Here is a 72,089-nt window from a genome sequence, read left to right on the forward strand (position 1 = left end):
AATTACTTCAATTTGGTATCGTTGTCCTATACACGAAATGAATGGACATGTTGAGTATATGGCATGTCCAATTACTATGAAGAAGATGTTTGGTGCATGTTTAATACATTTGCAAACATGCCAATGATAATATGTATGGAACTTGGAGTTGAAGTTCATACTTCACCATTGTTGTCTCATGCTAATGACCTAATTTGGACGGAGATGGAGCTGAAGTTGAATAGTTCCATGAAATAAGAATAAATTATTTAACATATGTTGATGTATTGCTTTTAATTACTTGTTAGTTTTTATTATGTATTTGGAGTTTTTTTTTTATGTGTTTGTATGATGTTGTTCAGTTGTCATTTTCATTTGTCATGATGGTACTCAAATAAATTGTAAAATTAAAGGAGCATGAAGATAATGTAAGTTGAAAAGTTCAACATAAGTTAATTGGAGAATGATATTTTCATCATACAAAAAATTTGACTACTTAATCCCCATAATGGTGTCCTGTTCCACATGGATGACGTCTCCTATTACGTCCTAGATTTCGACATGGGCGTTGATATGTGTTGGTTGGTCGTCGGCAAGTGTACCGAATCACACAAGTAATATAAAACGGCAAGACTGAGTATCGTATCCTCGGGGAATTTGTTTCACTTAGACACGGTACATCCAGTATGCAAACATTTGTATGGATTAAAAGCAAGTAAATCTTAAGTTGAATCCTATACTAAAGTCTATTTCAATATAAACTAAATATCTAGAATTTTGGAAGTGAAAATAGTCAAGTAAAAAACGTTGGGTCGTTCTACTGAATTTCTCTTGATGTTAAAATGTATTTTTCTCTATCTAATGTTATTCTAGTGTTCTTATGCTGAGAAATTACTAAAACCAAGATTGTTCTAGTGAATGAGCCTAACCCTCTTTAAACTTTGTCCTTGATCTCTCAACAAACTTAGTCTAAAAGAGTTGCATTAAGCATACAACATAATATGAACTAGATCATTACACTCCATTCCTAGATGTACAAATTTCTAGCTTGCTCTACCAAGTTCTAAGGCTTTAAAGAATTTCCCAATGTTAAAAATCCTAACTATACATACAAATGGGTGATCAAGCCACAAGCATGTAAAATAAGCATAGATAGAAGCAATGAACACATAAAAACAACATTAAATATATAGTGAAAGAATGTTACATCAAGGTTTCAGCAGAACTCCCTAACAAAGAGGCTTAGCCTTCCATTACAAGAAATATGCTCTCAATACAAGAAAGGATGAGTTTTGAGTGAAAGAAAATGGCAAAGGCTGGTTGAGGATGTCTCCTACAACCTCTAACCCCTAAACTTCACTCCTCTAACCTAAGCTCTCTTTGCTGCTCTCTTTCTGTCGCTTCAGCTTCCCCTTGGGCTCTGTTTTTTACTCTCTATCTGACTTTGCCAACTTCAGTGTTTTAAAGGCTCTTGGACCTTTCAACTTCCGAAGGCTCGCTTAGCGAACTTGCTAAGCGAGAGTAAGTGAATTTTGGCTTAGCGTGATTGGGCGTGCTAAGTGCGAGAAGAGACAACGACCTCGTTGGGCGGGCTGGCTGTGCGCTGGGCAAGCACATCACTGACTGATCATCTTCTAGGGTTTCCCAACCCGCTAAGCGAGCTATATGCCTCGTTTAGCAGATGCCACTCGCTGAGCGGATCAGCCTCGCTGAGCGAGTCATCAGCTACTTGAACCTTCTCTTCTTTTGGCCTGAAACTGAAGTGGTTTCAACATTAATTCACAAAATGGGAGTATCTACTCTAAAATCTCACTAAACATAAAAATATGTACAATTCCTACAAAAGAACCATAAATTTGAGGTAAGGTGTTATTTCCTTGCAAATATTCAACATAAAACTAACTCATGAATAACGATTAACAAACTCTCCCAAATTTACAGTTTTGCTTGTCCTCAAGCAAAGAAATAACAGTTTACTTGTCCTCAAGTGACATAATTCAGAGTGGTTAACCAAAAATGTGTTTGTTCCAAAATATTCAATTGCATGAACATAGGTGATTAACAATACTTCAACCAACAACCCTTCATAAAGATATGCAGTATTTCAAAGATATGAACATGTTCATTAAGCAGCACAAATGAAATAAGCTAGCAAGCAAGACAAGTATCAAGGAAGGTTCATCCAGCTTAATCCTCATGACCACTGTTTCTCTCATAAGCATAAGTGTTTAAGGTAATTCTTCAAATCAACAACCAACACAAGTCTTAACTTTTGCATTTCATCTCATGTCATACAATCACAAACACTCAAATTGAATATGAAGGACTTTCTTGGCTTGTAATGAGGCTGGGCTACAAACAATTAATGATTTTTATTGGATGCAAAACTTAGGTTCTAGGAGAGCATTCATCCTTAGATCACCTTTTCCCTTTAATTCTCAGCTTCTATTGATATGCCACAAGTATAAAAGACACTTAGCTCAAGCAACAGTACACACAAAGCTTCACTTATTGCTTCTTTAAACAATTTCCTGTCGCTATTGCTTTTCTTACCACAATCAAAATCACCCAATACATTCCCCCAAATTTGGGACAAATTTGCCTTGAACCACAATGCTCTCCTACAACCTAAAGAAAGGTAGATGGAGATTATAATTTCAATCAGGCTTAGGGTTCAGCTCATTCTATCAAATTTAAGCTTAAAATGGGTGCAAAGGTTTCATCATTCATGAACAGGGTAAGGCTATTTGGCTAAGTGGCTAAATCAATCAATCAATGCCTTCATCATTTCCAAATCATGCATTCATTCAGCATTTAGATATTCATGCAAAAATCAGTATTTGATGCTAGTTGTTCTCTCACAATTTAAGTTAACACAACTCACCGGGTTATAGCCAATGATTACCTTCACTATTTACCTGTCAAACAAACTAACATTTTCACTCACACCCCTAATTCATGTTCTTTCTTTTCTAACTACCACATACTTATTCAAGGCATGTGATCTAACATTGCAATTCACTCAATTCACACAATCAATCAAATTCAAACCAATTCAATCAAACACCAAATTTTTAAACCAAAACATGTTTTAAAAACCAAACCACTATGCATAGAGTTTAAGAAATGTAAATTGTTCAAAAAGTTGTAAAATGTGCTAAATAAGTAAATAAATTAAAACTAAAACTGAAATTTAAAAACTATATCTAAATAGAAGAAAAATAAATGAGTTATGTCTTCAGTTCTCCTGTGCCGGTGTTGGATCATCCCAAGTACCCTGCGTTGCTGCCATATCTGTGGCATAATCTGTATCTGCAGCACCATCTCTCTCCTTAGTAGCCTCCAAAGGTGTGGCAGTAGGGGTGACCTCTGGAGTCTCCTCTGGTGTGTCCTCAGGTGTCGGCTCCGGCTCTGGCTGTGGCTCCTGGGCTGTAGGAGCCTCACCTCCCCCCACAGGAGAAGGCTGGACTCTTGGCCAGTCCACTTGGGCCATAAAGTCCTTCATCCTGAGAATAAGCCAATGCTGAGCCAAATCGTGGATACTCTGCATCACCAGGCATAAGCAGTGGTGGAGGCACTGCAGCATCGGCACTATGACATTTGTGCTCTGAGCGGAGGTGCCAGAGGGTGTTGGAGGAGGAACTGTGGTGTCTCTAAATAATGACTGGTTTAATAGTAATAAATTAAATAGTAGAAACCATGAGAATTTTTTTTTCTTTTCTCTCTCTTTTTTTCCGCACTGTTATTCATTTCACGGTAATTAAATTCAGAAGGAAAATTATCACTATAGAGTCCTGAATGGCCAGTTCACAACTCTATTCGGATTCATTTTTTTCTGATCACTCGTAACCTCCAAACTATTTTTCTCTTTCAAAAAAAAAATATATATATACCATCCATCATTTTAGGTCGTCACGTGAGAAATAATAAGGTGCGGTCGATAAACTCTTTTCAAATAAAGTTCTTTAACATTTCTTTTTCAAATAACAAGATAAAACATAATTGTTTTCATCATCAAAAACTGTCCAAAATATGGGAGTTTGCAAAATAGCACAGTGACATCCAGAGCAAATGTAACAACTGTGGTGGCTTTAGCCTCAATATATACAATCATCAAAATTTCTATACAAGAGGTCTACCCACCCAAAAATCAAAAGAGTAAACCTAGCAGTCGGAACCAGATACACCCACCCACAAAAAGTATGTACGCCTAATCTAGGGAGTCGTCTGCTACGATGAAGAGTCGTCACTAATCGCTGTCCCTCCAGGGCCACTCTCCTCTGTAGAGTCTGCCTCAGATGCTGACATAATATCCTCTGGAGAATCAACATCAGGGAGTGGGTCCTCATCATCCTCTGGTAAGTCAGGGGCGTCCATAGCAGGTTCAGGAGGTAACTCCTCTGGGTCCTCTTCAAGATCCTCTATAGAGGATGACACCTCTATCACTTGAATCGACTCCACTAGTTGATATGGAGTAGGTGTAGGTAGTATCCACTACACAAGCTGCTGAAGTGTGCGCGCGGGTTGCTCTGGATGTACTAGCGAAGTAGCAGTGAGTCGAATTGTGCCACAGAATCGGCACCTCTCATTGCCTTCGAGGGTCTCCCAAACACCCTCTAGGCACTACATCATGACATGATCATGGATCAATTGCGCTGCCATCGCGATATACAAGAGATAAAAGAAAAGGGTAGACTCTTTCACAAGAAATCTGACTACACAGGTAACAATACAATGCGTCCCATAACGGCTACGCACAGTCAAAATGTCATTTTTCAAGAGATTTCCTCTCTATTAATCGATTACCAAAGTATGTAATCGATTACCAGTACCCAAAAACGAATTACACAGCCTTTGCACATTGGAACCTGAAAGTTACACTGTGTAATCGATTACACACAATTGGTAATCGATTACCAGAAGCTACTAAACGTCCTGTTTCAATTTTTAACCCCTGCAATCGATTACATACGAATGGTAATCGATTACCAGAGGGAATTTTTCAGATATAACACAAAATAGATAGTTGGCCACACAAGCCTCCATGCTTCGTGGACTTTTGTTCCTTTATTGGTTGACTTCCAGGAGCTCGCCTGCTTAGGTACGTCATAGGTTCTCAGTGACTGACTATGTCTGGGTTGGGTCGGGATTGGCCAAGCTTGGTTTTGGGCAATAGCACCCCACCTGGCGTCCTCCTAACCCCCGCGACATATCCCCAGGTACCACTCTGTAGTCAACTAATAAAAGTTGGAAGACTGACTCTTCCACTCTTTCTCACACCGAGCTTATTGGGTTATGGGGCACCCGTCATATGTGGTACTAGGTGGCGATTGGGCGATTGCGCAAAACAAATATCCCATTTCCACAAGTCCAGGCATAAGCACACCATCCCAAGTTGCCCACCTTTAAATTGAGCTCACGCACACATACGTAGCCCTTCTCCTTGTTCCTCTCATCACTGGGTCCCCATCAACCTCTCTAAGCTTTCACAATATCCAAACAATTCAATTCCATTTGTCATGAAACTACCTTAAAAACAGAGTGGAGGCAGAAATCTTTACACAAGATTCATTCAAATTCCACAGAGTTTTTCCTACCCTCATACCTCCGTAAAATCCTCTTCATTCTGATTCGTTAACCATTGGATCGCCATGAAATTTTAACTGAGGGTTCATAATACAGAAATCTAAGTTTTAGCCGTTGAGATCTGCTAAAGAATGTCTAGAAAGCGAGATATAGTACCTTTCCCGTGACAGCAGAAACCAACACTGCACAACCATTTTTTTTCCTGCATAATTGGCAGATTTGCTGCTCAATTTGACAGCTTTTCTGCATAATTTTGCAGATTTTCGAAATCAAGCTTACATGCATCCAATTTCACTCAAATTGGATCCTACACGTCCTAAATCATGTATAATTCATGTTCAAGCCAAAAACAAACTTCAAACCAAAGTAAAGCAAAACATAGGTATCCAAAACCCATCAAATTTAGTGAATTTTCAAGGTTTGAAAAGTGAAAATGAGAATTGGGTAATTTTGGGGTAAACTCTCATCTTCATCAAGTCTATATCATTTAATTAGACTTGCTCAAACTGATTTTAAGGTAAAATCTTCACCTATTCAAAATTTGACCTCTCAACACTCAATTTACACTATAAATGACTCTTTTCTTTCACATTTGTCACTCATTTTCCTCATTTGCTCTGACCAAACTTTCCTACAAGTCCTAATTGACATTCTAAAGTAGAATCAACTCACTTTAGACTCCAATTTCCACTAACCCCAAATTTGGCTTTCTAACCCTCAAAATCTCACACTTTTCCACCAACAACACTACCATTCTCACATTTAACTCTAAGTTAACTCTCCCCATCCTCTCTACCAGCTTTCTATCTACCTTTTAAGCATACATATATCTCAAAGCATCATTATTAAACCCTAAATCAACATGGGTAGTTTTGCTTACATAAAACATGTCAAGTTTACCATAATTACAACAATTTCCTTCACAAACAACTACCCTAAAGCAATAACCTAGTAGAACTACCATTATAGCTCCCAAAAACCCAACACCCACAGATTTCAAGTGAGAAGAAGTCCACCCTTACCTGAAATTGAAGGTCCCACGAGGTAGAGGTAGGCTCCTAGACTCCGAAAATAGCTTTTCCTTGCAATTTGGTGTGAAAATGAAGAGGAATTTGGAGCTTCAAGAGAGACAACAATGGTGGAGAAGAAAAGAAAGAAAAAGCAACGTGGAAGAAGAAAAGGGAGCTGCTGGAATTTTCTGGAGAAAGAGAGAGAAGGTTTGGCTTTTTATAAAAAATGATTTTTCTTTTCTTTTTCATTTTCTTTTCAAAAAGCAAATTCCACATGTCCTCTTTTAATTGGAGCAAAAGGGCCCACCTTTACCTTTGATTTGACCTCATACTCAGCCATAAAAGAAAAAAAAAACTGGACCTTTTTGGATGCTAAAATCCAGCCTCGGTTTGCTTGCCGCCTCTCCGGTTCCAGTTCTTCGCGTTTCTCTGCACCCGTCGGGGTCCATTTTCAAAAGTAGGCAATATATATATCAAAACTCTCAGAATGAGACCCTGAGTGTGGTTCAGAGGTTGATTTTGTTTAATTATAAGTTGCACGCAAAACGGTAATTTTTAGACTAATTAATTGAGAATTAATCTATAACTGTCCAATTATGGGTTACTCTTCGTTAATTAGTCTAACCCGCATATTTCTCCCCCAATGTACATACTTCTACCAAGAATATATATATATATATATATATACACTGAATAATATATATTTATATAATTATTTAAATGTAATACTTACAAAATTTCGGGTAGAAATTCCAGGATGTCATAGGAACTGGTGCTGATGTTGGAGCTGGAGTGGTAGCAAGGGCAGAGGTAGAGTTTGGAGTAGAGGTAGAAGCATTAGAGGGTCCCTGAGCCCTAGTCTTGTGAGTCCCCAAAAAGGTTATCATGGGATCATCTGGGTTCTAGCAGTTCTTCTTGATGTATGCCAAATTAATGGCAGGTATCAAGGACTCAAAGGTCAGAGAATTTGGAACAACTCCTCGGGCGATGCATAAGGCAGTGATAAGTGCCGAAAATCCGAGCTTGGAGGAGTTGGATTGGGCCATGTGCGAGATCTATCCATAAATAAATGAGCCCACATCCATATCCATCTTCGCCACCAACCCATACACTAACCTCGCCCTGTTCATATTAAGATCGGACGTGTGAGAAGTAGGGGTAAGGTTGGAATAGGAGAGGACACTCCATGTCTGTGCAAGTGTGGTGAGGTCCTTCCTGAGCAGCTTCCGGGGTGTTCCCTCAGCATTAAGTACGAAACCTCGCCCTGGGATACAGAGCTTGGTTGCAAGCTCCTGAGGGTCTGGATGCATGTGATAGAATCTGGAATAAGCTAAGTATCGCTCCCCTGGCTCCAGAACCACCAGGGTCTCCAAGAAGGTGTTGAGCGTCTCCCCATCAAACTTTATCAGCTTCCCTCTCACTCTGACCTGTCTTGGTGATTTATCTTCTGGGTCATACAAATTTGCATAAAATTCCTTGACTAGGGCCACATCTATGCAACCATCAGGCTTCCTAGTCAAGGCTTTATACCACTACCTCCTCTCGAGCTCCTTACGGAACTTGTCATACTGTGTCACGTACAAATCCATATTCCTCTCGGGGAGGATATTCTTGGAATGTAGGTTCTGCTTGTACCTCTCCCATGTGACCTCGGAAATGAATCTCGTGGTATCATAGGGCTCTTGAGGTCGAGAGGTGGAAGATTTCCTCTTTCTGGAGGCCATCTGCATCAAAAGAATCACAGGAAAGAAAATTAGACAGGTTTTATTCAAGAATGAAAGAAGAAAAATAAAACAGGAAAAAAGACTGGGCGCTTAGCGAGATAGACTCGCTTAGCGTGCCTTCAGAAATTAACATGATACGCTTAGCGCACAGGGCGTGTTTAGCGCGAAGGGCGCGTTTAGCGCGACTACTAAAAAATAAAGACTCTAGCTAAGTGAGACAGACTCACTTAGCTGAAACAACACAATGGCTAAGCGAGCATGGCTCACTAAGCCTTATTCTACAACAAAGGGCTAATTGCGCTTAGTGAACATGACTCGGTTAGTGCAACACACTATACAGGCTTAGCGCTAGGGGGCGCTTAGCCTGACTTGACCACTAGAACATAAATGGCTTAGCGAGTAGGCTCGCTAAGCCATATTCAGAAATAGAAAAGAAATTGCACTTAGCGAGCATGACTCTCTTAGCGCATGAACAAAATTCAGCAAAACTAATTTGCCTTGTGCTTAGAGAGATAAACTCGCTTAGCCCAGGCTTATTCAGACTCTTTAAACTTCGTCCTTGATCCCTCAACAAACTTTGTCTAAAAGAGTTACATTAAGCCTACAACATAATATGAACTATATCACTGCACTCCATTCCTAGACATACAAATTTCTAGCTTGCTCTACCAAGTTCTAAGACTTTAAAGCATTTCCCAATGCTAAAAATCCTAACTATACATATAAATGGGTGATCAAGCCACAAGCATGTAAAATAAGCATAGATAGAAGCAATGAAAACATAAAAACAACATTAAATAGATAATGAAAGAATGTTACATCAAGGTTTCAGCAGAACTCCACAACAAAGAGGCTTAGCCTTCCATTACAAGAAATATGCTCTCAATACAAGAAAGGATGAGTTTTGAATGAAAGAAAATGGAAAAGGCTGGTTGAGGATGTCTCCTACAACCTCTAATCCCTAAACTTCACTCCTCTAACCTAAGCTCTCTTTGCTGCTCTCTTTCTGTCGCTTCAGCTTCTCCTTGTGCTCTATTTTTTACTCTCTATCTGACTCCGCCAACTTCAGTGTTTTAAAGGCTCTTGAACCTTTCAGCTTCCGAAGGCTCGCTAAGCGAGAGTAAGTGAATTTTGGCTTAGCGAGACTGGGCGCGCTAAGCGCGAGAAGAGACAACGACCTCGCTGGGCGGGCTGGCTACGCGCTGGGTGAGCACATCTTCGACTGGTCCTCTTCTAGGGTTTCCTAACCCGCTAAGTGAGCTATATGCCTCGCTTAGCGGATGCCACTCGCTGAGCGGATTTGCCTCACTGAGCGAGTCATCAGCTACTTGAACCTTCTCTTCTTTTGGCCTGAAACTGAAGTGATTTCGACATTAATTCACAAAATGGGAGTAACTACTCTATAAAATCACACTAAACATAAAAATATGTACAATTCCTACAAAAAGAACCATAAATTGAAGATAAGGCACTATTTCCTTGCAAATATTCAACATAAAACTAACTCATGAATAACGACTAACAATATGGTATATCATGCAATGATGAATTACTCTCTTAAACATTTTGGTTAAACATCATATTGAAACTTGGTTCCACTCTTTTCTGTAGGCTATGCATGTATTCACGAGCTAATGCTAAAGTGCCATAATCAGTTTCAAAACATTGCTCAGGAAATCATCTGGTTGGAAAATTGGTGGTGGAGTGTAGTCCATGTTTGAAGGACTAGGAAAAACATAATCTGTCATTGAGGGTGGGGGAATTGGTGTGTATGCAGGATTACATTCTGGTTGCATGATGTTTGTTGCCCTTGACGATTGACCAGTTTCGAAATTCATTGACGATCCACTTGGCGGTTGCATATTTAAAAAAATAATAGTATTACTTTGATACCACACCATGTATTCTTGAGAATGCTTTGCATGCCCTATAATAAGTTGTCTCTGTAAAACCATTGATTGACATTGTTGCCAATATCTTATCCACTTTGCATGCTTTTCAGTCCAATTTGTGTTAGTTCGACCTCACATGTCGATTTTGTGAAGTTTGTCCATGTTTCTTGGGGGATTTGGTATGTCTTGTCAGACGCGGAATTCAAGTTTAACTCTATCCGCTTGGTACCATTCTACTATCGAAAAAAATTAGAGGGATGTAGGTTGTCCATATGGAGGAGTCTACAAAAGTTGTCGACTTCAAAGCATCCAAAAAGTGAAGATATGGATTTCAAAGGAATTGAAATAATACAAAAGAAATAATTAATTAATTATTAAAAACACAAGAATCAACATTATTTTTATGTAACCCATAGTTTATTTATTACTTGTTCAATTGTCACGTGGTCTAACCTCATTCTATAATCGATGACATCTCCATGTGGTGTACCAGTAAAGCCTAATCCACTACCACTCCATCTAATAAATGAAAAATTATTAATTTAATACATACTATGCTAATTGTATAACAATGAATTTGAGATTCATATTACCTCGTAACCAACGAAAATGATGGTATTTGATTAACTCTTGCTGCAATGAAGGGCATTCCATGCACAAGATTGCAACAATGACGCATAGTCGCCCATGGTTTTGGCATCAGGGTCAGTGGTCCTACACACTTCCCTGTACATCATTGCTAGACAAGCAGAACCCCGACTATACCGCTTGACTCATTCGAGATCAGCCAACACAGTGAAGTACATCAAATGAACCCGATTTCCTATCTTGTCTGGCATTAAAACCTCATCAATTAGCCGCAAAATGTAACCTCTACAATGTGCTTCTAACTGCTGTTGTTTTGGTTCCACGGGAAGCGACGACATATTATCTTGCAACCACCTAAGCTTAATTGAAAAGCCTACTATTGCTTCTCCCTTTGACAAAACAACACCCAAATATTGTTCACACATTTCCTCCCAATCATAGTAGGTTGCACCAGTGATTGGCCTACCGTCCACCTTTATGCCAAGCTGTAGTGCTACATCTTCCAGAGTAATTGTACATTCTCAACAGGAAGATGAAAAATGTGTGTCTTTGGTCTCCATCGCTAAAAAAATGCAATCACTAGATGATGATCAATTTTGAAGAAGCATAATTTTGCCACATTAGCAAACCCAGTATGAGCAAGTAACGACTCAATTAAAGGATGAGCAACAGACATCAAAGGACAATAAGAAATGATTATTGGTGGTTGTCCCTATAAAACAAAAGTTACATTTTTATAATTGTCATGACAATAAAAGGTTATAATATCATTTAATTGGTACTTACCATGTTTTATATCTTTGAAGCTCGGTGAAAATCTTGTTTCCATAACAATGTTGTTGCCTCCATTCTTCCTTTACACAATCAAACGACTGAAAATTTAGTTGTTGTTATTCAAAAATAACATGTGAGTGTAATAAGCTATATGGAATAAGCCGTTTGAGATGGTTTTTATAGGTGGGGAAAATTTTGCATGTGCCACTACGCACTGTTCAATTTACTATTCATGTTGGGAATCTTACAGTGTCACCGTGCGCGTTAGAATATTGTTCATGTCACTGTAAGCGTCAGGAATCTGGCAGCCACACTGTTCATGTCACCGTTGCGTCAAAATACTATTCAATTACTATTCACGTTAATGTAGACCAATTTTTTACCGCAAAAATTGTTGGTGCACTGTTCACGGCATTGATCATGCAATTTTGATCGCTACAGTTGGCGGTGCACTGTTCATGACACCTTGGAGGCAATCTTGACTGTTAAAATTGTCGGTGCGATGACAACCGTTGGATCTATTCGTAGCCACGACATTATAAATTAGTCTCCAAACGTATCTTTTACACACAGAAAACACTTCACAACAAAAGTTTCAAATCACTCTTAGTTTCCAAACCAAATCACTCTCAGTCACCATGGCAAGCAGAAACGAAAACGTCCATGTCGTAGTCTACTACGACGCCTATGTAGCTGACTGTGACAATGTCGCAGAGTTTATGGGTGGAAACAATATACTTGTTTCAATGAGGAGAGGCATGACCTTCAATGCCTTGAAAACAAAAATCCAACGTAAATGGGCCTAAATCGAGGTCAAACCATAACCACAGTCATTTATCGATACCTCATTTCTGTTGGGTTTGACATATTCAATTACCAGGTTGTTACCATCAATGACGATGGGGATATTGATGGCATGTTTGATGTCTATAACTGACATCAATGCTTAAGTGGCTTTCAGTTGCTCATACAATACGAACAACAACCTTTTTCTACCACCAATATTGAAACAACCGTTCAATTACCACAAATTCATGAAACACCATACACTGACTACCATACTCAAACCTACCATGAAGACCCATCTTCTGACACACCAATCCCATACATACCCACAAATGATTATTACCTCCCTCATTTTGAACCCACCAAATTTGATACCCACATTAGCTCATACACACAGCTACTTGGTGGATAGTCAAACTACTGTGAGACGACTCCCTAACTAAATGAGCCTTCCCACCTAAATGTCGACCCAACTATTGATATCCATGTTGCTCAGTCTGAAAGCAATGAAATGTCACATGACTATCATGCTCCAAATGGGTTACTGGATGAAGTAGTTGGTGACTTTAGCAGCGACGAAGATGAAATTTTGGCGGACAATAATAACATCAATGACAATGACGATAATGACATACAGTTTCTTTTCCAACCAAAATCAACTGAAAATATCTATCTTCCATATCCAAATAGCGCTGATGTTGGTGACAACCAAGTGGCTGACAACCCCGAATATAGGCATTATTTGGACCAGCAACAACAATCTGACTCGCACGATGTCGAGTTGTATGTTGGTCAGTGATTCCGTCAATTGGAGGACCTAAAACACGCGGTAAAAATATGGCACATTAAGAACCATGTAACTTTCAAAGCCAAGAGGTGTGCGAAGGATACATAAGTCTTATGTTGTCCAGCTGAAGGGTGCCAATGGAAACTTAGAGCGTCTGAAAGAAAAAATCTAAAAGTTTGGGAAATTAGAATGATAGAAGGGCCTCACACATGCGTCATGCCAACCATTTCACAATATCATAATAAGATGGATTCGAAACATGTAGGCAAAAATATCCTTGCAATGGTTGAAGAAAACGAGCAACTAATCATTCCTACATTCATCACATTCGTAAGACAAGAGTTCGGATACACCATCACATATCGTAAAGCATGGCTAGCAAAACAATGGGCCCTCGAGCATGCATATGGTAATTGGGAAGAGTCATACAACATACTTCACAAATACCTACAAACTATTCCTGCACTGGACGAGTCCAACCAACCAATCCCAAACAAGGTTATATTCTATTGACTTTTTTTATCATTTAAGGCATGCATTGATACATTTGCATTTTGTAAACACATTTTGCAAATCGATGGAACATGGCTATATGGAAGATACAAAAGGACACTATTAATTATAGTTGCACAAGATGACGCTAACAATATATTTCCTTTGGCACTTGCCATTGTCGAGGGTGAGACACCAAATGGTTGACACTTTTTTTGCAAAAATTGAGAACACATGTGACACCACAACATGATATATGCTTAATCTTTGACAGACACGAGTCAATCAAAAGTGCATACAGACGACCTGACAGTGGGTGGGCAACAGACAACTCGTCACATGTGTTTTGTATTCAGTACATTGGCCAAAATTACAAAAAACAATTCAAAAATGAGGACGAAAGAAAAAACGTCTTGAGTATGGATAAGATATTTTGTTTATATTCTAATGCACAATATTTAATTATTTAACATTAAATTAACATTCAGATTTACATTTTTTTTTTCAAACTATAGGGTATGCCATGACTTAACTAGAGTTCTTTTGCCACTACTGAGAGTTACAAGAAGACAACCCACACGGTACTGCATGGTTGGATCAAATACCAAGGGAGCAATGGACCTTGGCAATGGATGAGAGAAAACGATGGGGACACAACCACTAATTTGGCAGAGTCACTAAACTCGGTGCTAAAAAAAATCAAAATTTTCCAATCATAGCCTTGGTTAGAGCCACCTATGAGAAGTTAAACAAATATTTTGTTGACCGTGGGACTTAGACTGATGCAATGATCGCCTCTGAACAAGTTTACACACTTATTGCAGCCAAGTTCATCACCAAAGAAGAAACTAAGTCCAACACTGACTACGTTCAACAGTTTGGCCGACAAAGATTTCAATTTCAAGTTGAGGAAATAGTGAATATGAGAGAGAGAGGTGTCAAATGGGGAAATTCACTGTCAGACTGGATCAAAGAACATGTGATTGTGGGAAACCTTAAAGGATACACATGCCATGTGCACATGTCATTGCTGCATGTAAGCACATCAATATAGATTACTTGCAATATGTTAGTCCATTGTACACATTGCATTACGTGTCAAGTGTCTATAAAGTCCTGTTAGCAAACATGCGTCATCATGATTACTACTCACCATATGAAAGACCACAATTATGTGTCAATCCGACCATGAGGAAAAACAAAAAAAGTCGACCAAAATCTACAAGAATACAAACAAATATGGATGAGAGAGAAAGAGGTCAACCTAAACGGTCAATTTGTAGGCTAGTTGGTCATTCAAAAAATAGGTGTCCCCACTGTCCCAAAAGTTTAAGTCAAACAAATTAATTTTTTTTACCATCAATGTATTTCATTTCACATCATTCATAAATTAATAAAATATTATTCAACTGTACAACTTTTAACTAGTGTAGATCTTTAAAACTAATTTACACTCTAATATTTTTAACTAATTTTGTTTAAATTCATAATTTTCTATAATTTTATTAATTTCCTTTATTTATATATATTTCTAAAAAAATATTTTAAAAAATTATTTAAAAACAAAAAACACGTTGAGAATTCAGATTGAGGGACCTAAATTGTCAACATAAAAAAAACAAAATTTTTCAAAATCTTAGTGTAAATTCGAGTCTCCCAAACTCATTTATAGTGTGAACAATAATCATGTATATTGGTGTAAATAATGAGGGGAGTATAATTTGGTAATTTTTTTTTGTATATGTGGGAAAAAAAATCAGACTGCAAGTGGGTGAGACAGGTTTGGATTCTCCTGGGTGGCTATAATCCCACGAGATTTTTTAAGTTGGAAACGGAGAGCTGGTTAAGGGAGAATTTATCCAGCAATCTTGTGGTTGATAACTCTCATTGGAGTACGATTTTCGGAGTTACTTTGGAATGCATTTGGCGGTGACGTAACGGCTTTATTTTTAACCAAAAATGGTTCTCAGTGGATGGAGTTGTGGCGAGTGTCAAAGCCATGATTATAGATATTCAGATAAGCTCTAACAATATCCTAGCTTTGCACCCTGGAGAGCATCTTGGCCTTACCAATGAAGATAGCTTAGATATTTGTAATGCTAATGATGCCTTTTCTCTCTACTGTGATGGTGCTATTTTTAAAAGTGTCAGTGCTGCTGCTTACCAACGAGGCTATGGTGGTTTGATTGAAGGATTCTCTCGAAGAATCCGTTTCTGTTCTATTCTGGAGGCGGAGTTGTGGGCTCTGTACCACGGTCTTGGAATGGCAGTGAAGCATGGGATCCAAAATCTGGTGGTGAAATCGGATTGTCTGTAAGCTGTAATCCTTATTAACAATGGTTGGAATTTGGATGACTCTTTTTATCACCTTTTGGAAGAAATTGAAAGACTTCAGAATTATCTCCGTCAGTGTTCTGTTGTTCATATTCGTAGGGAATGTAATACCTTGGCTGACTTTTTTGCCAAGCATGCTTTTTCTTTAAGTAGTGATAGTTGAGCGGTTTGTGTAAAACATTTTTCTTGTTTTTTTTTTTTTTTTTTTGCATATTCTAGCTTTTGTTGAACCTTCTTTGAAGGAGGATTCTGATGTAATTGGTTCTCAGTTGGCTTTAATTAATATAATTGTGGCTCGGGGGCTTTTTGCCCAGACCCGTCAGCAAAAAAAGATTATATTGGTACATATAAGTTTACTTTAAATTAGACTAAATTAGATCAATTTTCAATATTCTTACATTCAAGTTTCAATTTTGTTGATTTTTTTTTTTCAATTCTTGGCATTTTGTACTTTACATTGAAATCGATCAGTTGATGATTTTTTTTTGGTACTGCACAAAAACTTTAATGCACATTTAAAATTTTGATTAAATGTTATTTTTTTATCATTTATGTTTTATATATGTTAACAGAAAAGTTGACTTATCTCTTAATTCTGATTGATGATAATATGATATGTTAATTGAAATAAAATAACGTTGTGTTAAATAATTTTATTTTGATTATTCATATAAAATATGGTTTCATTTTTAAATGGTTTCATTATACTTTTCAATTTTATAAAATGGTACATTTTGATCCTATTAGTCTTATATGATGTCATAGTCTAATGAAGGTAATTTAAGACATTCTACTAAATTTGTTTTCAATAACTAATGTGCAATTGCTCATGTGAAAATCATTTTAAAGTTAGAGAAAGTCATGCTAAAAAAATTAAAACAGAATATATTATAACATCCAAAACAGAAAGAAACCAAGTAAATCAATGTTGTGTTGAAGCAAATCCATTTCTAATTTCTTCTTTATAATAGATAACACTACCTTTTGTGACTTTGGCACCCAGGCATACAGCTGGATTGATCCTAGTGGGTCCAGTTTCGTGACACACATAATAATAATAATAATTTATTAAAATGCCATAGATATATATTGATCATCAATTTATAATAAAAATTGATATTTAGTTAATTTTAAATTTTAAAGAAAATGGCCTATCAATTATATTCTTAAAATCTATCAAATTAGAATGCACTAAAATCAAATTTTGGTTGATCTACCGTGCAACTTGATATTCGTTTGCTTCTCCCAAGATTTAAGTATGGATGTGTTTGAATTCATGCACTCGAACTCGAAAGCACGCTAAAATATCACAACCAATGTCCCAAAAATAAAGACGAGAAGAAAAACACAAAAAAATAATAATATACGAACAAGTAATATGAGAGAGAGAATACTTGCTAGTGTGTCTCAAACATGAAACTGTCAATCCATTATACAATGTTAATTTGTAATTGTGCTTACAACATTGACAGAAGTTAATAAATAGTCTTTAATTCACAAATTATTTATAATAAAATAATATAACATAAAAAGAAAACGAAATTCTTGCAGATGTGATCATTTATAACCTTTAAAATAATAGATAATAGAAGAAAAATACTATTAAAAATTATATTTAAATATTTTATAAAAAAGATATATAATTATTTCTATAAAATTATAAAAGAAAATAGAATATTTATCTAAAACGGTGAAAGGATGACATTATCTTTACAATAATAACTTTAAAAGAAGAATAAAATTTTTGATAAAAAAATAAATGACATTTATATTTTTTATTTTTTAAAATACAAATAATATTTTAATACTAATATATTATATATTATTATATACATTAAAATTTTAAAAATTGTTAGGCCCAAACCCTTGAACCTAAATCCGTAGCTGTTGGCAGCCCTCCACACTATTTGATTAGGGAAATGCTTTCTGTAGTTATTGGACAAATGTCTAAGACAAAATCTCTATTACAGTTTTGGTAGAATGTTCTCCGTTACATTAAATTAAATGAAACTTAAAAAAAAATTAAAGTATCAAAATGGAAAAAATTAAAAACATTAATAATCAAAATGAAAACATTTAAAATAATATTAGTTCAGGCATCATTTTCCTAACCAGCGTTAAACAATATGTCACATTTGTCTCATAACACATTTAACCTTTCAACAAAAAGGATCAAATAAGACTTTTAAAATTTCATGTAACAAAATTTAAAAAATATTAAAATATAAAAGATCAAAAGTAACATTTAGACAAAAAAAGAAGATTAAAATGAAATCATTTAAAAACATAAATAATCAAAATAACATTTAATCTAAAATTTTGAAAGACTAAAAATTAAAAAAAATAAGAGTAATTTTAAACATAATATGAACCCAAATTTATGAAAATGATATTGAACACACTTGCAAGTAATTTACAATTTTCTTTTCTTACAAGCAACTTACAAATTTAATAAAATACATTGAATATTTTTAATTATAATTTTAAAACAATCGTTATCAGGATGATGTGTATATATATTTTTATATTATTTCTTTTGCAAGTTCAAAACAGGAACTCTGGACAATTGACACGCACACAGATACATAGAACATATAACTCATAATAATTGCATAAATAGACGAAAACCCTCAACTTGAATTCAAACTAACTTTATACCAAGGGCAAGGAAGTACCCTCGAAGGGTCATTTCGTGAAGTAATGGGCTAATGGCCCCCCACAAACAACAAGTCAAGTTGACATTAACAAAATCCTAAACGACAAAAAATAAAGACGTGACATTTCTTCTCACACCAATTATTGATAGTAACAAAGGGATGCTTCCTCTTACCATCTTGGATCCCCTATAGAAACCCACCTCTTTTAATTTTCTTAACTTTCTTTAATTCTTTGATACATATATCTTCATATTTATATGCACCTCACTCCCCATTTTCCACTCAACCAATTCCAAATTCTCAACTTTCCTAACTTTAGCAACCATCCAAGAAGTTGATCAGTTCCTTGTCTCTCCTTGAATTATAAAACCATTCACAGTCTTGAACCCAATTTCACTCTTTGCACCTCAAACACCTTATAAGCCTCAATTTCACAACCAAAAATGCAAAGTTCAATCTCACAATCTGAGATTTGCATCACTGATTACCTTCTACCCCAAGAAGTTCCATCTCAATTTCAATTTCCAGATATGAGCAACAATAACATACCAATGAACCATACCAACCTTCAAATGCCTCAAATCACATCTTTCTCCAAGCCTCCAAGGTCCTCATCAAATCTAAGCAACCGCAAACCGTCCTTGAGAAACATCACAATCCCTTCCATAACCTCAGGTCTTACAACAACTATGTCACAAACAACAACAACAACAACAATAGCTACAACCATGTATAACAACAATCAAGTTACTTCTTCTTCAGATGAAACCAACAACATCAAAGAGAACAAGCACTATAGAGGGGTTAGAAGAAGGCCATGGGGCAAGTATGCTGCAGAAATCCGTGACCCTAATAGAAAAGGCTCAAGGGTGTGGCTTGGAACCTTTGACACAGCCATAGAAGCTGCCAAGGCTTATGACAAAGCTGCTTTCAAGATGAGAGGGAGCAAAGCCATATTGAATTTCCCTTTGGAGATTGGAGAGTCAGAGGAATCAGTCTCAAGCTGCATCAAGGTTGGTGTGAAGAGGGAAAGAGAGGAAGAGAGTAAAAGCAACAACTATGAGAAAAGTGAGTTTAACAACAATAATAATAGTAATAAGCATGTGAAGAAAGAAGAGTGTTCTCCCAAAGCTGTTTGCCCTTTGACTCCATCATGTTGGAAAGGCTTTTGGGACACTGATGTTATGGGAACTATCTTTAGTGTGCCTCCTTTGTCACCACTATCTCCACTAATGGTTGTTTGAGATTGTGGACTTTCGCTATTTCAATGATGGTTTGAGGTAACCAAATTAAGGAGAGATGATGCTGGGGATTGTCCTCTCTGATTTAGGTTGGTAATTTGCGTAAATCAAAATGGTAGTACTAATTAATCTACTAATAGATTAATTTGCAAGTGAAGATATATGGGTTTGTATAATGTAAATATAGGATAGTATGAAGCAAGATTTTTTTGTTTGTTAAAAAAAAAAAAGCTCTCATGCTTATCTTCTTCCCTTAGTTATGTTTCATTTGGTCAAGAAATGTACTGTACTTGAAGCAACATTGAAATTTGTTTATTCGTTTATTGGAGAAAATATGTCGTCCATTGGAATTGCCGTCATTGAAAGTTGAAAATAGCTGGTGACATTATTTATTGGATTTAATCTTCGCTATTCCTTTCACCAATATAACGAATTTCCCCAAAATAAAATAAATTTTAAAAAAGAGATAAACCCTTAGATTTATTTCAGTAGTAACTGGATCCTTATCAAATCTAATTGTAATCTATAATAGTCTGGTATGATCATTTTTTGGTTAAAAAAATGAGTCCAGAAATATGTCAAAATATAAGCAAAATAATTCTGGTGAGATTCAATCCTGTGGGCAAGTTTACTCTACGGAGTTAAAATTTTTGGGCGGTCAAATAATTGAATTTACATCAATAATATTATTATATTACCCGTTTATTATATTGTTGCAAGGTATCTGGCAGAGTTGATAGAAGAAAGATGACCACAATAGGTACTTGTTTATCCTTTTTTATGTCTCTATATATTTCTGTTCGATGTAATTGCGTTACTTTAATAAGAAGAGTTATTATAAATTTTTTGTTATTGTAATCAATTCTCATGAATAAAAAAAAAATTCCTTGTGTCCTACAGATTAGGTAGTTCAGATCATACCATGAAAAGGAAAAAAAATGGATTCCAAGTCAGGCTACAGAGATATGCTAATACTAGTATACAACAAACAATCAGAGTCTGATATCTGCTATCAAGTCTCCACATCCCAGTTCAATTCTATGTTAATGCTGATTGTTATTATAGGTTGCAGTTAATTATCCAAGAAGGAATTATACACTTCAAAGTAATGCCAAATGATATCAACGTTCAGGTCCTTTATAATAATTTTTTTTCACAAACTGTTGTTCTACATATAAAGATTAAAGATGAATGGGCTAGATTGACTAGAGAAAGTAAATCAGAAAATTAAGAGAGAAGGGGAAAATCCCCATCTAACTAAAAAAAACTTTTCCAACGTATATAGTGTAATATGGTTGATGGATAGCCATACTCTTTAAGCATGTGGTGTTGCTAAGTTTGTTAAAAGAGGTCAATCTCAATATGAAAAATTATCCTCCAATTCTCAGCACAGAATACCTTACGTGTAACAAATAAAAAACTGTCATTTTTGGGATAAAATTATTTAGCTTGTGCTTAACATCGTACTTATCCATGTGCCTCAAGTCACACCGACTCTTATTAGTTATTAGAGTCGTACCCAAGTTGTTGAACTACTTTTTGTGAGAGAAAAATTTGTTAAGTAGCTAACTAGGCTTATCTAATGTATACTTATACTCGATAAGTATTTGGCACGGGTATGACTCAGAACAGAAGAACCCATATGTTTCAGAGTTGCAAAGCATGCCAGATACCTTTACAATAAGATAGTAATTTACTTGTTTGCAAAATTAACATTGCAAGATGTTATGAAGTCATGAAGCTAAACATAAAATGCAAGGAAATTTAACCCCCAGCATCACATGAAAAATGTTCACAAAAATTTAGGCTAACATCTTAGATTAAAGGATTTTGGAAAAATAGAAATTTCAAAGTCAGTCATCATGCTAGGCTCCAAGCATCTTCTACTCAGAAGGGACAAAATGAACTTGACTTGAACTATAGGAACACAATCCCTAAAAGCTTATAACACACGGATGAAGGCCAAATGCATGAGGCCAGAGGAAAGGTAAGTAAGAAGCAAGACTTAGAGAAATGGACAAAATAAAACAAAAGGCTAAATCATTTTACTTTTCTTTGACTTTGCAGTTCTGGAACCATCTTTAGTAACTACACTAAATACTATTAAATATAAACAATCTGAGAACAAGAATACAGTGCAGAACACACAAATTGAGTATAATCACATATTGTCTCTTTTGAGCATTTTTAATTGAGATAAATCATCATCTGCCATCTTGGTCCAACCAGCAACCACACTGGTATCTTTCTTTGTCCACATAAACAAATAGGCTGCTGAGTTCCAACACTAATTATTCAAGTACAAGCAACAAGAGAAAGTTATATATGTTTGTTAATCATTTTAATTCTACATGTAAGACTTCAGAATATGAAGTGCTACATATTATTGGTAAAAGGGACGATTTAATTAACATGTTAAACTTTAAATTCCATTCTGTAGAAGCAGCCCTGTACCTATCCATAATTTTGCAGCAAATTTTAGAAGATAGCCATCTAGTATATGTAAACGAAGAGAAATGTTAGCAAAAGACTCTTATTTATTATTTTTATGAGCCTCATTTTCAAATTAGTGAGACCCACATGAATTTAATAAGAAAGAGTATACTCCTTGTTGCTTTGTTTGTTGGACCATGTAACGTGATTCATTTTGCGCATGGCAATTGCTTTCTGTGTCTTCTTTTAAAATTTACAACGTACAAAAAGATAATGATGAATTATAAAGAATAAAATAAACAATATCCTTAGTGTCCTAAGAGTATTAGTTAAAAAATTGAAATATAAAATATTTAATGTGAAAATAATAAAAAAAAACTTTAAAAAATTGTGAATAAGATAATTTTGTGCATCCCAATATTTTTTTTCTTTAAGTTCCCTTGACCACTGCCCTAAAGATACTAGTTAATATTTGTCTAAAATAAATAGAAGCTTCAACCCAAGGCTTAAGTATGTATTTGACCTGTTCTTCCATTTGCATGTGCTTGACTTCTTTTCGTCGCAACTCATCCATGTTAGAAGTGAGCTTCTTGCATAAGTTGTTCATAAAGGGTTCCAGCCTAAGTATCGTTGTCAAGTGTTGCATGGTGCCTGCTAGGTCTAGGTTTCAAATATTCAAAGATTTATTTTTGAAATGTTCCATGAAAGTCCGAATCGACTCTTTCTTTTTTTGGTCATATGTTGATCGAGGCCATCGACATTAGGTGATGAGGTTGGCTAGTTGGGAACTGCATTCTGAACTAAGTTGCCAGTGTATCAAAAGAGTCTATGGTGTTAGGGGATAATCAGGTGAACTAGTGAAGGGCTTGACCCTACAAGGATGTGGGGAACAGCAAACATAAAACAACATCATCACAAGTGTAAGGCTGTCTTGAGTGATGTAAAGATCAAGGTGCTCATTCGAGTTGCCAGTACCATCATACTTTTTGATAATCAAGTTCTTCTAGTTGGAAGGAAGGATAGCTCCATGATGTCGGGGACTAAAGGATTCTTGAGCAGTTGTAACTATTTCCCCAACGTGTTTACTAACTGGGTGTGTGTGTCCAGCCAAACACTAACATTGGTGGCCTTTGGCATCTCAAAGGTTGTTGACTTCGCCTCCGCTCTAACGAGTGTTTCATTTTCAAATTGCTAAGATCGGTTACCCTCTCATAGTTGTGCATTCTTCTACCAAAGGGACATGATTTCTTCGGCGTGGTGTTGATGCACATCCAACACTTGTGCTTGCAACCTCCTCATCATTGAGAATAAATTGGTTTGGTTCTCAACGAGTGCTTATTCACGCTATCGATTCTCAGGTTGTTCTGTTGCTACTGTATTTGTTCAAGTCCATATAATTGTCATAATTCTTGGGGCCGGGGGCTATATTACACGGTCCCACGATGGACGCCAAAATATTCTTGTCACAATATAACTGAATATTGTTCCTTGTCCTGAGGGGTCCTTGCTATTCTTTTTCCTTCTTCACTTTGTTCGAGTGGTGTGATTCAAAAGGGGGTTACCTACAAAAGACACTTCAATGTTCAAGTAAGGGTTCAGCTTGGAGTAGTAAATGCAGATAATAAATGTGCATTCAATGAACAATGATTTTTACTTAAGAGTCCTACCCTTTTATACCAATTTTATTGGGCCTTAGACTTTGGGTTTGTGTGTACTAATTACCATTTAGATAATTCATCCTCTAGGTAGAATTAGGTGGTGTAATCTCGTGATTACTAGTAAATCCGATCATTGCCTAGTGTGCGTCCAAATAAATACTCAACTATCTTGACCTAATACCTATTTCATATATTGCTTTGGTCTCTTGTGGGGTCGAATGTGTATTGGATGACCTACCCAACATAATAAACATTAATACTAAAAAGAGTGGAGCCAACTCAACCCTAATTTTATTTACTAATTTATATAAAACAATTGATTGAAGTCAACTGTAAAATGTTTATTCTTCTTATTCTCATTTATATATTTTTCATTTTTTATTAAAATGTATTTTAAATGAAATTAATTGTGATATTAGTTAAGTTTTAAAAAGATGATATTGATTGACTAATTTTTAGGGAAGAGAGAGATTTTAAATTATTTTATTTTGATTAGTTAAAATTTGTTAATAATTAGTAATAACAAAAATTAAAAGACCTAAAAAAATTTTTTTTTGGGGCCTAAGACAAATGCCTCAATGATCTAATTGATTCCACGACCCTGTTTATCATTATAAAATTATATATATTTATTTTGATTTACTTCTTTTATTTATATTTTTTATTTTCTCTTTACTTCCAAATAAATCATTGTTGTTGTGAAGAACCAAATTTGATAAAGAGGAGATTCAAAAACGTAAGTGAACAATTGTACTTAGATGTTACTTAAACATGAGAGACAAAAATAAATATGTTGTAATGTCAAATTAATTTTTATAAAAATATATTTATTGATTATTATTCTTTTTATTTTTAATGCACAGACAAATTTTGTGTGGGATAATATTTTTTATTATTTTAACAAATTAAACCCCCACACAAAATTTGTCAGTGCATCACATGAGATACATATATTAATTATTAATTATTTTTTAAAAAAATAAATGGTCTCCCGAGTTATGATCCTAAATTCGCCAGTCCTACATATTTTAAAGACAAATGAATAAAAAAAAAAACCTAAATCAGACATTATTTCCATTCTTCCTTATCACAACAATTCACGGCTTACAATTGCCATTATATATTGCAATTAACCTCCAATGACATTAGCTATCGCAGCCACTTGTGTCGTTTTGCAGCAATGACTGCTTTGGAATTTAAAACGTGACAGCAACTCCATCTACACCTGCATGTCAAAATTCTTATTGCCTTCTAAATAATGCATCTAGACCTTTTTAGAACACGTAGAATGAAAGACATACATAATATGCCTCAGATGATAAATACAGATTTCTAAAACGCCAATAACAAATAATGACGTGTTTATCAAAGGGATCGAGCACGGTTAATTAAGTAAGGTGTGAAAATAATTATAAATTGTTTGATATATATATCTTTAATTTCTAAAAGTGTGTTTCCAAATAACATTTTGATTTTATGAATATTATGAATCAACAACTTCAAGAATAGGTAAGAAAATCAAACAACGTGTAGAGGCGTGAAAATAGAAATAGACTAAATCAACATTTAAGTTTGATTTGATTTGCTCTTTTTGTAAACTTATATGAAACAAAGTCAAACTAAAAAAAATACCTATAACAAACTAATACTCCTGGTTTAGACGATAGCAAACATTACATCCAGTATAAAATCTTGTATTTGTATGTGCCTAACTCTTACCAACTGATCTATCAACAAGAAGCAAAATTCTTCTTTTTAACTCGAAATTTAGTGCCCTTTTTAAACTCCTAAAATATCACCAAACACTACCTAATTAAATAATCAATCCCTGGAAGTACAAGCATTAAATAGTTTCACAGTTAAAACAACCACCAGTTTCTACCATTTTGCTCTAAGGATAATATAACGTAGCGTAAAATACAATAAATTAGGTTATTCTTTCACTTGAATCAATGATACATTTGTCTCAATCTAGAATTGATGTTTTGAAGTTGCGTCATCGTTATTTATTTGAATCCATCCATTGAAAATTACTAACATGAGAGTATCCATATTAAATTCATCTTATCTATCATAAGTTTCAAACATTAATTTATAGCAATATTTTTTTATAAAAGAATTTTAATGACTAAACTCTCATCCAATAAATGTCACCAGAGATAATCCAAACTCGTTACATGAATTTGATTCTTAAGGGTGGGTTTCATTGATTGAAAGAGAGTGAAAATGAAAGAAATAAAGAATAAATATCGAAATTAAAGTAGAAAGAAAGAGGTTTGGGATCAACATACACCAAATAGTAGAATTTTTTCTTCAATTCATCTCCTCTGCATAGCAATCGAACCACCCCTTAATTTATTGAGGTGCCTTCTGATCCGATTCCTATTTACTTCATGCGTATAACCTTTGCCAAATCACGAAAACGAGTTGAATGAACTGAAGACCAAGACGCAAATCAAATCAACGAGCGATTAGGGGACCAACAAATTTATGTCCCATTAGCTATTTCATTTTGGGTCTTGTCAGTCGGTTTCTCTAGACATTGCTTAAAATATTGAAAGAAAAAAATATTTAATATAAAAATCATAAAAAAATCTAAAAAAAATTATAAATAACATAATTTTATGCTTTCAATAATTTTTTTTTCTTTTAATTAGTTTCTTAATGAGAATATTAATTAATATTTGTCTTTCATTTTTCTATCACCTTAACGTCTGGGTCATTGTCTGAAAACAACCAGGCACAATGAATCGATTGATTTTTCCAATACATGCAGAGGACATCATGGAAACCCACTTGCATGTCCATCATGCTTTGGCCCTTCTTTGATGTTTCCCAGTATTTCCCTATATTAATCACCATGACCTCAAGTCAAGGTTGTCACATTTGCTACATTTTATTAATATTAATTGCGAAAACTATACAATTGTCTCCTAGTTCTGCAGTTTCTCCTTGTCGCAGTTGTAATTCAACATTAATTATGATTATGTAAAATGTATTTTCATTTGTTTTTATGTAAAATCATTTATAATAGACTAGACTTTTAAACTGGATAAATCATGTCTTAAAAATTATCCTATAACAAGAAACAAATCAAGTTGAACTTTTGTACGTAATTTTGAATCCAAACATACTTAAGCCTAGCTAGTCTGTTTCTACCGCTAAATACTTATTTTATATTAAATTTTTTAGATAGTTCTATCATGGATTTATTTTATATTAATATTTTATTTACATTTTTTATTTTATAACATGACACTATGAATTACTTCCTCTGTTCACTTTTATAAGCACAATAAAATAATTTCACATTTATTTAAAAAATTATCAACTTTATTATATTATGTCATTTCTAATTAAAAATAAATAATTTTTAAAATTATCCTTCATTAAAAGTTGATATTAAACATAAAGTCTCTATTAAATGAAAGATATTATAAGCATAATTTCATTAAATGAAATAAAAGTAGTCAAAATTTGCTTATAAAAGAAAAAAAATTATATTTATGCTTATATATATATATATATATATATATATATATATATATATATATATATATATTATTTTCATCGATAAGAATTACAAATATTTAAATTTAAATTATTCTGATAACTTATTAAATAAAACACATTACATGTTTCTTTCATAATTTCGTTACGGACTGTAGTCTTCTCCATTCTCTTCTTATTCATCAAAATTAGCCAATTTAATCCTAAAAGAGTCACATGGATGAAGAACCAAGCGTTGAAATAGATCTAAATGGTGTAAAATTTGTTGAAAAACGCATCAGGTTTAATATGAGGGAATACAAGTACAATCAGCCTTCTATAAAACCAGGTTGTGTTTGATCCATTTAGTGGGGAAGAAAAGAAGCAGGGCTCCTATTTCAATTTAACAAACCTCAAATTATATTTTAGCTAAACATATAAAAGACACTTAAAAAAGGAACGGAGCCATATATAAGTGAACAATAACTTAAATAATGATTTATATAAGTAGAAATAAACTTAAATAAGTCGCAATTCCTAAAATTAAGAAAAAGTCATGGTAATTTTTCCTCCTCAAAGTCACTGAATGTTTGAATCCATTTCCCTATTAAATTGTTCGAGGAAGGCAAAAAGACACCTCTAACACATTTTTTAAAGTATTACTATTTTGTTATTAGTTAAAATTTATTAAAAACTACAAAACTAAAAAAAGATTCATTAAATATGATGTGAAACCTACATCAATTTTATAATTTTCAATAAACTTTTGATCAATAAAAGTGTGTTTAAAGAAATATCTTAAAAAGTGTATTTCTAATATTTCTCAAATCATTTTATTATAAATTCTCCCATTTCCTAACATATAAGACATTTCAGCTTGCACTCTATATTTTTAGAGACCACATGCATTTTTTTATACCAAAAATAACCTACTCAAATTGAATACAAGTATGATGAATAACAAAACTCGTCTCCCTGTCCATTCCTGCTTGCACTATATATAATCTGTCTTTCTTTGTTTAAATCAAAAGTGTAGATATATTAATTACCTCCTAGCCAATCACTTGGACATCTAGAGGTCCAAGAGGCTAAATCGATGCTAGTTACTAGGTGATTGGGTTTACTCATAATTTGGGCTCAACAACTTTTTTCGTCTACTTGGTGACTGGCTTTACTCACAACTTGAGTTTAACAGCTGTTTTTGCTAACTTCGCTTATGACCATCCTCTTGGGTTACATAGGTTGTCCTTCGCGTTCAAAATATCGGTCATTCATGAATCAAGAACTAATTATTTACAAACTACAATCTACAAACCAATATTAATTATCACGAACAAACTAAGTCTGATACGTCTGAATTCACATTGTCATCAAGAACTTATCCGTGCAATGCACAAGTCCCATAAAATTTAACAAGTTTTTCCCTATATAAATTGGGGTAACAAAACTAACAAGATTTTAGTGACATTAACCAGGAACTCACTAAGAAAACAAGAAAAGGTTTAGAAGAAAAGTTTCTTCTTCAAAAACATCTGAAGAAAGATACTTATAATTAAAACTATCTTGTCAAAAGAATAAGATAAGACTCAATCAACAAGACTAAAGTAAAAAAGATCTAATTTAAGTAAACTTATTTTTTTTTAATTATGGTAATTAGGATCTTTGACTTTCCGGTCAGATCACAAGAAATATTTTCACAAGTTTTGATCCTTTGAACATGTTATGAGATTAATTATTGGTGTGAAATTTAGTCATACTTAAAATTTCTCGTTCATCCCCAAGAATGTATTTTGTGAGATTGAACTCACGTCTTTTTCTATAAATTCAGCATGTTATCAATTAAGGTACACCCCATTAGGCATATAAATCTGTCTTTTATAAGCACTATGTAAAATTAAAAGGATTTCCAATATACATTAAATAAAAAGATAACATTTTTCCAAACCAAATATTTATAATAAGATTAATTGATCACAAATAATTGCTAATTAAAACACTTAAAATAAATAATAAAGTAAATTAAATATATTACATTAATCCACATTAAATATGCAATGAAATAGATATTAACTTTTTGAAATATTTAATCTAAATATACAACAACATATTCTATGTTGAATTCCTTATGGTATAAATAGGACTGAAACCACCATTGTTTCTTAATTTCAAAGACTAAATTGATTAATATTTATAATTTTGAAGAATAATTTGATGATTAATTTTTTATTAAAACATTTGTAATTTTTTTAATGTGTTATAAATTCCTCAGTCTTTAATAAAAATTCATCTTAATTTTTATATTTTTAAAGAATTTAATGGTGGTAATTCACACATTTTAAAATAGTTTAACTTATATAATTATTTGCTTATAAATAATAATATAATTGATATAAATTTTAAAATAATTATCATTAAATATATAATTCATTAATATAATAATCATGATATTATGCAGCAACTATGTAATTATGATTGAGTATATATATATATACCTAACCGCATGCTCCGGGAAAGCTTCCCAAAGGAATCTGTCACATGCGGCTATGTTTTTCGGGTTCTTTCTCTTGAAGATATGGTTTTGGTGAAGATACTATACACGGGAGACTATCTCTATGGCGGAATGGGTTCATTAAGAAGAAGAAGTGTATTTTATATAAGAAACATGTGCTAATTAACAATAAAATATAATTATCCACCATCAACCACCCATGTAAAAAAAAAGAAGAAAATAACAAAAAGAAAAACAATCAATACGTCTCATCTCAGAATGAAATAAGAATTTTTTTTAAAAACCAATAACATCATAGAAGTTTAACATTAATCTGGACAATCACAACAACAGAAGACAATCTCATCTCAGATTTAGAATACAAACCAACAAATCAGAACCATCTCAGATTACAAATCAAATTCACTAGATCAAGGGGTGACGATGATGGTTGGATGAGGAAGGGGCCGCGATGGTGGCTCGAGGGGCAACAGAGGTTGCACGAGGGAGGGTTTGCGACGGTGGCTTAAGGACTGACAGTGGTTGCACAAGGAAGGGGCCGTGATGGAGGTGACACGAGGGAGGGGCCACAACGGTGGTTGTGCAAGGGAGGGGCCGTGATAGTGGTTGCGTGAGGGAGGGGCCACGATAGTGGTGCATGGAGCGATGATGGTGACACGATGACCAACGTTTTGTTTATGATGAAGACAAAAAAGAGAAAGAGAATGAGGAAACTAAGAAGTGGGGGAGATCGAATAGAGAAAAGAAGAGAAAGAGGAGTTGTGGTGTGTGGTGGTTCTATTGTGGTGTGAGGAAGAGGGGCTTTGCTCTCTCGGTAAGGGTGAGCATGGATTGAATTTTTAAGATTCCAATTCATATATGCTTAAATGGATTGGATCTTAAATCTATATTTATATTTTTTAAAAAAAAATAATTTGGATTCAGGATCTAATCCATTTAAGTGGATATGAATTTGGTCATATCCAATCTATATTAACTTAAATGTTATAAATTTTTTTTTTTACAAATTTTAGTAATTAAACGCTAAAAAAATGAAAACTTAACACTTATCTATTTAAGAGTTATTTTCAATCGACCTTGGTCAAGATTATTTTTTTATCGATCTTGATCAACGTATTTTCGGCCTACCTCAATTAGAACAATTTCAACTAATATCGACCCAAATATTTGTAGACCGACGTCATTCAGGATTATTTTTTGGTCACACCGTGTGGGGAAAGATTCTAGAAGTATTGGGGAAAGTGGGGAAAGTTGATTTTTTTTTTTACAATTGGAAATAAAAAATGAATTAATTATTTTAGTTGATATTTAATTTTTTTTTCAAATATTCATATTTATTATTTTTATAAATAAAAACTAAAAAATTAATTATTTTATTTGAACAATAATTAAGTTATAATAAAAAATATAAATACATGAATTTTTTTAAAATTTTTTTGTAGTTTTTTAATATAATAGTAAAATTGTGTATGATTTTTTTATAAGTGACATGAGGCTCTAATGACTAAAACAATATTACACTAATCACAAAAGGATCATTAAAAAATCCATATCAAATTTTTGCATTAAAGATGTCCTTATACCTGCATAATGACAAAACTAGGCCAACAAGTTGCAACCAGCACTGCATTGCTTCCGCAGAATATATAGGACGCTACCTGTCATTAAAATTTCCTTCCATATACTACGTACACTTTGGCTGTTTGAGAAACTGGTTTTGAGGTTTTTCTTTTGGTAATGATATTTTTTTTATATATATCATACATATTTTTTATTGGAAGTAATTTGTTTGAGTCAGATAATAAAATTTTTCTTATAATTAGAAGTATTTAATGGAGTTACATAATGATATATGAATTAATTACTTCTAATTACAAACATCCTCTTATAATATTTCTCATTCAATTCTTTCTATTTTTTCATTTCAATCATATTATATTACCTATTATGCATATAATTTATCTTTTTTCTTCTTTCTTTAGCTGTCAAATAAGTGAGAGGTGTTCATGATTTTTTTTTGTTGATATCATTTTTGTTATTTTGCACTACTTCACCCCCATATTTTGATAAGACCATTAAAATTTTAATTTGAACTCAAGTTTATTAAAATCAATCTGACAAATTTAATTTGTTGATATTATAAATTAATCTTAAAATTATATGTATAATTAAATCATAAATTAAAAGTATAATGTTTTCATTAAAAAAAAATTAAATATATGTTAACATAAATAATATTAGTATAAATATAATAAATATTCTACAAAAGATCATTCATTAAGTCAAGTAAATTTATTATTAATATGTAATTATTTAAAAAATTATAGTGAGTTGGAATAACTTAAAGTATAACTCATATCCATCTTTTATCAAGGCGTAATTTCTAAAATATAAACTTATCACAATTAACTTGATTAGATATGGGACGAGTAATCAACATCCTACTTTTTTTAGATTTGAAAGTTAGATTGATTTCTAAGCAGCCATATCAAACCAAAGTACAACGAACCAAATAGATTGCCACATGTCTTGCCTATCTTTGTTGCAAATAGAAAGGCTATGAGTTGAAGAAAATTGTAATAACATTCATTGAAGAAGGATAAAGATATATGCATGCATGCATGCCACGTTATGAAAGTGAAAGATAATCCAGCCAAATGCTTCCATGGTACCCACGATAAAAAAAAAGATGAGGTTCCCTTTCCCCTCTGCTGAGTTGCATCGGCTACAAGGTTCTTCTGATCCTTGTTGGATGATTCCCCTCTTTAACAAGTCACATTTATAAAGAACACGTCCATCCATAACTTTCCACGATGGAGAAGGAATTGATTTTTGGAGCACCAACGTCTTCCAAAAGAAAATAAAACTCGAAGGAAAGATACGTGAGAGATATCACTTTATCAGTTTTTAGTGGATCCCATAAATTAAGATAGACTAAGACTTTCTAACATAAACTTAACAAAATATGTACATTTAGTCTTCTTTAACTTTAGAAAACATAATGAACTTTTAATTTATACAGAAATGACTAAATTTAGTATTTTTTTTTTAAGTTTAAGGATTAAATTCATAACTTTGACTGCGTGACCGAAAGTATAAATACTAAAATCTCATTTTTCCGTTAATTAATTTATAGGGTGTTTTTACAAAGTATAATGTTAAGCTACAAAAATTAGTAAGTGTTCATTGAATAAATTCATATACTTATGTTATAATTCTAATCATAAAACGTATTGAAATAAGATAGAAAAACTTAATTTGAGAAGTTTTACTAAAAAATAAAACTTATTGAAATAAGGTAAAAATAATTTATAAGAGTTATATGGTATTTTTATAAACTCTGGTCGATAAGCTCCGATGACTGTTTAGCCTATGTAGCTTCTACTAAAAATAATGGTCTTTCATTTCTTTTTTATTTGTCCTTTTCAAGAGAAAATAAAATTTAAAAATTGTTCCTGTTTATCTATATTTTAAAATTTTAAGATAACATTAATGTTTAACATTTCAATTAAGTTATTATCTCTTCTTAATTTTTAAAATTGTATACATTTATCATAAATAAAGAGTTAAATGATAATAAAAGAAATATTAAGAAAATTAAAAATTTTAATGTATAAAAAGATAGTAATTAAGAAAACTCTTGAACATTTTTCTTGATTTGCATATAAAACTGAATTACTTTGCATTGTCTTAATTTTAACTTTTAGGTGTGATACATCCTAGCCAAGAGTGTTTTGAACAAATATTTATATATTTGTTAATGTATCAACTTAATTGTCATTGAAGACCCAAGAATAATGTTCAATGGAGACTAATTTCTTTTAAGACGTAAAAATTAGCAAAGTAATTTTACCTCTTCCAATAAAATATTTAATTTTCATTCATGAATGATTATGATGTGTGGATCCACTCCAAATCAATACTCATATATTTCAATTTTTATGTACTATTGTAGATTGGGTAATAATAGTTAAAAGAGGAAGGTTATTAGAACATTCTTTTCAACACAATCTATTATTTTGATTATTTATTTTTTGTGGGATACGAATTTATCCGATATTATTGCATTAGAAATAATGTATTGATAACATTTTCGCAGTTAAAATAGTGCCATTACATTTAATTTTCTTCTGTTTTCCGGTGAAACAGTCAGCTAGATACTTCAAAACAATACTGAACTCTGCATTCAATTTGCAAAGTCTGCCCCTGTTCTTGACTATTGCACTGACAAGAAGCAGAAATGGTACAAGGCCCAATTTATGAACCCTGTGATCATTATTCATTTAGGTTCCTTCTCTCCACTTGAATTGTTATCTCTTTCTACATAGTGGATATATATTATGTTATTGGAATGAATACTAGAATGAGCCAACAAAAGTGAAGTTGAATTGAAAAGAATTTATAAATTTCCTTAAAAGACAAACGAAGAAACAATAAGAAAATGTTTGGTTCATTTGATTGGGTATTTTCATTCAGGAATTTTTAATGAATTTAATTTATCATGCATTATTACTGTAAAATTTTTACACTATTAATCAATCAATCATAAATATTTATTAAGATATTTATTATAAAAATGAATAAACTTTTATATATATATATATATATATATATATATATATATATGAGGATATGTGAACTAAAGTGTATAGTGTGAGTTCAACAGTAAATATGAACTCAACAAACTTATAATATATAACATGCAACAGATAATTACATAATAGCATTGTGAGTATATTTATCATTTATGATATGGATTTGTCTAACTTAACTCTAGTAAAATTAAATAATCCCATAATAAACTATTGGTGTAATTAAAAAAATTGTACCAACCATCTTGAAGTACACAAGACTATAAGAGAATTATACCAATCATCTATTATAGGATTGTTTAATGCATTTTTACTTAAGTAAATTACACAAACTTGTATGTTATATGAAAGAATACTAGTAGTAGCCGACAAAAGAGAAGGTGAACTGAAAAGATTTTACAATTTTCCCCAAAAACAGAGATAAGCAACAAAAAGAAAATGTGTTGGTTCATTTTATTCAGTGCATCTTTAAACAAGAATTGATTAATATTTTTTTAAAACTCCTCAAAGTTAGTAAAACTTTCGTAACATGCTTTTTGCATAGATTCATATAGACATTTCACATTAGCCTTGCTTCTACGTACAAACTAAAAGGCAAAGCAACCTTATTTTTCTAGGCAACAAACTTAATGCTACTCACAAAACAACTAAATCTATTATTATATCTTCTCACTTTTTCTCAGGAAACACCATGATGAACTTGGACTTGTGGCAGCTCCAATTCATGATCATGGCTCTCTCTTCTCCTTTTCCTGCCACAACTGTTAGGCTTAGGATCAGACAGTCCAGCCTCAAGAGGGAAGTTCAGAATAGCCTTCTGCCCCCTCATCTTGAAAGCAGCACAATCATAGGCCTTAGCTGCATCAATTTCACTGTCAAAGGTTCCAAGCCAAACCCTTGTCCCTTTCCTTGTAGGGTCACGGATTTCAGCAGCAAATTTTCCCCAAGGCCTTCTTCTAACTCCCCTATAACGCTTTGCCTTATCGTATTCTAACTTCTTTGGCTTCTCTTTTGATGACACCAATGGTTCAGGAGAAATATTGCATTTCTTAACCTCCTTTGAAGGGATGGTGTTGTCTGAATCAACAAATTTCATGTCTGCCATCAAATCATAGCCTTCAAGGAAAGTGAAAAAGCTTGTGTTGTCTGAGATATATGAGGTGAAATCAAATTCTGGTGATGAGGGTGCTTCAAGTTTCATAGGATGATGAAGGAGATTGGAGAAAAAGGAGGAGTCTGAGATGATATTTTCCCCTAATAGGTGTTGGCGTATGAGATCCAAGTTTGAAGTTTCTTCTGCTGTTGTCATCTTTAAGGGATCTGAGTGATGAAACAATATTGTTGTGAGGTGGATTATATTGGATTTTAAAAATGGTTAGTAGCTAAGGTGGATATTTATATATGCCTGTCTGTCAAGGGCAAAGGTCCACACCACAGCATGAAAGTCTTGGCTCAAATTGCTGTAGTCAATTAAGAGGTCATCTTTATGATGTAAATGCAATCTTGTGTTCTAGCATGTGCTCTAACCTTAGACTCCGGGGAAACCTTCCAACTAGATATTTTTCTCAAAAATAAAATAAAATATTAGTATATAAGTTAGAATTTTTGACAGAATAAGGTTGTATTTGAATATTCGTTCGGTTCAGATCAAGGGCAATGACTATTATAGACACATGGATCGGCTCTAAAGTTCATTAAAAATTAGGAAATGATTGAAACAAACACATACTTAATAGTGTGTTTGGATCAAGGTTTGTACTCACTATACATCTATTCATTTCAATCCACCTAAAAAGAAGGTATTCCCTTTGAGCTCATTGGAATGTGTCACAACTAATATCTAACCAAACTCTAAGTTATTCCCAAGCCTTTGTCACGCATATGTTACAAACGGCATTAAAATGACCGTCACAATAATTTAGTACGTACATATTTAATTTATAGTTGAAATTGTTGTGACGCGCATTGTAATACAGACTCAACCGATAAAAGTAAAATAAAATTAAAAGTATTTTTCACCTAATTTCTAAACATGTTTAAACGGCAATCCAAACATGTGCTAAGTTTTTTGCATATATATTAAGTCTTGGATGTCTAAGTAACCTTTACTTGTTTAATCCTATTTTTATAATTACCCTAAAGTTTAGCTGAATTTTATCAAATCACTAAGAGTTTAAGTTGTTGGCATATGTATTGAGTATTGGATGTTTAGTTTTTTTTTTTAATCAACAAATGTTAATAGTTAATTAATTTGTTAATAAAAAAATTCAAACATACAACATTTTCTTTTTTTTTTTTTCTCTCGTTCAATCGAATTAATCTTATAACTTTTTTCTTATATCTTTAAGTGAATCTACCTTTTGCATCTTTTCAAATTCTGTTTTAGTACGGGGCAAAACGCAGAAAAGGGTCCCACATTCCGTTGTGAAACACATCCGAATTGATGGTGTTGTTACACATCAAATAGATAAGAAGGGAGCCGCCTTTACCCGGTTATATGTTTTTGGACACTGCATCATCTTCTTATCCAAATTGTAATGTCACGCTCTTGGGGTGTGCCCACAGCAAGGAAGAAACACAATCTTTAATTGCATCTATCTCAAGTTGGTCCTTGGCATATTCCGATGCCATCTGTTGTTTGTTAACTAGGAAGCAATGGACATGGACATGAGGGACAATAAAATTATGCAACTTGTACTGCCAACGTTAGGCCCTTAAAAAATTATTTTTGATTATTTGTCTAGTATCCTACCTTCTATGTATAGACAAGAAGGTGAGTGTGTGCATCGCAAGCTAGCTAGAACTGTTTTTTTACTAGTAGATGGGGACCCTATTCCTCAACTTGCACCAAAACCATTAGCGCCATGAATTTTGATACCCTTCACGTCTCACATCAAATCAAATTAAGCACCCTCGTTTATTAATTGATAGCACTACTTGGTCAAGTAGCTTACCAAACCCAACAATGAAGAATAGAGCGGGGACTTTGTTGAAAACTAATGTAGCTAGTTTGTGCAAGAGTATATGAATGGAATTAATTATAACTATCCACTTCGTTTTCAAATACTATATATTAATCTTTGTGGAGGGATTCGTCGAACTTGATTTTTTACTATGATGGCTTTTTATGATTACTGAATGTAACCGTTGATTTATCTGAAAATAGAAATTTCTGAGAAATAGTTTTTTTTTTTTATCTATAAAAATTAAAGACAACATTAAAAGATTTATAATAATTTTTACACTTTGATTAACTAGTTAAACTAGACCCCTTAACAACAATAATTACATCAACAATATATCCCACCATGGCGTCTTTTTTGGTTTTTAAAAACACAAATTCAAATATGAAACAAGAATCAAACATATAACACATAAATTAATAATGATTAATTATAGTTATCAAACTCTCAAGTTAATTTGCTAATTCTTACGAGTTTACGATTCTACTTACTCTATGTGAGTTGACTCTTGAGTAAACTCTTTTTTTAGTAGACTCTATAAACTCTAAGTAAACTCGATAGACTCTTGAATTTACCATCAAGTTAATGAGTCAGCAAGTTAAAAAAAGTAGACAAAAATACAAGTCATTTTGAGTTATTTTTTGTTTGTTTAGTGTTCAACATACCTTCATTTAGTGGGTTATTCTCAAATACAAAAATTCTCACCTTTAATAATATCAAACCATTGTTCTCTGATAACATCAGATCCTCAATGGGAATGATCTACCACTACTATAACATCTCCAAGTTATTATTTAGTAGTGATGCATTACTAGACTTGGTTACTTAAGTATTGTGAAATTTATGATTTACTATTTTGTTTTATTATATTGTTGAAATTTTTAATTGCTATGTTATTTATAAATATTTTGTTATTATTTTTATATAAAGTGGACTCTTATGAGTCTACGAGTGAGTCCACGAGTCGAGTCTATGGAACTCCCACGAGTCTACGTAAACTCTCGAGTTTGATAACCTAGATGATCACCAATTGGTTCAAGTGAAATTGAATTTAAATCCCTTAAGGTTGTGGATACATTACTAGAATAATGGTTATTTACGACACACTAACTACGACGGTTGCTCGAATACGTCGTAGTTAGTTACGCAGTGACAATGTTGTAATTTTTACAAATGTATATGACGATGGTTTTTGAATAACCATCTTAGAAAGCAAAGTTTAATGATGTTTATTCAAATAATCGTCTTTGAACAAGGAGTACAATGATGGGTTGAGAAAAACCGTCGTAGTTGTATTGTTAGTACAAATACGGTTTTTATACAAGACTGTCTTTAAATAATGTTACTTATTCTCACCATTATTACCAAATTCACTAACCTAGTTTCATCTCAGTCGCGCTTCTCTGCTTTCGTTCATCGTTGTCCAAGTTATTGATTCCCTTGAAGGTTAGAATTGAAGGCCTCCCTCAAAGCCCCCTTAGTTTTCTGTTTCTCTTTGACTTTCTCTGACCCTCCTGGAAATTTTTGCTTAAAAGTGTGTTTGTCTTTGTGTTTACAGTTGTGACCCTCGAACACACCCGCCTTGTCTCACTCAAGCTTTCATTGGACTCTCTCTCTTGAAGCTCTGTGAAGCAACACCGGAGCAGTTCATCTGTCAAGTGTCTCCGTCAAAGGTGTCTGTGTAGGTAAGAACCCCTGTCCATGAAGTGTTTGTTTTCCTTCGATGTGGGTACTATGGTTGAATACATGGCCCTTTTGACTGGGTTGTGTGTGGCTAGGTCTATCGCTTCTCGAACAGACAAATTAGGTCTTAGAATATCCTCTAGGCTAATGAGATAAATATCACCAAGGTACAAGTGATTGGTGGGAATGTAAACACAAAAAATCTCTTTCTCATCTATGTTCCTTAGAACCATTGAAGAAGTGATGAACCCAAGTGCATACTCACCAACATGAGGATGCCTTATGATGGAAACTTCTTTGAAAGCATTGGAGCTTTGATCTGTCAAATAACTAAAAAAACTTAGTGTTTGCTTATTACATGATATAAATGACAAACAAATAGATGAATATGCTAAGAAATATACCCGGTGATATTGTTGCACTTATTTGCGTAGAGGCAACATATAAATATCTTACAAGAGCCATTTTCTTGATGAACCATTCACCTAGGGTAAGAACTAAAGTTCCTAACCATGATGACATGAAAATTCCAACCAAAACTATGAAAGTGATGGAAGTAATAAATCCAAGACCTCTCGATTGCCCGAATTAGTTAATTATAATGCATGATTATATCTCTTACAAATAGCAAAAAGAGATGAAGATGTAAATTTGAGAGTTAAACTTGAAACTCAACTTTCTGCAAGGAAAAAGTTTAGAAAATGGTGAAAATATTACACGACATTGATTTTGCAAAGATCTTTGGCCCATCGGGCAATTTTGCTAAAGGCAAGGGCTTTCATTAGGTTGATATCTGCCATGCTAGCCAACAAGTTTAGTACTCTCCATTTTTAGTTTGTTACTTTCTTATGTGTTCGCTATTTTAATGATGTATTAGGATTAGATATTATCTACTTTACGCCGGATCGTAGTGTCTGTTTGAGTGAAGAGGTTGTTGGTTGTGTCCATAATCCCCACTTGAAGGGTACCCTCAACAGTGAAGAGTAGCTTTGCAGAGTGAGTGTGTATGTGGTGGGTTTATACTGCCACCTGGGAATTCAAGGGTTGCATATGAGACACTTTGTCCATCAAGGGTAGAAAATTCTTCCTTGGTTGCCTTCAGCACTTTAAAATCTGAGACAATGTTGTTAGGTGAAAATATGACTCGAAAGCCGGTGAAGGTGAACAAGTTGCCATCAGGTATGGTGTTGGGATGGACTATGAAGTTAGTGAGAATGTCTGGGTCACCAGCTCTTGATATTTGCATGATGGCAAAAATAGATATCATTAGTGTCACAACTTTAAAGGTGGTGGAAGACATGATTGTAATTATCTGAGGTTGAAAGTTTGAGCTCAAGAACACTTAATTAGATCAATGTGCTTTGAATTTCATGATCTATTTATAGGGATCTCTACCCTGTATGCCTGCTGCTTGTACTATAACAAGTATGGAGATTTGAAAGCAAGTTTTATTGCATTCTGCAGTTGTTTGTTTCTGCCATTTAGCTAGTGGCATCAAAGAGACAAAGGATTGCTAGACTTGTTGGCAACAAGAGCTTTTGCATGAGTAGCTCTTCATGCAAAGTCCAACCACATAACAACAAAAGTTAGGTTTTATTTTGCTTTTGTTCAACTTGTTAAATAAGTTAGAGTAGTCATAAATACTATAAGTGATATGCTTGTAAATGAAGTTGTGAAATGATCTAGATCATACTTAGGAACGAAAAAGCAGGCAAGGATAACAAAGCCTAAAAATTGGTAATGTGTAACACCCTGAAATATTACTAATTATAAATCGATGTTTAATTGTATTTATCGTGTTATTTGACTATAAATGATCTAGATCATACTTAGGAACGAAAAAGCAGGCAAGGATAACAAAGCCTAAAAATTGGTAATGTGTAACACCCTGAAATATTACTAATTATAAATCGATGTTTAATTGTATTTATCGTGTTATTTGACTATATGGTTGACTTGAATGAGTTGAGGTATGGGTTGAATTAGTCATGTGTGAATTTCTTGATGTGGATGTTGAGTTATGTGGAGTTTTGTTGAGCTAAGTTGAAATTATGAGATTTCAAATTTTACCTAAACCTATTTCAGTAAAATCGCAATCCCGAATTCGTTAACCGTTGGATCGTCTTCAAATTTTGGCTGGAGCTTCTAAGACAATGCTCCACAGTCTGACTATTGGAATTTTGAAAATAACAACTTTTTATGTTTCCCTAAGTGTAATTCCAACCCGAGAGGGAATTTCGCTGAGCGAGAATTAGCGCGCTAAGTGCAATTCCAACCCAAGAAGGAATTGCGCTGAGTGAGAATTGGCGCCCTGAGCGAGAATTAGTGCAGAGGGAGTTGTGCTTAGCGTGAATTGTCGCGCTAAGCGTGAAAAGTGGACTCCCGCTTAGCGAGACAAGCTTGCTAAGCGAGATCTGTAGATTATAAATACATTCTTCAGCGTGAAAAACACGATTTCCCCCTCTCCTCCTCTCCAAACGCCCACCCAAACCCTAACACCTTCTTCTCCACCACCCATGACCATCGGTGGCCACCACGAGCCGTCGTTGCTTTCCGCCGAACCTCCACACCAAGAAGAGCGTTGTAATTGGAGCAAAATCCTCAGAATCCTCCTCAAGGATTTAGTGGAGAAAATTCCCCCAATCTTTCATTTCGTAGCTTCTTTGAGGTAATCTTGACTTCTAAGCCTTTCTCCTAGTTAGTTTGAGTTTCTCTTAGTGTCTCTTGTGTTTTGGGTCCTGTAATAGGGTGTTTTTACACTTCCTTTGAAAAACCCTTGAGAATGAGACATTGTAAAAGTTATCTTTTTATAAGATTGATGTTATTTTCGTGACCTTTACTGAATCTCGGTCACATTAGCGTGAGTGGAATTTCAAAATGATGACTCCTTTTAGTAGAATCCGAAACACCCATCGGCCCTTTATGTTTTGACAGGGATATTTGACTCAAAATATTGTTATTAACCTTGTTTTTGAAATCTATACTAAATTTCCTTCAATTTGGTATATAGAACCTTGTGTTTGGATTGATGAGCGTGAACAAGAGAGACCTCTGAATGACGTGAAGAGGAATTGATGGAGAGCTCACGATAGGTGAAGGGAGTTTATTATCATTTACAGTTTTTAATACCATAGTTGGGGTCAAGGAACCTAACTATAGGGATGTATTCATGTCCCTGTTGCATGCTGGTTTTCAAGAAAAACAATGTTTTTGACTAATGGGATGCAATACGTCTATTATTGATAAATGACATTATTGTTTTTATTAAACTTGTGTTGTCTGAAGAACTAGGGAGTGTGAATCTCAGGCATGAACTATATATGTATGTATATGCGGAATGTGACATACTGATGATATTACTATTGATGACATTAATTGATATGAGGTGATGCTGATGTTTATGATAATATTGATATGAGATGATGTTGTTATTGATGATTATGTTAATATGAGTTGATGTTGTTATTGATGATTATGTTAATGTGAGATGATGTTGTTGTTGTTGATGATAATGTCATTGAGATGAGACAATGCTGATGTTGATATTGACATTGAGATGAAATGTTGATGATGTTGAAAATGCACTGTGATGATGTATGTTGTGTATGTACATGGGGGGTGCAGTGACCTTGTTGGATATCCCTGGAGGGGAAAATAAAGTGGTTAAAGAGTTTTAAACATTTCTGGAGGGGGATGGCTTAAAATCTTTAATTATCCATGGTCAATGCATTGATGGTGCCTATGTTTCATACATTGTATGTTATGTATGTACATAGGGGGTGCAATGACCTTGTTGGATATCACTGGTAGAGGAAAAAGAGTGGTTAAAGAGTTTTAAGCATCTCCGGAGGGGGATGGCTTAAAATATTTAATTATTCACGGTCAGTGCATTGATGATGCCCATGTTTCATACGTTGTATGTTGTGTATGTACATGGGGGGTGCAGTGACCTTGTTGGATATCCCTGGTGGGGAAATAGAGCGGTTAAAGAGTTTTAAGCATCTTTAGAGGAGGATGACTTAGAATCTTTAATTATCCACGGTCAATGCATTGATGGTGCCCATGTTTCATACTTCATATGACATGGAAATAGTATAAACTTTGTCAGTAAGTACTTGTAGTTTCTCATGAGGAGGAATACTTGTACTTGGGGGTATGTCACTCGATTTGAAACTCCCTTGAGACTCAGGCTGATCACCATGGGGGGGGGGGGGGGAGTTTCTTGTGCACGACAGGGTGACCTCGACACTTACTACCTAGTTGTCCTAAGTGAGAGTGTTGTGTGGACACACTTAGGCTATTTCCTTGGGGATGGTACCACATTGCATTTGAGAGTTGAGGTCAGGTGCACGCGTCATACTGAGCATGATTGATTGGCACTATGGACGAATGATGCCTATTTTTGAGTGTGTGTTGGACTAATGAATGTTTGTGTAAGCTTATGATGTTTGTTAATGTTTTCTTACTAATTATGATTATTTGATTTTTGTATTAATTTCTTTTATAATAAACTCACCCCTCGCAATTTTTGTACCGTGTGGTTGGTACCTGTGATGATCGCGAACCTTTGTTCGTGGGAGCAAAAGGAAAGCAGTAGAGTACGAGAAGTGATGACATTGGGATTATTTTGGGAGAGAGTTGTGTTTTGTTATTCAACTCCTCCATAGTTGGTTCCATAATTCTTTTTGTTGAATTCAGGATCTAAATCACAAATTTAATTATATGTATGAACAAATTTACTTTCCATTATGTGAATGATGTGTACTGAGTTACTATATATATATATATATATATTTACTTAAGTAATGATGCGTTGTTTGGTGAATGTATATCGAAAAAAAAGATTACTTTCATTTTTCATAAGCAAATTAACTGAGTTTTCATTTAAAAATTGAAATTCTCGTAGTTTAGAGTGGTGATATCGTAGCGACGAGGCGGGTCATTACATAATGCATAAAGGCCTAATGCTGTCTAGATATATTGTCAATATTTTTAAACTTTCTTCCATACATCCTCCAATCTTCAGTTTCATTATTAAAAAGAACAACAAAATAAAACAAAAGGACTTAGGACTTCATCACACCATGCTACTTCGGTGGAATTGAAAGCATATTATTGTTTTTATGCAAAGAGAGCATATTCTACTTGATTTTAGCTTTTTAAGTTCTTAAAGGTTGCAGACTGCCAAAATGATAACAAGAATGAGCTTTGTAAACATCAGATCCAACTGGATGATAAGTTCCGTGTATTAGCTCATTTGGAGCAACTAATACTTACAAATTGGCCACACTATAAAGATGGTATATTATCATTAACTTCAAATGATCTCATTTGAGCTTAACATTGTTGCTTCAGTTAAGTTATTTTTGAATGCAAAATTGCCAATTACTTGAAACAAACATTGAATAAATGCCCATGGGAAGGCTACCCTCTAGCACAAAAGCCAACCAGATGTGAATCATATCTTCAGAGTGTTTTGTTTAGGTTTAATAAATAAGTAGTTCTCTCAATTTTTTTGGAAATTTGTAATAAGGTCCCTAAACTATAAAAAAACTATAAATGAATCCTTGATCTTCTACTAGTTTTGTAATTGGATCCCTAGACTTAGTTTATTGAGGCTTGAACCCAATAGAAAAATAACATTTTATGGGGGTTTTAAAAGATAATTACCTATCAAACCTGTTTGTTTATGAATTGGTGGTTGTTATAGAATCATCATGGATGGAGCTGATTATTATTGAGATCATCAAATTGAGTACATGGTAATACATAGGATAGCCTTTATATAGTTGTAGATTACAAACTGATAAGGGAAGTAACAAACTTATCTTGTAGCTAACAAAGACAAACAGTCTAAAAGATCAGGTGTATATTTATGTATTGATTGATTGATTTGGGCAATAAAATGTGTAGGGGAGAGAAGAGGTTGTCTCATTTCAAGGTTACTAGATTGAAGGATGATTTACTGTCGTATTGGCAAAATAACTTACTGATATAAGATCCCTAGCATTCTCAGGTGTTTTGACCAGCCTTTGTATCACAAAGAATAAACAACCACTATATTATTGCAATATGGCAATTAGTATTTTCACACCTTTTGTCAAAATCACGTATGACTATACATACTATCATGAATGGCGCCCATATTCAATGAATGGGGGTACACAAGTACATATATGATGTTGATTAGATTTTTGTCAGAAAAAAAATTCAGCCCATAGAAACACTTTATTCAATTTCTACCTACAACATTCCATTTAACATGCATTTCCATCTAAAGAACTCATGATGTAAGTAATGGGATCCAAAGAAAAATTGGACCACAGGACATTGATGTAAACTGTGGAATCCAATGAAAAAGAGGATGAGACCAAAATAAAAGATTATGATGAATAGTTAGTATATATTTATTTTTTATTATATGATCTTACAATTGACTTCATAGGGTCTAATAGAAATATATTTCAGTTTAATAATTCAATTTTGTCTATACTTTGTTCGAAAATATCTTGCATGGACCATTTGATCATCCATTTAATGTTCTTCAAAAGAGGATAGTATACTGAAACATGTTTAGAATGAAATACTAATTATTTGTATCATATGATTATAATTAATCTTTAAAGCTCTATTTTTGTATTTGTCTATTTGTATTATTCTACTGTTTACTCTCTGTTATGCAATGAATGACAGACAAATGTTTGAAAATTCCATAGAAGAGATATTGTGATTCATGATATTGTCTAGTAGTAGGAATGAGGAATGTGAAGTAAATACCTATCCTGATATTGTATTGCTTCTGAAGACAAAGAAGGAAGTAATTGATGTTTAGGAGATTGAGGGCATTTTGTTTCAAACATTTGCACTGTATGCCTCCTGCTTATCAAGAGGGGTGTTAACCATTTGGTACACTAGAGTACCTTCACAGCTGATTCTCTTCATGAATCAATCACTTTGTATGTTTTGCTGGATAGATGTCATAGACATTGGTAGCTAATGTATACTAAATAGTGACATGTAAAAACACTGAGATTTAATTCTTAGAATGTATACTATTATGGCCTTTAATGAACAGTTTATCTTGCAACTTGCAAGTATGATGCATCATGCATCCTCTGGTGATGTGGTAGTTATCAGTGTTGTGCATAATAGGACATCCTATTTTTTGCTATCTAATGTAATGAGACATTTTTCTTGAGCACTTGATGGCTTTGACTTAATGCGTAAGATGTGTGGCCCAATATTGGTCTCTTGTGTTACTAATTTGAGAAAGCTTTAGTAAAATTCTAATGAGTAACTGTAAGTGAAGCCATTTATTGTTCTCTTATTGGTCAAGACTAAGGCACATTGTCATTCATAAGGGTATAATAGTATGATTATCAAATAGATGTGCATTTTGTCCCAATCCCAATAAAGAAACAAGTGGTTATCCCTTCTGGTGTACTAAGAGAATGTGTTTATGCTTATTTCTTTAGTCTGTATATTTTCACTTTAAATTACGCATTATGTTCACACTAAATCAACTATCAGGCTTTTAGGAGAATTATTTATTGACATGAAACTAGAACCTTTATGACCATGTCATCAGGAGTTCAACCTTATGCTTGTAAATGAAATTGAATTTCAGTCAAAGATAGAAGAAGCCTTTGAGTTGCATGCATTTCAAAGTCCAAAGAACTCTTGAATGATGGGGTATTGAAGTTTTTATGAGAATTGGTTGCTTTGCTTTGACTGATGCACTTGAATAGGAAAATCAAGATGTTGATGTTGAAAATTAAGTAAGCAATGATGACCTCTATTAGATTCTAACATTTTGGCAAACTTTCCCATAAATAAATGAAGTATTCATAATAATACATTGTATTACAAAAAAAAAGGTTAGTTACCCAAAAATGTAATTTTATAATAAATAATAATTTGCTTGCAAGTAGAAGTTGAAAGAATACGAGGTAAGGTGCATGATAAGCTAATGAACAAATTAGCAACTGCAATTAAAGGCCGAGGAAAAGTGAGCAGCAGCAGAAGCCAATAGAAATCATCAAGCTGCAAAAACTAAAGAGCAAGCAGAGTATATACGAAGAACTGGTCATTTCCCTTCCTCATATTTATCATTTTCTTGCTGCAATTGGTGCTATTAAAGAAAGCCAATCCTTGTCAATGTTTTTTTTACATAGGTATGCAATGCCTTTTGCTTCTTACACCCAAGCTTGTTAAATATGTCTATTGCATTTCCCTCGTGGTGTAAAATGTTACATTGTTCTGCTGAATAATTGCAAAAAGGGGCTATGTTATTTGTCCAGTTTTTATTTTCTGAATTTCTTTTGGGGTTGATAATAATGCTTAGAATTTAGGTTTTGGATCTAATTCAATCCGAAAGTTAACTTGTGAGGACCTATTTTTTGGCTATATCGCTAGTTAATACAGAAATCTCAACACACTCTTCTTATGTTAGAAATAAATTTGATCAAGTACTATGACTATGAGTATTCAAGACCGAAACATAGAAATGACCAATGCAATTTAGTAGGAAAACCTCTTATGCGTCTGAGGTTAATTTCTAATGTAATAAAATGTTTTAATTTCAACATTGGAATACAATAATTGATAGAGTGAGACTTGCACTTAATAGTAAGGCCCCCCCAATAGTATAAAAACCCATCATTGGGTGTGTGTTATTCACCAGCTAGCAACTAAAAACATGAGGCACATGGCTTACTTAAGCTCATTATTAGTGCTGCTCCTTGTAACTCACATTCTCTCCCCTCAAGTTCTTGCCGATGACAACAAGTTCCCAGTAGAGGAACAACTAGTGTATAAGCTCCCACTTGATGAGAAGCAACCTGACTACAAACCCCCAGCTTATAATCCACCAGTTTACCAACCACCTTCCTATAATTAATGTTTAACCGTAGTATGTCACCACTATAGACAATTAAGGGGTCAAGACAATCTATATCAACTAAAATTAATGTTTAAGTCTAAGGCTACTTTGAATAGCATGCTACTCTTAGGTAAACATCCAATTTAGTATGGTACTCTTGGTTGGTTACTTTCTCCTCATAACCTGTAATGAATTTCAAATTTTCATTACGAATCACAAGCACGGTAATCTAAAGCTTCATTTCTATAAGATTAGAATACAACTTAGGTTCCTTTTTATATTTTATATCTTTCATCACATGTTTCTAAGTTCAATTCACAAATTATTAATTTGAGAATTTTCGTCAAAATAAGTTGGATTTCACTTGATCTAATGGGACCTAACAATTTGTGACCTTGTTAGCTATGTCCCTAATATTACAAGATACTAAAAATCTATTTTCAAACTCTGTTTTGCTGTCACAGATTTGATTGTAGGGCACACTTAGTTTAGGTTACTCAACATACTCCTTCAGGTCCATTTTGCTTCCAAATTCATCCCAATTTGTTCCTTTGTTTTCCAAATTGATGAGGCATTCTTTACCAACTTGTGTAATTTAATTTAAAACATTAAAATGCTAACAAATATTGCTATAGAATCCATGACAGCAGAATCCTGCAACACTATTCATTTTGGCCATTTTCGAGCATCCATTGTTTTCACATCCATTGTTTTCGAGCATCCATTTTGGCCATTTTCCTGCAACACTATCACCCTAGTCCCTAAAAATCACAAATATTAATCACATGATTCACATCCATTGTTTTCCAGAAACTAGAGTGCCAAACACTTAAATGCTACTGATTAACACAGTACCACGTCTGATCTTTAGCAATGGGTATACCACTGCTCTATTGCAGCAGAGTAAACATAAGCAACATTCTATAAGAATCATGGGTATCCATGGTTCCCATGCATCAAGAACATGAGAGATTAAGGGGATCTCTTAAAATACAGCACAAAATCCTGATATAGGTGACAAACCCCCTACCTTACCTTGGTTGGAGTTCTTTCCACGTGAAAGGGTTTCAAGAGGAGTCAAACTGCTGCAATTTGCTCTCTTAAAAGGGAAGAAAATACAACTTAGGGTTTTCCTAAAGGAGAGTGGCGAATGTTCACTTCTTTTAGGCACCAAAGATCTTATTTATAAAAATATTAACTAGGGTTATTATGACTACTTTGATTACAATTGAACTCTTAATCCTCTTAATTTTAAGTTGAATTTTAATGAATTTAAACCACTTAATCCATGTCTTAATTCACACATGTACATTACTTAGATTGAATATCAACTTACGAACATCCATGTCTTAATTCATACATGTATGCTAATGTACCCTTTGCTAACTATTGAGTATCAAACTATCATCCTATATGAGACGGGTTGGTTTTGTGACTTTTTCAACAAAAATAGTAGAACATGAAATTGATAATTAAAGAGCATGGTTTAGTTCATTTAAAAAATGATATTGAAGCAACTTATATGTGTTCTTTTATCCGTAAAAAAATAATTGAAGTTTGTATTCAACTCATCCACACTTATCACACTTGCATGAGCTTAATTTGCCCTTAGTAGAAAAACATGATGAGCTCTTAGCAACCACTGTAGATCCAACAAGCTTCATGAACCATGATGCATTGTTTTTGTCATTGTTGATGAGTTTGCTGTGGGAAGTACCCAAGATCAAGTAATATATATATAAGTACAGCCCCTCAAGTTTATATTTTAGTTTTTTTGTTGTACCCGATTCTTCTTTTATCTTGTTTCTCATGTGATATTTACAGATGAAATAATATTTACTACCCTTAATGGTGTATTATGAAATTACTAAATTTGGTAAAAATCCTGCTAGTGAAATATTGGAAGAAATGTTGGCATGCCTGCAAGTCCCTTATGATACATATGTGAAAAATATACTTGTTTAGAATGTTGGAGAAAGTTGTAAAACTCTTGCCTTTCTAGGATTTTTTGCACCTAACTCCTATAAATTTGGACAAATTTAAGTGTTATAGTAGTACTATAACACTTGAAATCCTGGTTCTCTGTCTCTCCTTTTTTTTTTCTTTCTCCCTTCACATACCAAAACTACTAAAACTATCTATACCAAAACTTTTACATTTCTCTGGGTACTGCAACAACAACTCTAAAATTTAGATAGACTTAAAAAAGAAACCAAACCTGTTCCCTAAGAGTTCATGGAGTTGAATCATGGTTTGTTCTTCTTGCATACTGAATTTTCCCCTCTTAATATCAGGCCTTACAAGTTGGATTTTTGTTTCTATTGAAATTACAAATGCTTCATTTTCCATTTTGTGCATATATCATATTTTTTTGTATTGTAGATGAATAAAGCATTATCTTTATTATTCTACTAGAAGTTCATTTGATAAGGCCTTAATAGCTTAAATTATGCCTGACTATGTATTGTTTTACTTCATGTTTTGATTATTTCCCCCATTTACCTTACAGATTATATCTGCTCTTTAGAACCAGTTTAAGTCTTGTTTTACCACCAGTGTAATCAAGTACACATTTTTCTATGCCATATCACTGCATCCCCGCACTCCTTGTGGTTATTAATCATCATCTTCTGAGGTATGTATTTATTTATGACACTACTGTGCTTATTACATGCTTGTTGATATATGAGTATTATTTTATATTAGTAGTTACGTGCATTGTGAGTGAACCTTAGTTTCTCGTTTGAGATTCAATACACTGATTAATATGGACAGTTTGGATTAATCGATGTATTGAATCTTGAATTGTCCATTTGGACAGTTTGGGAAGACATATTTTAATAGTTGATTCATACATATAGGTAAATTCTTTTTTTCTAAGATTTGAAGAAATTTCGGTATACTGCATTTCATTTTGTTCTTCAGGTGCATACTTGATTGCGGTGGTTGTGCAACATGTCACCGCTTTAATCTTGTGTACCTGGAGATTAATGTGAAATGCTGCCAAAATTTCATCAAATCTAAGAAAAGCGAGTAAACCTTTATGTATGAATTTACTATAAAAATGTCTTCCTGAATGGGATAGGGTCGCACCTTTCATGAAGAAAGTGAGTTTAGCATGCATGACGGATAACTTAATGAAGTTTGACAACAAAGAGGAAACATAGATTGTAGTTGGATGAAAGCATCACGCATCAGTGACGAGTATGAAAATGGGGTTGAACAATTCGTACAATTTGCAGAACATAATGCAGAAAGTTTTGAGGGGAAATTTTTCTGCCCATGTGTTAAATGTGTGAATGGGAGATGCTAGTCAGTAAATGAAATAAGATCACATCTTATATGTCACAAGGTCATTCCGAATTACAAAAAATGGATATGGCATGGGGAATTGCCAGACATGCCAACAGTTTCTCGCACTGAGACGATTGATGAAGACATTGGAGATCATATAGAAGACATGATTCACGATCTTGGACAAGACTATTTTCAACAAGAACATGCACCTTTGTATGACAAAATAGAAAGTGATCCAAAGAAGCCATCGTATTTGGGGTGCACAAGTTTCACAAGGTTGTTAGCGATGTTAGCTTTGGTCAACTTAAAGGCAAGATTTGGGTGGAGTGACAAAAGCTTCACTGAATTGCTTGTGTTATTGAAGAAGATACTTCTTGAACAAAACACATTTTCGAAAAATCAGTACGAGGCGAAGAAGATTTTATGTCCTGTGGGAATGAAGTACCAGAAGATCCATGCATGCCCTAATGATTGCATATTGTACAAAAATTAGCTTGCAGAAATACATAAGTGCCCCATATGTGGGGTATCACGATACAAAGTCAAGGATGATGAATTCAGTGATGATGCAAGCAAAAATAATAGTCGTCCAACAAAGGTGTGTTGGTATCTTCCAATAATACCAAGGTTTAAGCGATTGTTTGCTAATGGACATGATGCAAAAAAACCTTACATGACATGCAGATAGCAGAAAAAGTGATGGATTGCTTCAACATTTGGCCGATTCTCCACAATGGAAGACAATTGATCGTTTGTATCCATATTTTGGAGACGAGCCAAGAAACCTAAGGCTTGGTCTTGCTTCGAACAAAATGAATCCTTTTGGTAACTTAAGCACAAACCATAATTCATGGCCTATTTTGCTGATGATTTACAACCTTCTTCCTTAGTTGTGCATTAAGCGAAAATATATTATCCTGTGTATGAAGATAATGGGTCCAAGGTAGCCAGGGAAGGATATTGATGTATATCTCACTCTGTTGATTGAAGACTTGAGAAAATTGTGGGAAGATAGGGTTGATGTGGGATGGGAATTTGCAGCAGACCTTCAGGTTATGGTTAATGGTGTTTTGTACTATTAATGACTTTCTAGCATATGTAAATTTAAGTGGATATAGTGTCAAAGGACATCATGCATGTCCTATATGTGCGAGAAAAATGAGCTTCATCCAACTGAAACATGGAAAGAAGACAATATGTACAAGGCACCGAAGATTTCTGAAACCTTATGACCTGTATCGGCGATTGAAAAAAGCTTTTAATGGAAGTCAGGAGAATAAAAGTGTATCGCAACCATTAGCTGGAAACGAAGTTTATGATTGAGTGAAGGACATCATAACTATCTTTGGGAAGACCCAAAAGAAGACATCATCTGAGATGAACATAGGGAAGAAAAGGTCAATATTCTTTGATCTTCCATACTAGTCTTATCTACATGTGTGCCACTGTCTAGATGTAATGCATGTCAAGAAAATTTTTTATGATAGTTTTATTGGTACCTTTCTTAACATTAAAGGTAAGACAAAGGATGGTTTGAAATGTCGTCAAGACCTGGTTGACATGGGAATACGAGAGTAGTTGTATCCGATATCACAAGGTCAACGAACATATCTGCCCCCAGCATGCCACACAATGTCAACAGCAGAGAAGAGAAGTTTTTGTCAATGTTTGTGGAGTGTAAAAGTCCCACAAGGATACTCTTCAAATATTAAGAGCCTTGTAGCCCTCAATAATATGAAGTTAGTTGGCTTGAAGTCTCATGATTGCCACGTCTTAATGCAACAACTACTGGCTGTAGCGATTCGTAGAATCTTGCCTGACAAAGTTAGGGTTTTGATAACCCGTCTGTGCTTTCTTTTTAATGATATTTGCAGCAAAGTCATTGACCCTCGACAATTGGATGATTTGGAGAATGAGGCTGCCATTGTCCTTTGTCAATTGAAGATATATTTTCCTCCATCATTTTTTGACATAATGGTTCACTTAATTGTTCATCTTGTGAGGGAGATCCAATTGTGTGGTCTAGTTTTTTTACGGTGGATGTATCCAATTGAGCGGTACATGAAGGTGTTAAAGGGTTATACCAAAAATCAATACTGACCAGAAGCTTCCATTGTAGAAAGGTATGTTGTTGAAGAAGCTATTGAGTTTTGTTCTCAGTACATTGAAACAGTTCAATCTGTTGGGCTTCCTTAAACTCGTCATGACCAGACACGAGGAGGTAAGGGTACACGAGGATACAATGTTGTAACAATGACTCGATAGGAGGTCTCACAAGTGCATCTGTATATCTTGAATAACACACATGAGGTCATTCCCTACATACGTACTCACAAAGAATATCTGACAGCTATTCACCCAAAAATGAACATGATCAAAGTTCTGCAAGAGCATAATAGAACTTTCATAAACTAATTTAAAGAAACAATCTTCAGTGATGACAATGCTTCCAAAACATTAAAATTGTTGGTTGTTGGCCCAAATCTAAATGTCCCCACTTGGAAGAGATATGATATCAACAATTATTCTTTCTATACAAAGTCACAAGATGATAAAAGTAGTGTGCAAAATAGTGGGATGACTCTTGAGGCTAATTCTGAACATTTTTCTAGTGCATTAGATAACAACCCGATTCAAACCTCAATGCCTTACTTTGGAGTGATTAAAGAAATCTGGGAACTTGATTATAGTCAATTCAGAGTGTCTGTATTTAAATGTCAGGGGGTTAATGGAAACATTGATGTTCATCCAGATCAATTGGGATTTACTTTAGTAGACCTTAATAAGGTGGCTTACAAGGATGAACCTTTCATTATGACAAAACAAGCCAGGCAAGTGTTTTACGTCCAAGATCCGTGTGATTTAAGATTATTAGTGGTTCTACAAGGAAGACCAATTGGTATTAGTGACCAAAATGATGATTCAACACTTGACATTTGTGAGACGCATGCTTTTTCCACAAAAATGCCTTCTATAATTGAACAAGACGAGGTCGATGATGTACATGCAATTTGTAATGATCATCATGAAGGTTTATGGGAGAACATTCCTACGTAACTGTGTTGTATCAAAGTAATGTTTATCATATTACGTTATTTGTAACCAATTTATGTAGTCTTCATATTTACAATTTCTTAGGTATATGCTATTTTTAATCGATGTATATTAATGAATTTGTTTTATTTGCACAAGGTCATGGGAACACCGCCAAGGTCCCCTCCGCATTTAAATGGTCATTCGAAGGCTACGCCTAAGAAGACTAGACAATCCACACGGCTAAGAAGGTTGACTTTAAGAACCTTAGATCAGCCCAGACCAACGATTAACATCGATCCTGCAACTTGGAAAGGATCAGGCCCACAAAAATAAAAGTTCCACAACTATTTGGGGGTCGTAGTTCGAGAAAAGATTCCTATGCTACATAGAAATTGAAAAGATGTGTCAGAATCTCTAAAGGACCTAGTATGGGATGACATTTTGGTAAGTCGACTTAACAGGGAGTTGTATTTAATTTTCTGTTATTAACACTTGAAAATGTTGACATGCACTAAATGTTACATAATAATATGTTATGCAGGCCAAATTTGCTACTTCAATTGGAATTCCCTTCCTATTTAATATACCCTTTCTAAGACTCTAGAGATTGTCTTGATCATCCATCTTGAATATCTTTAATTGCTTTGTCTTGAATAAAGCTTTGAGACGCATGTGATCTTTTGGCATCATCAAAACATCGGCTTGATCCTTTGTCTACAATCTCCCCCTTTTTGATGATGACAATCCTGAAATCAAGACAAACTATATACAAGATGATAGCACGTTCACACAACCCTTACTCCCCCTATCTTTTGGCATGTATGCCTAACTTTAATGATTTTAATTGATTTCTAACCCAAGCTCTTCAAGTTCTCTCCCCCTTTGGCAACATCAAAAAGAACTAAGCAACACAAACAAAATCCAAACATTAAACCAAAATAAATCCATACATTGTCATAACCAACCAAAGCAAAATCCTGAAATAAAATAATAGTGCAAGAGTACGATAACTAGAGCAACAAAAAGCCAAATACACGGCGATAAAACAAAGTACTAATAATACTTAATCACTAATAAGACTTAGTCATAATAATAACAATTAATCTAAGAGGATGATGGAGGCGGTGGTGGTGGATCAAAGCAAGTACGGATGAAAGAGACATCTTCTTCAACTTGTGTGAGGCGAATATCCATGCCGGCAAAGCGTGTATCCAATCAGTCGAAACGTTCACCAACATAAGAACGAAGACCTCGTAATTCGGTAAGGACTTCATTCAGGAGAGCTGAATCTTCACGCTGAGGAGGAGGTGAAGGAGTACGCTCATCTTGAGGAGGGAGTGTGTCTTTCTTCAGCCATTGACCATTCCGATCCTTACGGTAACCAAAGGAAGTCACAGCACCAGCACCAATTGCAAAGGAACGCTTGACTTGAACAAATGGCTCATCATCAAGCGGAATTTGAAAATGACGCAGAAATAAAGTTATCAACTGTGGATAAGGTAGAGGTGCATTGGCCCGTAATGCCTTATGCATTCGGTACCGAACCAAATGGGCCCAGTCGATCTGACGATCGGTGAGAAAAGCCCACATCAGAATCAAATCCTCCTCAGAGGCTTGTGCTAAATTTGAAGATCGGGGAAGCAAAATTCTAACAATGATATAGTGCATGATGCGATTATCAAAAGTTAATGATCTGGCCAACAATCTACCGGTCATTTCAGCCTGATCATTGCAGACCATTCGGCGAGCATCATGACTAGAATAATCAAATTTCCAGTCATCAACAATGATGCCCTCAAAAGGTGCACCTTGACTGGGTAAATGAGTTAAAGAAAAGAATAAGGACTGATCAATGATCATAGGAATACCATGCACCTCAGAGGAAATAATGCCATCCTGAATTTTCAAATTGCAGTAGAAGACCTTTACAAGTTCAGGATAATGTGGCAGTTTTAATGACATGAAATCAACAAGGCCAGAATTTTGAAACACTTGATAGCAATCAAACGTTTCATCATTAAAGAATTCTACATCTAGGTACTTAGGGTCTAAGATGATCCTAGAAGAAAATTGAGAAAGGTACCGTAGACGTTGATCATCGGAAGAAAACAATGTGGATGATCTTGGAGATGATAAAGATGGATGAATAGGTGCTGTGGATGCTTCAGATGGCCCGTGGCGGCGATGGGCAGCAGCAGCGGCGGTGGAGGATGATCCCTTTCTCTTATTCGATGGCTCTGCCATTTGATGAAGTTTTAGTGGATTTTAATCGGTGGAAGTGAAAGAGGAGTGAAAAAGAGGAAGATTGGGCGTTACGGGACGTGATTTGGTGAAGAATTGAGTCAGATACGATGATTTGAAGTTTTAGGTATGGAGGAGACGTGAAAGGAGGCTGTGGCTGCGCAACAGCTCTGATTTCGTGAGTATTTATAGATGAGGACGAATTGTAATCGATTACAAGGCTTGGTAATCGATTACAGGAGTAATGAGCCTTCTGGTAATCGATTACAAGATGTTGTAATCGATTATAGGCTGTCTATTCTTGTGTAATCGATTACAATGGATGGTAATCGATTACCAGAACATAACTTAGGCTAGTTTCTTAAAAAAAATATCTATGTCTATGCTAAACACATCTAATATGATTAATCATCACTACTAATGCACTTAAATCAATCATTCAACTATAAAACACACATGAATACATAAATTCTATCATAATAACAAGAATTAAACAAAATCAATCAAAAGAGTAAATTAATCAATCAATCATAAAACTTTACCTATCCAAATCACTAAGATCTAAAAGTCCTAATCTCTTCTTATTGAAAAGAAAATATCCTTTGGGAGAGGTTTTGTAAAGATATCAGCAAGCTGATTCTTTGTATCAACAAACTCTAGCAAACAATCTCCCTTTAGAACATGGTCTCTTAGAAAATGGTGTCTAATTTCTATATGTTTCGTTCTAGAATGTTGTACTGGGTTTTTGGATAGATTTATGGCACTAGTGTTATCACATCTAATAGGTATTCGATCAAGAAGAATACCATAATCAGATAATTGTTGCTTCATCCATAAAATCTGTGCACAACAACTGCCGGCAGAAATATATTCCGCTTCAGCAGTGGATAAAGCAACACTATTTTGTTTCTTACTATGCCATGAGACAAGAGCGGATCCAATGAATTGACAAGTTCCACTTGTGCTTTTTCTATCAGTTTTAGATCCGGAAAAGTCAGAATCAGAATATCCTATTAAGTTACATGCTGAGTTCTTAGGATACCATAATCCTAAATTTATTGTACCTAATAGATATCTCATGATTCTCTTAACTGCACTCAAATGTGATTGTTTGGGGTTGGATTGAAACCTAGCACACATGCATACACTAAACATAATATCAGGTCTACTAACAGATAAATAGAGAAGAGAGCCAATCATACCTCGATATTGTTTCATGTCTATAGATTGACCAGATTCATCTTTATCTAAGTAACAGCTAGTGCTCATCGGTGTAGCCATGTGTTATGCACTTTCCATCCCAAATCTTTTGATCAATTCCTTGCAGTACTTGGATTGATTGATGAATATACCTTCTTGAGTTTGCTTGATTTGTAATCCCAGGAAGTACTTTAGTTCTCCCATCATTGACATTTCAAATTCACTTTGCATATCAAGGGAAAACTCCTTGCAAAATGAATCATTAGTGGATCCAAAAATTATATCATCAACATATATTTGAACCAACAAAATATCATTATGCTTTCTCTTTATGAATAATGTGGTATCCACTTTTTCTCTAGAAAATTCTTTTTCTAGGAGAAAATTACTTAAACGTTCATACCACGCCCTAGGGGCTTGTTTCAAACCATAAAGAGCCTTTTGTAATTTATAAACATGATTTGGTTTATCCGGGATTTCAAAACCTGGAGGTTGTTCAACATATACTTCTTCTTGAATTAAACCATTTAGAAAAGCACTTTTAACATCCATTTGATAGAGCTTAAAATTCATTATGGATGCATATGCTAAAAGCATTCTAATGGCTTCTAATCTTGCAATTGGAGCATATGTTTCTTCATAGTCTATTCCCTCTTCTTGATTATACCCTTTTGCTACTAACCTAGCCTTATTTCTAATAATTATGCCATGTTCATCTAATTTATTTCTAAAAACCCATTTTGTTCCTATGACAGGATAATTTTCAGGTTTTTCTATTAGTTTCCACACATTGTTTCTTTCAAATTGATTCAGTTCTTCTTGCATGGCAATGATCCAGTTATCATCTACTATGGCTTCTTTTATATTTTTAGGTTCAATCATAGATACAAAAGCCATATTATTGCATAAATCTTTAAGAGAATGTCTAGTTGTTACCCCTTTTGATATATCACCAATAATGTTGTCGAGGGGATGATCTCTTGAGGCTTTCCATTCTCTTGGAAGTTCATTATTTGCTCTAACTCCATAATCTTGTGAATCTTCATTGCTTCCTTCATCTTTTTCTTTAGAGTCATTTCCATGAATATGTGTATCTTCTAAGGAATCTGAAATATCATCTAAAAAATCCTTCCTTGGAAGAATGGCATTAGACTCATCAAAGGAAACATGTATAGATTCTTCAATTGTCATTGTTCTTTTATTATATATTCTATAAGCTTTACTATGCAGAGAATATACAAGGAAAATACCTTCATCTGACTTAGCATCAAATTTTCCTAAGTTATCTTTTCCATTATTCAATACAAAACATTTACAACCAAAGATATGAAGATGTGAGATGTTTGGTTTTCTGCCATTGAACAATTCATATGGAGTTTTCTTCAAAATGGGTCTTATTAAAGCCCTATTTAAAATGTAGCATGCAGTGTTAACGGCTTCAGCCCAAAAGTATTTTGGAAGAGGAGTATTATTTAATAAAGTTCTAGAAATCTCTTCCAAAGATCTATTTTTCCTTTCAACAACACCATTTTGTTGAGGGGTTCTTGGTGCAGAAAAATTATGCTCAATCCCATGCTTATCACAAAATAATTCAAATTCTTTATTTTCAAACTCACCCCCATGATCACTCCTAATAGATATAATCTTGAGATTTTTCTTATTTTGAATGATTTTTGCAAGTTTTCTAAATGCTTGAAATGCATCATTCTTATGAGTGATAAAAAGAGTCCATGTGTATCTAGAATAATCATCAACTATAACAAGAACATAGTAACTTCCTCCAAAACTCATGATTCTGGAAGGACCAAACAAATCCATATGAAGTAATTGTAAGGGTTGAGTAGTTGAAACAATGTTTTTAGATTTAAAAGAAACTCTAGTTTATTTTCCCTTTTGACAAGCATCACATAGCCTATCTTTTTCAAATCTTAGTTTTGGCAAACCAACAACTAAATCTTTTGATATTAATCTATTTAAGTGTTCCATGTTTATATGTGCAATCCGTTTATGCCATAACCATGGATCATCATCTTTACTAAGAAAACATTGATTATTATCTAGTTTTTGACTTAAGTCTATCATGTAAACATTGTTGACTCTAAACCCTATATGCTTTATATTCGTATCATGTTTATGTTCAATGACACACTTTTGAGAATCAAATGATACCAGATAGCCTTTGTCACATAATTGATTCACACTAAGCAGACTATGTTTAAGACCTTCAACAAGTAGAACATTTTCAATGGAGGTTGAAGAATTTGTACCTATTTTTCCAACTCCAAGAATTCTACCTTTGTTGTTGTCACCATAAGTTACATGTCCGCTTTTCTTGGGAGAGATATGTGTGAATTTTGATTCGTCTCCCGTCATATGTTTTGAGCATCCGCTATCTATGTACCACTTTTTCCTCAAGGGTTCCTACAAAATCAAGGTTGTAACTTAGGTACCCAAACTTTATTGGGTCCTTGTGTGTTAGTATTAATAACAGATCCTTTTGGGACCCAAATCATTTTAACATTGTTACAATTTCTTCTAAAATAGCATGTAGATGTGCCATGCCCTTTTCTTCCACAGTAAAAACATGTGATAAAACTAGAATTATATTTTTGTGTGGAAGTATAGAAGTTTTTATGAAATTTTTGTTGCTTTTCAGATTTATATCCTAGACCAGCCTTATTGGAGGCATGTCTTTGTTTTCCTAATATGACATCTAAATTATTTTTACTATAAGAGAATTTTGCAAGTGAGTTTTTCAACTCTTTGATTTCTTTTTCATACTTTTCACAACAACTACAAGAATCTGACATTTTCTTGTCAGAAATAGTAGAGATATGAACTTTTTCATTTGGTTTAGAAATAGAGACTTCATTTCTAAGATGATCTAATTCTTTGTTTAATTTTAAAATTTCATTTTCTAAATTTGAAATAGTTTTCTTTGAAGATGAAACTAACTTTGCAAGTTTAATTGACTCTTTATGCAAATCAGCAAATGCATCTTGCAATTCATCAAAAGAAATAGATAAATTGTTTGAAGATGTTACCTCTTCATCACTTTCATAACTTTTTGCCATAAGGCAGAGGTTTATTTCTTCATTTTCTAAATCTTCAGAAGATTCCATATCGTTTTCATCCCATGTAATGTATGCTTTCTTCAATTTCTTTTCATTAATATTTTTCTTTTCAGACTTCTCCATCATTTTCTTGAAGATGGGACAGTTAACCCTCAGATGTCCAGGTTGATTGCACTCAAAGAATTTTAGTGTAGAGGATGGAGTTTATGTCCTTCTTTTAGGTTTAAAATTGGGTCGCTTTTGATTTCCTCTGACTCTCAGGAACTTGTTGAATCTTTTTACAAACAGACTAATATCTTCATCATTATCCAAGTCAATTGAATCTTCTTTATCACTGTCTTCTTGGATTGCAGATGAGGCTTTAAGAGCGATTCCCTTCTTCTTCTTATCATTTTCTTCATGCTGATTTAATCTTAGTAATTCCATTTCATGCTCCTGCAATTTTCCAAATAATGTAGCAAGAGACATACTAGATAGATCTTGAGATTCTGTGATGGTTGTTACCTTTGGTTGCCATTCTCTATTAAGACATCTTAAGACTTTATTTACTAGATCTTCATTTTGAAAAGTTTTTCCTAGAGATGCAAGATGATTAACTATGTGTGTGAACCTCTTTTGCATGTCTTGTATACTTTCATTTATATTCATCCTAAAAAGTTCATATTCACGAGTTAAAGTGTTTATCCTAGATCTTTTAACATCTTTTGTGCCTTCATGTGTTACTTGTAGTGTATCCCACATATCCTTAGCACTTTTACAATTTGAAACCCTAAAGTATTCATCTATTCTTAGGGCAGATGTAATAATATTTTTCGCCTTTAAATTATATTGTACTAATCTTCTTTCTTCCTCAGTCCAGTCTGCTCTAGGTTTTTCTATTGTTGCACTTCCGGCTATTATAGAGGGAACATAAGGTCCTTGTTCTATGGCTTCCCAAATATTTAAATCTATTGCCTCTATAAAGATTTGCATGCGGGTTTTCCAGTAATGGTAACCCACTCCATTAAAGATAGGAGGTCTATTTATAGAATTTCCCTCGGGAAACAAGTAGTTTGATGAGGCCATAATTCTTGAAGCTTCTAAACTTTATACAAGAATGAAGCTCTGATACCACTTGTTGGACAAGTGGCCTCAGATATCTTAAGAAGGGGGGGTTGAATTAAGATATTACAAACTATTTCCCCAATTAAAAATTCTATTTAACTTTCTATTCAAGTTATAAATTCCCTTAATAATGAATTTCTTAAATAATGATTCAAATAGAACAATCTGAATATGAATATAAAACAATAATAAATAAAGGAGTTTAAGGGAAGAGAAAATACAAACTCAGATTTATACTAGTTTGGCCACACCCTTGTGCCTACGTCCAGTCCCCAAGCAACTCGATTGAGAGTTCCACTATCTTGTAAACTCCTTTTACAATCCCATTGAAAGACATGCCAAGTGGAAGATGGTCCGCACAAAGCGATATGGGCAAATGACATTTTAGGCAGCACAAGATAAATCTGATAGAATTATGAGTTCATGCTTGACATATAATTTGAATCTTATTTTTGTGTATTATAATAACCACATCATTTGATGTTTTTATATGTGTTAGTCGTCTTATACGACTAACTTTTGTATAGAAAACTTTTAGAAAATGTATATATTTTCCCCAATTTATGGTTTTTTTTGTAGGATTGTAAATAAATTTTGCTTTATTTTTATCTGTGCTTAGTAGAAGCCGTGTGTATGGAATTAATGTCAATTTCTCTTCAATTTCAGGAAAAAAGGAGTTATTTTGAAGAAGTGCTAAAGTTGATGTCTTGCTAAGCGAGCTCAATGCGCATAGCGAGTGTCATCCGCAAAGCGAGGCATCAACATGCTTAGTAGATAGGAGGAATCTAGAAGGGAATATGTCACGCAGGCACGTGCTCAGCGCGTCATCAGCTCGCTCAGCGAGTCATTTGTCACCTTCTAGGCTTAGCGCGAGTTTGGCGCTAAGTGAAAGTTCAATTACTTGCGCTAAGCGCGAGAATGGCGCTAAGTGCGACGTCGAGGTCAGTGAGCCCTTTTTAAGCCTGGAATAGCAGAAAAGAAAAAAAGGCGGAATAGAGAGCGTTGAATAGTCGTTAGAGCTTGAAGAGTGACATACACAGAGGCAAAGAACACAACAAAGAAGCCAAGTTTTGATCTTTTAGGAAGATTTGTGAGTTTTTGAGTGATTGTGAGATTCCTATAGGTGGAGGAGACATCCCCACTCCTTTGTAAGCAAGTAATTTCTCTTAATTCCTCTTCTTCATTGTAATAAGAGCTTCCTTGCTATGGAAGGCTAAATCCTCAGTTGGGGATTCTTGCTGAGTAGTTGATGTAAAACTCTTTCCCTATCTAATTAAGGTTGTTTTATGTGTTCATTGTTTCTATTAGTACTTTATTATTGCATGCTTGTGGCTTGATCACCTATATGTGTGTACTGTTAGGGGCTTTAGCATTGAAAGATGTATTGTCTCCTTAGAACTTGATAGAGCAGGATTAGGTTACCGTATGTCTAGACACGTAGTGTGGTAATTGAGTTTTTATTATGCTGTGATCATAAAGTTATTCAATTAAGCTAAGTTCAACAAGAGACATCTGCGAACGAAGTTTAATTAGAATTTGGCTAAACTCACGAGACATCGGTGTTTAGTATTTGAGCCTTCAGCATAGAACACAAACATCTTTAATTAGAGAAACATCCTTAATTGCATCAATTTGCTCAGTAAGAGGACCCAACGCCTTTAGATATCTGTTTTCACACTTACTTGCTCATGTTTACTGCTTTGTAATTAGAATAGAACATACTTTTATTTTCATTCACAATCATGATTTTTGTTTGCAAATGCCTGCTTATTGAACAAACCTTTACCAAATGAACAAGTTCCTTGAGTTCGATACTCGGTTCACACCGTTTTAATTATTTACTTGATGACCCGGTGCACTTGCTGGTAGATTTTGCATCCACACAAACAAGTAGTATCCCGGAGAGCGAAACAAGTATTTTGGCGTCGTTGCTGGGGAACTTTTTTCCATTTGGAAAGTTTAGTTCAGTTTGTAGGCATTAATTCATTATTCTTTGATTTATTAATTTTTGTTTTTGTTAATATTTGTTTAGTTCAGAATTTATTTTCTTCTTGAATTAGTTAATTGCTGTTCCTATTAGTGTTTGCATGCTTAGATCTTCTGCAAGTGAATTGGTTCCATTGGATTTAGAAATTGAAGCAACCTTCAGAAGAAACAACGCAAAGAGAAAAAGAAAGCTTTTGCATGACAGAATAGTAGCATCAATCCTTGAAGAGGCTCACTTTTCTGAGTCATCATCTTCTAATTCACCTACATCCAGAGAATCTCAAACAACAAAAATTGAAGCCGAAGTCATGGCTGAAGAACAACCTCGATGAGTGACCCTGGAAGATTACTCAAGTACATCTGTGCCACAGTTCTTTACTAGCATTGTGCGGTTGAAGGTTCAAGCACATAATATAACTTATCCACATTCATTAATTCAGTTGATTCAGAACAATTTGTTTCATGGTCTGCCAAATGAAGACCCGTATGCACATCTAGCCACTTATATTGAGATTTGCAACACTGTCAGACTGGCTGGCGTGCCTGAGGATGCTGTTAGATTGAACTTGTTTTCATTTTCTTTGTTTGGAGAGGCGAAAAGATGACTCCATTCATTTAAAGGTAGTAGTCTTATGACTTGGGATGAAGTGGTTGAAAAATTCTTGAAGAAATACTTCCCAGAGTCCAAGACTACTAAAGGAAAAGCTGCCATCTCATTCTTTCATCAATTTCCAGACGAGCCCTTGAGTGAGGCTTTGGAAAGATTTCGTGGGTTACTAAGAAAGACGCCTACTCATGGATTTTCAGAACCGATCCAGCTCAATATTTTCATTGACGGGGTAAGGCCACAATCCAAGCAGCTTTTAGATGCTTCTACAGGGGGAAAAATAAAATTGAAGACCCCTGAAGAAGCCATGGAATTGATTGAGAATATGGCTGCTAGTGACCATGCAATCTTGTGTGATAGAGCACACATCCCAACCAAAAGAAGCCTGCTGGAGCTTTCATCACAGGACGCTTTGCTGGCCCAAAACAAGTTGCTATCCAAGCAACTTGAAGCTTTAACTGAAACATTAAGTAAGTTGCCAACTCAATTGCATGTTGGACAACCTTCACCCTTTTCTGTTTTGCAAGTTGTGTTATATGTGGTAGAGCACATGATTCTGGCTGCTGCATTCCCACAGAAGATACAACACATGAAGTGAACTATATGGGGAACCAGCCAAGACCAAACTTTAATGCAGGTAGGTATTTTGGATTTCAACATGGCCAGCAATATAATCAGCAACAGGGACAGTGGAGAACTCACCCTGGTAATCAGTTCAATAAAGACTAGGGTGGGCCACCTAACAGGCCACAACAACAAGGACCTGGTCTCTATGATAGAACGACGAAGCTGGAAGAGACTCTTGCTCAGTTCATGCTGTAGAAGCAAGCTTCATGATGATGAACCAAGCAATTTTGATGATGCCAAAAGCCCAAGTGATTGATTCAAGACTTCAAGATCAAGCATCAAGAATCCAATCCAAGATTCAAGAGAAGAAATCAAGAAGCAACAAGTCAAGACTTCATATAGGATAAGTATTAAAAGAATTTTTCAAAAACCAAATAGCACAGTTTTGTTTTACAAAAGAATTTTCTCAAAATTTTCTAAGCTACCAGAGTGATTACTCTCTAGTAATCGATTACTAGTTATCAGTAATCGATTACCAGTGACCGGTTTGGTTTTCAAAATGTTTTCAAATGATTTATAATGTTCCAAAATGATTTTCAAGTAGTGTAATCGATTACACTGTATTAGTAATCAATTAAAGGGAATTTGAACGTTGGAATTCAAATCCAATTGTGAAGAGTCACAACTTTTCATAAAACACATTGTGTAATCGATTACGCCTTTGTGGTAATCGATTACCAGTGAACAGTTTTGAAGAAAAAGTTATGAGTTATAACTCTTAACATGGTTTTTTCTAAAGTCACAACTCTTCCAATGGTTTCTTTGACAAGACATAAAGAGTCTATAAAAGCATGACTTTGGCACACATTCAAAATACATATATGATATTCTTCCAAACAATTTTTTTTCACAATCTTTCTCTAACCAATGCCCATTGCTTTTTCTTTGCCAAAAAGCTTTCTAAACTTTGTTTCTTTCTGCAAGTGGAAATTCTACAGAAAATAAAAGTGTGCTATCTTTTCATCCCTTCTCCCTCTTGCCAAAAGATTCAAAGGACTAACCGCCTGAGAATTCTTTTGATTCTGCCTTCCCCCTCTTGACAAAAGATTCAAAGGACTAACCGTCTGAGAATTCTTTTGATTCTTTCCATTTCCTTTAAACAAAAGATTTCAAAGGACTAACCGCCTGAGATATCTTTTGTTTCCCCTTACAAAGATTCAAAGGACTAACCGCCTAAGAATTCTTTGTCTTAACACATTGGAGCGTACATCCTTTGTGGTACAAGTAGAGCGTACATCTACTTGGGTTGTAATACTGAGAACAAGAGAGGATACATCTCTTGTGGATCAGTTCAAGTGGAGCGTACATCCACTTGGTTGTTCAAAGAGAACAAGGGAGGGTACATCCCTTGTGGATCTTTGCTTGTAAAGGATTTTACAAGGTTATTGGAAATCTTAAGAACCGGTGGTTGCTTGGGGACTGGATGTAGGCACGGGTTGTTGTCGAACCAGTATAAATCTTGTGTTTGTCTTCTTCTTCCCTACACTCTTTAATTTCCGCTGTGTACTTTTTTATTTCCACTTTACTTTTGTCTAAGTTATTGTTTTTGTTCTTTACTTTCTCATAACTTAGTAGTAAGCCTAATTGAATCTAGTAACATTTAGAAGGATAATTTTTTAATGAGTCAAGACACGTTCATAATTAATTCAACCCCTCCTTCTTAATTGTTCCAAGGCCACTTGATCCAACACATGCAAGTATCCATGTCCAATCAAAAGAGCACAGAGTCAGCCATCGGGAATCTAGAAATCCAGGTGGGACAATTGGCAAAACAACTGGCAGACTGTTAGTCATTTTATATGACTAACTTTTGTATAGAAAACATTTTCCAAAATTTGTATAGTTTCCCCAATTTATAGTTATTTTGTAGGGATTTGTAAATAAATCTTGTTTTATTGTTATAGTTGTCTCTAGAATATTTTCCATTTGATTTAATGATGAAATCTGTTCAATTTCCGGTTAAAAGAGGCTAAGTCTTGAAGTGTTAAAAGTGGCAGTTGCGCTCAACTCACCATTTGGGCTCAACTCGCATTCCACGCTAAGCGCAACTTTAGTGCGCTTAGCGCGACAGAAGAATCTAGCAAAGCATAAATATGAAGGCCAAGCGCTAAGCGCGAGATCTGCTAGCTAAGCGCAATGGTTGTCTTTAGCCAGGCTCAGCGCATGACTGGAGCTAAGCTCCAATCCACTAACTTGGGCTAAGCGTGAGGGTGGCGCTAAGCGCAACGTGGCAGATTCAGAGCCTATTTAAAGTCTGTCTTGTGCAGAATTAAGGTACACAATTTTAGCAAGCAGTACAGAATTCCAGAGCTAGTATACCACAATGCTAATTTCGAGATAGAAGCTCTGGAGGCAGCAAGAGGAGAAGCTTTATAGAGAAGCCTAGGGTTCTTCAATTAGAGAGAGATTAGTGAGCTGTAGAGTGATTGCAAGGTGCTAAGAAGAGGAGGAGGGATCCTCCTTCTTGTGTAAGGAACAATTATTTTGTACTCTCAATCTCATTTGTGTTAGGGTTTTTCTGTAATGGCTGGCTAAACACCCTTGTTGGGGATTTCTGAGGAACAACTGATGTAATTACTTTAACATCTAATTAATTGTGTTTTATGTGTTCAATGCTTCTTTCAATGCTTAATTTATGCATGCTCTTGGTCTAATCATCCATTTGTGTGCACAGTTAGGTGACTTTAGCATTGGGAAATGTACTGTTGCCTTAGAACTTGACAGAAGCATGACTAAATAACCACATTACTAGGGATGGATTGTTGGGGTTTTGGTTTTCTGAATATGCTGTGATGATAATGTTGTTTAAGTTAAGCCTAGTCTTACAAGAGGGATCTGCGGACGAAGCTTAGGTTAAATTAGTCTAAACTTACGAGGGATCGAGGTTTAATACTTTAGGCTACAACATAGAACACAAGAACATGATTAATTAGAGAAATATCCTCATATGCATCAACTTGTTTCTTAGAAAGACCCAACGCTTTTTACCCATTGCTGTCAACTTTTACTTACTTGCATTTATTGGTTTACCATAGAAGTAGTTTATTTCTGTTTTTAACCATCAATTATCAATGTTTGTTCCAACAATGCCTTACTCCTGAATAAAACTTTATCTAATAAGCAAGCTCCCTGAGTTCGATACTCGGATCACTCTGTTTTAATTTTAAATACTTGACGACCCGGTGCGCTTTCCGGTGTTTCATTTCCCTTGAATATATTTGTTGAAAATTGGAGAAGAAGGAATCATATGGGAAAATGAACACAGACCGACCGTCAAGCAACTTTGGAGCCAACACAGAGAAGAATCCTAAGGAGGAGTGCAAGGCTATTATGACTAGAAGCAAAATGGTGAGCGTGAATGAAGGTGAGAAGAGGATAGGTGAAGAAAAACAACAGCTAGTGACTGAACCAGAAATTGACCCAGTGGTGGAACCTTTGAGTGAGACTGAGGAAGAAGTGGAAGCAGAAGATGATCAGCAGAAGGAGATACCAATAATTGTGAGTGAAAAAGAAATAAGTGAGAAGGAAAAGAAATAAAAAGAAAAAGAAAGAGAGAAGGAAAATGAAAATGAAAAAAAAATGAAAAGAAAAAGAGAATGAGAAAAAAGAAGAGAACAAAAAGACCAAGAGTAAGCTGGCTAGAGAAAAAAAGAAAGGAGGCAAGTCCAAGCAAAAGGGAGGAGGTGCCATATCCCTTGGTACCAACAAAGAAAGACAAGGAACGACATTTAGCTCGTTTCCTTGATATCTTCAAGAAATTGGAGATTACTATGCCCTTTGGAGAAGCTCTTCAACAAATGTCGTTGTACTCTAAGTTTTTAAAAGATATGCTCACACGGAAGAATAAGTGCATTCACAGTGAAAACATCATTGTGGAAGGAAATTGCAGTGTTGTAATTCAGAGGATTCTTCCACCTAAGCATAAAGATCCTAGGAGTGTGACTATTCCGTGTTAAATTGGTGAAGTTTCTGTTGGCAAGGCTCTTATTGATTTGGGAGCCAGTATTAATTTGATGCCGTTTTGCATGTTGTCATACCCTAATTTCGTCCGGGGATTATTACTTGTTGACATGCAACCTTTGGTTAGCCGCTTTGAGATACTTGGCGTCCTTTGTTGCACAATAAATGAAGTCCCGAGACGTGTCAGAAATCAAAAGGAAGCAAGCTAGCGCAATCCGTGAAATTCCGTGATGTGGCGGAAATCGAAAAGAGGTGTTTTTGCGTAATCCGTGAGTTTCCGTAACTTCTTCGAAAGCTAAAAAAGAGTAAATATATATTCCGTAAGGATTCATAACCTTGCGGAAGGAAAATAAGTATCGTTACGAAATTCGTAAAGTTTCGTAACGTTACGAAAAAAGAATTACCAAAAAAATAGAAGCGGGGGTGCACTTAGTAAAAAGGGGGATACAAATAGCAATCTGGCCCACTTGGGCCTTCCAGATCCTTCCTCCAGAAGGATGTTGCTTCTGGAGGAAGCAACCTTGCTCGCCTGGGCGATCTGGGTGGCAAGCTCCTCCCCTATTTTGCTATAAATAGGGGGAGGGGTGAAGAAGAAAAGGGTTCAGCCTTCTTGGCATTTCATATTCTCTTAAATTTGCTGAGGAAAATTGTTTCCGTGAAGAAAATCCAAGCCGAGGCGCTTCCGTAACGTTTCCGTGAGTAATTACGCAAAGATTCTCGATCGTTCTTCAAATATTCACCGTTCTTCATCCGTTCTTCGTTCTTCAACGGGTAAGTTTCCAAATCGAGCTTTTCAATTCATTCTATGTACCCGTGGTGGTCCACATTTTGTTTCATGTATTTTTATTCTCGTTTTCATTTACTTTCCGTACCCCCTTTTGACGTGCTTCAGTCATTTATTTATGTCGTTTCTCGCCTAATCTAAAAATAAAATAAATTCTCACCGATCATTTGAATTGTATCATCCGTTAATTTCTGTTAAAATGAATTCCGACCGTTTGGTCGTGCTGTAACCACGTTGGAAATCAAAAAAGAGGTAAAATAATAATATAATAATAAAAAATACCTTTTTAGTAAAATAAAGCGAAAAATCAATCGGACGTTTTCTCTTTGGGATTTCTCATTCTTAATTGAATTGACTAATAACTAAAGCGAAACTAAGGCTAAAATCAACTCGCCTAGTCAAGCTCGTCCACAAAAAAATAGGGTTTTGAAAGTTTATCATTTCAGTTTCTTACCAAGTAAAATGGATCATTTTTAAGGTCCAACGCCTTAAAATGATCACCTTTCAAGTAAAAAGAATCGCTTGATTCACACATAAGAAAGAACTACGTAGGTCTGATTTCCTCTTTGATAGAGGGTACGTAGGAGCAAGAGCCCCGCTTTTGTCGACCTCAAAAAATAAAAAGAAATAAAAGTTAAGGTAACGCAATTTCCACAATTCTAAAAAATAGGCTGTTGTCCTTTGAGACAAACGTGAGAGGTGCTAATACCTTCCTCAAGCATAAATACCTTCATTTTGACCGGTTTCCTTCGGTTTTTCCGACGTTTTCCACAAATAAACGTTGGTGGCGACTCCGTGCATCTTTCCTCCTTTGGAAAGCGCACCCGTGAGCCTCGCCTTTGCTTGCCTGCAAAAGGGCACGTTGCGACAGTTGGCGACTCCACTGGGGACTTTTTTTGTGAGTTAGGCCTATTTTAAGGAATTGTGGATTTGTGAAACTTCGTGTGTGCATTTGTTGAACTGTGTAAAATGTAAATAATTGTTGTCTATTTTGCATTCTTTACACTGCATTCTAAGCACCCACGGGTTTGAGTAAAAAAAAAAGGGGCCCTATACCCGGGTTCATGGGAATTTAAGGAGTGGAGGTGAATCTATCATCATGCTAGGTCTCCAACTTGCTTGATAATAGTGAAACCTCGTCTAGAGCTTTCTCTCTTTATAATGTGTTGTCGCTGGTATTCCATACCGCCACAATATTATTATCTTGAGTGATGATACCTCTAGAAAACAGTCGTGTGAGTTATGAATTGTTGGGGAGTAGTTATTAGAGACCCCTAGATATTGTCCTATAGGTTCCCAAATAGGGGCAAAGAGCAAACACGCTCCGTGCCATTCGTTCTCATGCATTTTTTGGTAAATAGCACTAGTTTATAGTTTTGCTAGTGATGTTTGGTTTCTTTAGAGTAATACGTAACCCTTTTTAATACTACGTTGAGGCGCCATCATGCCCAAAACGTAGCATTAAAGTTGGATCTCTACAGTCTCGTATGTGTGAATTACCCCTTTGTGTTGTTTTCTTTCCGTTTCATGCATGCGCATCTGCATCATACCGTCACACATGCGTTGTATGTGGGTCTCGTCTTTTGTCATGGGAAGCCGGAAGATCCATATCGTCTTCTTAACTGCACACATGGGGCACTGCGCCCCCCCAAATCCGCAATAAGGAGAGATAATTTTCCGGGCTCTCGTGTCCGTAAATGCATTCATATCATGCACCGCATAAACATCTCTTCAGCATCATAATGAACATATCGTTCCTGCATTTGTCCGTTATCACATTCCCATTTTGCATGAGTCATTGCATCATCATGCATATGCGTTCAACATACTTTTTGTTCTACATGTTTGCTCATACATGATCCTTGTATTTTCCTCTACAAAACAAAAACAAAAAAAGGGAAGCATGAAAATTCATGATGCATTCTTAGTTGCATGTGTTAGGTACCATGAGCCAACCATGTTGGGATTATAAACCCATTTCTAAAATTTAAAAAAAAAACACAAAACAAAATGATTGATCATGGTACCTAATGCGTGGTTAATTAAGAAAGGATGTCTCTTCGGGCATCTCAATCTCATAATTACATTTTCCATGCATAGCATGTGTATTCTCGA

General features: G+C 34.6%; 3 protein-coding genes and 1 long non-coding RNA gene across 4 annotated transcripts; 1 reads left to right on the forward strand and 3 right to left on the reverse strand.

Moving 5' to 3' along the window:
* Positions 1–18,540: 18,540 nt before the first annotated feature.
* Positions 18,541–20,183, forward strand: LOC100795866 (ethylene-responsive transcription factor ERF105). Its single transcript, XM_003555644.5, has one exon. The coding sequence runs from the start codon at positions 19,053–19,055 to the stop codon at positions 19,851–19,853; it is 801 nt and encodes a 266-aa protein (XP_003555692.1). The 5' UTR covers positions 18,541–19,052; the 3' UTR covers positions 19,854–20,183.
* Positions 20,184–24,790: 4,607 nt separating this feature from the next.
* Positions 24,791–26,414, reverse strand: LOC121174371 (uncharacterized). The gene is made up of 2 exons (XR_005890394.1): positions 26,233–26,414; positions 24,791–25,166 (listed from the first exon to the last, which is right to left on the reverse strand). It is a non-coding gene; the product is annotated as an uncharacterized lncRNA (long non-coding RNA).
* Positions 26,415–34,961: 8,547 nt separating this feature from the next.
* LOC100305726 (DNA-binding domain-containing protein) lies at positions 34,962–35,891 on the reverse strand. The gene has a single exon (NM_001248918.3). It carries the CDS (start codon positions 35,838–35,840, stop codon positions 35,211–35,213), a length of 630 nt encoding a protein of 209 aa, NP_001235847.2. The 5' UTR covers positions 35,841–35,891; the 3' UTR covers positions 34,962–35,210.
* A 4,256-nt stretch (positions 35,892–40,147) lies between these two features.
* On the reverse strand, positions 40,148–40,477 carry LOC100816648 (putative germin-like protein 9-2). Its single transcript, XM_006606732.1, has one exon. It carries the CDS (start codon positions 40,475–40,477, stop codon positions 40,148–40,150), a length of 330 nt encoding a protein of 109 aa, XP_006606795.1.
* Positions 40,478–72,089: the final 31,612 nt, after the last annotated feature.

The sequence above is a fragment of the Glycine max genome, chromosome 20, assembly GCF_000004515.6.
Source record: "Glycine max cultivar Williams 82 chromosome 20, Glycine_max_v4.0, whole genome shotgun sequence".
Taxonomy (NCBI): domain Eukaryota; kingdom Viridiplantae; phylum Streptophyta; class Magnoliopsida; order Fabales; family Fabaceae; genus Glycine; species Glycine max.

Excerpts from the sequence above, each read along its gene's own strand:
- LOC100305726 (NM_001248918.3), bottom strand. The coding sequence starts at position 35,840 with ATGACAACAGCAGAAGAAACTTCAAACTTGGATCTCATACGCCAACAC.
- LOC100795866 (XM_003555644.5), top strand. The coding sequence starts at position 19,053 with ATGCAAAGTTCAATCTCACAATCTGAGATTTGCATCACTGATTACCTT.
- LOC100816648 (XM_006606732.1), bottom strand. The coding sequence starts at position 40,477 with ATGTCTTCCACCACCTTTAAAGTTGTGACACTAATGATATCTATTTTT.